This window comes from Xyrauchen texanus, chromosome 34, assembly GCF_025860055.1.
Source record: "Xyrauchen texanus isolate HMW12.3.18 chromosome 34, RBS_HiC_50CHRs, whole genome shotgun sequence".
In the NCBI taxonomy this organism is placed as follows: Eukaryota; Metazoa; Chordata; class Actinopteri; order Cypriniformes; family Catostomidae; genus Xyrauchen; species Xyrauchen texanus.
This window is the reverse complement of record NC_068309.1, coordinates 5,919,571-5,991,659: the sequence shown is the minus strand read 5'-3', so window position 1 is coordinate 5,991,659 and position 72,089 is coordinate 5,919,571. Positions and strand designations below refer to the sequence as shown.

The following is a 72,089-nucleotide window of genomic DNA, read 5'->3' as shown; positions in this document are numbered from 1 at the left end:
CCCACAACAGGCGAATGCCCTCACTGAGTCAGTATTGCAGATGCTGATCTATGATATGAGGCCGCTCTCCATGGTCGATGGTGCTGGGTTTCAACAAATGATAGCCCAGTTTATTTACTTTTAGTATGAATCGGCCTATCAGCAGCAAAGTTCAATAAAATATGCATTTTTCATTGAAGTACCCCCTTCTTTCTTGTGTTTACTATAATTTTCCACAGAATTAAAGCAATCTCATGCTAAATTAAAAAAAAAAAATTAATAATTTTTCGATTAGTCGACTAATCGTTTCAATAGTCGGTGACTAGTCGACTATTAAAATAGTCGTTAGTTGCAGCCCTACTGCGCAGCATGTGTTTGCTGCTACTTCCGGGAACTATTGAGAGGCTCCACGAGCCGCCATTGCTGTAAAAAAAACGTTCCATTGGAGTTGTCGCAACTCTCTCTCTATATGGCTCTGAGTGAGACTAGTAAGAGGTCCTGACTCTCTGTGGTCATTAAAAATCCCAGGATGCCTTTTGAAAATTAGCAGGGGTATTACCCCAGCATCCTGGCCAAATCTACCCAATGGCCTCTTGTTAATCATGGTCTCCTAAACATCCCCATATGCCAATTGGCTGCTTCACTCTATCTATATACCAACAATTACCTGGTGGGTGTTTTGGCTCAATAGGCCGATGGTTGACCGTATCAACTTTAACCGATCAAAGTTGTCGGTAGTCGGTTAAAAAAAAAGTGATCTCTAAATTAGGCTATTATACGTTGTGAATTCGGTTCAGCGTACCTACGCAAGTGATAAAATAAAACAAAATTCTGTATCAAATTATAGGCAAGAGAAGTAGTTTGTTTAGGCATGGTTTGTAGGGAATTACAAACCTGCGCATATATATTCAAAAGCACATAACTATAGATTCAATTCTCAATGCGCATGTGAACACCATCAGCGTTTATCACAGGTTACGTGTTTAAAGTCTGTTTAGAGAGAACGCCGTCGTCTTAGCGGCCCCTAATTTAATAACAAATGATCATTGTGACGGAGGTGAATCAATCAAAACTAACTTTAGCTGGAAATAACATTATTCGAGAATCGCTATAAAGCCAAAACATTCTCGGCTACCTTAAGTTATATGTTTATCTCTGTAAAGCTGCTTTGAAACAATCCATTGTTAAAAGCGCTATATAAATGAAGATGACTTGACTAATAACTTTGACATCCTTAAAGGGGTCATATAATGCCATTTTTGTACAAGTTAATATGAATCTTTAGGGTCTAAATGAAAACTTCGTTTTTCCCATCGTAAACAAAACTCAGCCACTGCGTCTTCAGCGGTTCAGATTTAGGAACATCAAAATGACTGCTGTGTTCGTTATTACATCGAAGAACAGAACATCACAATCGCTTAGGCACCATTCTGCTCCAGTGTATCAACAATGATGACGGACTATGATTGACAGCTCGCTCACGAGCGAGGGCGGATCTGTGTTGAAACACTCCCAGATAGCAATAAGTCGGCGGTCCGCCGGCGGCAGTAGAAGCGGCAGAATGGCGAGATCGCAAACACGTTCGACGGCGGTCCGCCGGCGGCAGCCGCTTTTTAAAAGCGGCAGCCGCCTTCCTACCGCTCGTTCAGCTGGACGCCCGCTGGCCAGCCGCCGCTCCGCCGCACGTTATATCGGCGGACGACCGGAGGCAAACCGCTTTTTTCGAGCGATCTGCCGCCGCTTATTGTGTATATATATATATATGTTGTAACACTTACAACAATTGTAAATAATATAAAGAGGTCAGCTCTGGGATGAAAAGAATTACCAGTAAACATAAGCAATGAGGATATTTGGTACCAAATAAAGTGCAGGATATCAAATAAATTGAGGTATAACATCATATTTACAAGTCATTTCTAACAATAGGATAAGTGGTAATAATTTAGAGTAAAGCTCTGGAGTAGAATATGCCATTATAACTGCAATGCTGACCTGTGGCACAAGGATTTACAAGCTATATTTAACAATAGAATAACAGTTAAGCACACTGATGGAATGAAAGTAGAATTTTTGGTACTAGTGAAAGTGCAATATCAAAAGGTATGAAATAGTATAACCAAGCTATTTTTAATAGAATAACAGTTAAGCACTTTGATGGAATGAAAGTAGAATTTTTGGTACTAGTTAAAAGTGCAATATCAAATATCAGAGGTATGAAATGGGATTTACAAACTATAATAGAATCGTTAAGCACTGACGGAATGAAATAAGCCAATACTAAAGTCACGGTAAGTAGAATATTTGCTACCAGATAATGTGCAAATATCAAGTATTAGATGTATAATCTAGGATTTATAAGCTATATTTAAAAATAGAATAGTTAAGCACTGTAACAATGAAATAAGCAGCAAATTGTATATTAAATAATTGAGATCTTTGGTATCAAAGAATGTGCAGGATAATGTAAAGTTTTACATTCAACTTAAACATGACAATAAGTGGGAACAAATGCAATTAACAGCAGAAAATCTGGCTGTTGAGAACACAGTCAATCACAATGTCTGGAGTGGTTGGGGTCTGGTTTTCCTCGACCTCCAGAATGAGGCAGTGCAAATTGGCACATCTTCAGTGATTCCTCGTATGCCTGTATAAAAAGACAAACCATCCCATATTCATCCAAGGAGCTGCCCTGAAGGCAGGGTCATGAGAGGAAAAAAAACAAAAAAAACATCCCATATTCATCCAAGGAGCTGCCCTGAAGGCAGGGTCACGAGATGGGGAAAAATAAAAATAAAAAAAAAAACAGCAATTTCTAGTGAAGAGTGTGGATTGAGTGAGTTTAGTCTGACACTTTTAGCAGGGGTGTCGGTAGTCAGCCTAGGTTTGAGGGGTCGGCTGTGGGTCCCTCTCAGCTGTCGCGGCGCTTTTTCCACCTTCACGGTCAGCTGCTCCTTTCAGGTAATGCGTAGCGTTAACCTGGATCGCCTCATCAGTGGCATCCTGGGTTGCCGAAGTTCTTCCGGATGGCTCCTGTAGAAAATAAAGATCTGTCATTCCATTTGATTGGCATAAGGTCATACACATCTACTTAAATATAAAAAAAAATAGCCAACTTACTTTGAACAATGGTCTTCAGGAACATGTCTCTAAAACATGCTTATTCCCTGCACCAGTCCAGGTTGTGTTAATGGAAAGGCGATTAGAGAAGATACTCTCAAGCATTCGCCACACAGTTGTCTTGAGGTCCCTCCCACACTTGATTGCCAAAAACCGAAGCTGAAAGAAAAAAAAAAAAGGGTTACAAATTACATTTCTCTGAAGCTTCTCATAAATTTAAAATGTGACCGGCTGTGGATTCAGACTGTAGAATATGCAGTGTACAATCTTAATTTTAGATAACCCTATGGCGTTATAAACGAAATCAGCACACTTACAAATCGTTGCTGGAGCTCTTTATCCTGCCTCAGACTGCTGTCAAGCAACGCTAAATCGTCCTGGGTGTCTAGTGGGAGTAACAGATCCCCTGGCAGGGATAACCCTCCAACGGACACACCGGCACTAAAATGTTGCAGCATAGTGTCCATTTTGATGTCCATGCTTCGCACAACATCGCCAAACTCTCCAAGACGCCGCAGAATTAGGGTCTGATCTGCACCTACAGGGGTCCCCAGAATAAAAGAATAAAGTAGTCAGTCCTGGTCCTTCAACTACTAAACTATGACATTTATATCTAGGTCTACTAGATGTACAGGTTACTAAGTTGTACCTGATTGCCCAGTCGCGAGCAAGCGTCTTTAACATTGTCCCAACTTGCTTCACCTGCTCCTGAAGTGATCCGCTGTCATCCGAAGCTACAAAATGAAAGGCATATGGTAATTTTGGACCTACATCACACACAAAAAAGTTAAATTTAAGAAAGAGTGCATGTTCTCACCTGCTGGTGCATTGCTTTCCCTCAGGGCTTGGTTCTCATCCCTCAGGGCTTGGTTCTCATCCCTCAGGGCTTGGTTCTCATTCTGGAGTCTCTGGAAATCTACATTTAAAAAAATACAACAACTAAAGGCACTTTTTTCAATACTGTTAAAACACTGGACACTAAGACATAGGCCTGGAAAATACCTTCATAGCAGAAAACTTCATGCTGTACACGAGGTGCCAGGGGAGTCCAAGGGCCAATACCTGAGCTGATGACTTTGTCCTATTGAAAATCATTGACATTTAAAAATGTGTGTGGAGTTATTGGATACATGTAATGAATTGGACTTAAATGTAACACTTAGTTTAGCATAGCGTATTACATACCTCCAGCGTTTTCACCCATATGCTGCCAGGGTAAATGTGCTGCTGGGGGTGTAAAGCTTAGTACTTGACGAGCTGGGGAGCAAACATAACAGCTTTAATTTCACTACAGAGTATTGCATATTCTGTAATGAAACAATAATTGAACTGTGCAAAGCAAATGGAATGTACAACACACCTCGACACCTTTCATCCACAAACTGCTGCGGTGAGTAACCCGTCAAGTGTCCTAATGAAAAACAGATGATGATTAAAGGATTCCTCTTCTTAAATAGAAGCAATAGTTTCCAAGACAAAAAACATCACAAATTACATTACTTACTTGTACTCAAACTCTTGGCTCTGTGAAGTGGAGTCTGGATTACTGGGGAGAAACCTGGTTCTGAGAAAGAGGAAACTGACATTTTAAAATCTAACAAAGTGTATAGTTTATTGGCGGATCACAAATCAAACTTCACAGCACTACATTTTACATACCAGCTCTGAAATCTACAGATGGCTCAACATTTTCCTGGTTTTCTGGAATCGATGCAACCTCTGGAGCATCGGGCAGCACTGAAACCTTGTTACTGGGAACAAGGTTTTCAAAGCTCAAAAGAGGTTGCTGAAACGACAGCACTGCTGGTGCATCTGGAAGACAAGACTCCTCTTCATCAGAAGAGGCCTGGGGTCTGTACTTGGAAGTTAAGCTTCTCTTTCGCTTTCCCTTCTTGTCATCATCCGTCGTTTCAATGCTGGAACCTGTTTGGAAGCGCACCAAATATCTCATTGCCTCTTGCCAAGATTCTAGAGCAGGGAATAATGAATGAAAGTCAGTTATCCACCATAAACAGACAAAGAAATTACACAGATGAAATGCAGGAATATCAAATGCACAAGTCAGACCCATTTACCTGCTCCTTCATAAACTTAAAATGATGTTTCTCCCAGGTGCTGTGTGGAGACGTACAGCGGATGGCTAAATTGTTTCCCTTGTCTTTTTTGCGGAGGTCAAATGGGGGCCAATAGCACATGTCATTGCTGAGCCACACTTGCGGAACCACTGCAAATGGCTGATCATCCTCGTTGATAAATTGAACAATGGCAAACAGCATCAAAAATAGAAGAAAGATAGCATAAAGTATACATTTTGATTAATTTTCAGAAGAAAAAAAAAACAATAACATTCAAAATGCTCACCCCTTCAAAAAAAAAAAAAAAAAAAAACAAGTGTCATTTTTACAAGTGGATCAACGGAAAACCAGCCTTTCCATCCGGGCAAGGAAGAAGATAATATTTCTTCTGAACATTTGCTATATGGGAAAAGCGGAGTGTATCTGATAGGCCAGATAAATGAAAAATGCCCAGCTTGGAAGATTCCACAGGGTAAGTAAATAAATCGACCATGTTCCGGAACCTCTTGTAGATGACCAAAGTGTTGTCCATTTCATCAACGACTACATTCTCTATAACAACTATGTCCTTATTTTCCAACAGGACACAGTTGTTTCCCTCTGAACGTTTCACAACAAAGTCTTGAAAGTAATACTCCTCATACTGCTTTTTCACAGAAAGACCATTGAGGAGTGGTCCATGGTTGTGCTCCCTCAAGGGCCTTGTTTTGGAGATGTTTGTTCTTCTGTGCTGACTTCTCTCCGACAATCGGTGAACAACCTGCTCCAGTGGTTGTGTAGGTTTGCGCAACAGTTTCTTCAAGCGTCCAAGGAAGTTTTCAAATGGGAAGCATGAGATGTTATCAAGAACACCATACTTTTTTGCATCTTGCCAGAGGTGCACCAATCCATGCATGTTGTATGTCACATGTTCCTTTCCATAAAGCTTGCTGCAGTGATCAACAAAGAGAACCAATATTCCGTGTGCATAGTCTGTGAGGTCAGCACACAGGGATACATTCAGTAGGATGGTGATGCCAACTGAAAGCAGCATGAAGTTGTTGTACACTTGAGTTGGTACAAGGCCTTTTAAGCTGACTGGTCCAGTGTACAAGAGGAACTGCCTGAATTCTGTAGCTTTCCAACGATCAACATCTTCCATGGATCGTTGCTTCCTGTTGAACTTCGCACGGAACATGAGGTGTGAAGGTCAGGAGTACTCTGGAGAGCTCTTTTACCATGCTGGGCGAAAATCTTGTCAGCCGCCGTCCCTTTAGCCAAAGATGCAACAACTTTCTTGTCACTCCAAGGCATACCAGATGCATATAATCCAGTGGGAACTGGGTGACCAAACCAACAGACAACAATGCCAGTGGCGTTTCTCCACACTGATGACTGTCATCAGAAAGTTCATCACGGACTGCATTGTCTAATCTCAGAGTAGCATCTGTTTGTGGAAAGGTCATCCTGTTCTCGTAGTGGACCCCTTTTGAACACACTTGTCACACCCATAATATCCACTGTGACCTTTGACATTTCTAACAAGTGCACGAGCAGGGCGTCACAGATGAACGTTGATATTTTGAAAGGAAGTGATCTCCCTTCAAACAGAACTCCTTCTGTTTCAAGTCGCTGTGCCTCTCCTACAAAAGGATTCAAAAAGTGAAGGCTGCTTGGCTTCTTCTTCCCATAATAGAGACCAATGACAAACGGAAGTTTGTTTTGCTGGACATTACCCACGTATTGCTCAATTAAACCATAAACTGGCCAGAACTGGGCATTTGAGCTTTTGAAAAGTGGAAGTCCATCAACATTAACTTGCATTGAAACTGACGTCAACTTCTGCAATTCGGGAGACACTAACAACTGCGATAGTATCCCACTTTCAATTCCAGAGTGATGGTATACACCACCTGAGAGTTCGGTTGTTTTAACACAAGTCACTGTTTTCAGAAGGGTTCTTGGGTCTTTAGGAAGGGTTGGATGATCCTTGGACAAAATGGTTAAAAGCTTACCAAGTGCCACATGGGGATCATGTTGTCAATAGCCCACCCTGCCAATTGTGTCCTTAGGCAATCCCCTTCCTCTTCACTATCTTCCGTGCTTGAGGAAAACATTTCAGAAGGTCCATATACCTCATCATCAGTTATTTCCTGTGCTTCAGGGATTACAGTTTGTCCATGGCTTATTGTAGCCATTCCATGTTGATGTTCATTAACAGGAGGATTTACTTGGTCAAAGTCGGGAATAACAGCAAGTAGAGCATTGTTTGCAGCTTCAATTTCCTGTTTGTCCCTCTCAACTCCTTTCAATATTCTTCTCCTTTTGGCCCAGTAACTAGACATTGTGACTAATGATGCATTTACCTTTAAAGCAAAAAGAATTGTCCAACAGTAGGTCTCTTGGGTGAAGATGACAGGTTATGCTCTGGTCAACGTATCTGCAAGAAAATGTTAACAAAACCACATTGTTAACGTTTAGCTATGCAGTGGGGAGACAACTGAACAGCCATATATGGAACAGTGAAAATGTTAAACATACAATTTATTCATTCAGTGTAGTGTTTCAAGTGAACACAGCATTGTCCTCAACATAAAAAGTACAACAGTTCAGAGAAATAGAACTCATCATAATCCCCTTAAATCCTAGAAGTACAGAAGCAACACAGCACGTGTTAGCTAACACTTTCTAGCCACTGTATCTACGTTATGAACTGAACTAGCAGCATACTTGTTCGGACAAACATAATAATTTACAAAACCTATATACATCATTGTTTTGTTTGAAAAAAGCACAAGCTATACTTAATCTTTCTAGATGTAAAGCTTTGGCTAACTACTGTATGTAGCAAATAACATTTCTACATGTAATGTTACTAGTAATATCAGCTTAACCTCAGTGTGTACTGTAAGGAAAGCAACACAGCATGTGTTAGCTAACACTTTCTAGCCACTCTTTAGCTACATTGTGACCTGAACTAGCAGCCTAATTGTTTGGACAAACATAATCATTTACAAAACCTATATACATCATTGTTTTGTTAGAAAAAGCACAAGCTATACTTAATCTTTGGCTAACTACTGTATGTAGCAAATAACATTGTAATGTTACTCGTAATATCGCTTAACCTCAGTGTGTACTGTAAGGAAAGCAACACAGCACGTGTTAGCTAACACTTTCTAGCCACTCTAGCTACATTGTGAACTGAACTAGCAGCCTAATTCTTCGGACAAACATCATTATAATTTACACAACCTATATACCTCATTTGTTTTGTTAAAAAAAACACAAGCGATACTTAATCTTTCTAGATGTAAAGCTTTGGCTAACTACTGTATGTTGAAATGTTATTTGCTACATGTAATGTTACTAGCAACATTGCTTAACCTCAGTGTGTACTGTAGGAAAGCAACACCGCACGTGTTAGCTAACACTTTCTAACCACTATAGCTACATTGTGAACTGAACTAGCAGCATTCTTGTTCGACAAATATAATCATTTACACAACCTATATACATCATTGTTTTGTTATGTAATGCTTAACCTCAGTGTGTACTGTAAGGAGGGCAAAACAGCACGTGTTAGCTAACACTTTCTAGCCACTCTAGCTACTGGACTAGCAGCATACTGCAAGAACAATGGTGACTAACTTAGATATTTTAAAAACAATGTAAACATAATATTGCGTTACACAAAAAGGAAACATGTACTTACTTAAACGATGGTAGTCGATGACTTTGCTAACTGTAGGCTGTTGAAACTAGTACTGAGTCTGACTGTAACTCGTGATTGAATGGCAAACTGAACCGAATGTGCTCTAGTCATATTGTTACGGGAGGGGCCTGCCTCGGTGGGTCCAGTGCGTCATCGAGCCACCGCTTTAGCCCTCACCAAAAGAATCCTGAACACAGCACTGGTGCAAAACTGTTTAACGGTTTAACTACACAATTCAGTACTTCACAGTCCACAGTGTAATGTGTTTTAGCAATAAATTTTTACCATGTATAGTGTGTTTGGATTATTTAATTTGTATTGCCTTTACAGGGACTTTCACACTTTCTTAAACATTAGTACAGGTCGTAATTGCAAATGAATCCCTTACCTGTAAAAGGTAAAATAACAACAAAAAAAAATCGAGGTTGGAAAAAAATTACAGACAAACGAAATTTCTGCGCAACTGTGAAACCAGGGGAGAAAGCTTTTTCATTGAGTTTATCCTTCACGTCAAAACGGGGACAGATGTCTTTCACTGTTCACTGATACAGGCATTGGTGAAAAGTCTAACATCATCAATTTATTCTGCTAAATTTTTCATACCCTGTATTAAATATCTATTTTTAAACCTAATCAGAATCAGAAAGATATTTATTGCCAAGTAAGTTTTACAAAAAGGAATTATTCTTGGTTTATTGGTGCATGTCTCAGTGTGCATCAATCAAAGAAATATAAACAATTTTCACCTAAGTGCATAAATAATTCAATATATTTTACATATATTACTGTATAATCGCTTCAGAGTTTCAAAGTAATTTAAATGTCATTTCCTAAACCTTACCTTATCATGGAATCAAGAGTCAAGAATCTGTTATAAACCCTAATGGCTTTGGAGCAAAAATAATAATAGCCAAATGGCTGGTCGATTTTGAGAGTCAAGCTGTGACTGTATTTCAAAGCGGCTTGTCACGGTCGATTGCCGCCGGCCGACGCGGTCGAATTGCCGCAGGCAACCGCCAGAGAAATGACGCTGGCGGCCCGCCGTCTGACCGCCGGTGGCATCTCGCAAGAAATGGGCGTGACGAATTCGGCGGCAAACGCTGGATCACCGCCAGTGGGACGCACCTATAGCCGACAGCTTGGGGACAGCGGCAAAAAGAAGCCGTGCGGACATTTTTTGCTATCTGGGCTGCTGTCAATCAACAATCCTGGGAGGGGCGTCCGACCGTGTGACGTCACACGGTCGAACGGCTCGATTTGAGTTAGGGGAAAATATACAAGGAGATTAAAACAAAAACACTGGATGGATTTTTATCATAATAGGATGGTTGTGTACAGGCACAGCCAACACACATTTCAGTACAATCAACTTGAAAAAGTGCATGTTCCATTATATGACCCCTTTAAAAGCTTTTCCATAAATTTATAGCAATTTTGTTGATCTGGACTGTTTTGATTTTTTCCCTTTAGATGCAGTCATCAATGCACACAACACAACCAGTACAAAAGTAATGGAGACCATGTCCAAATATTTAAAATATGCACCAGAGAGGATGGGTGGTGGTGGCCGTAAGAAGACTCTTCCTTGAAGACACCTTTTTTTTTTCTTCTTTTTTTTTTTAATGACTGTTGCTAGTAGAATGTGAAGTTCTACAAAAGACTTCTTACTTGTTCTACAAACTTTCCTTACTTTTACTTGGATTCTTTTTCACTTAATTGTTGAGATTTTATAATGTTACGAAATGAGTACATATGTTGGTCACAAGTTTGGAAATGGTAAGATTTTAGTGTTTGTCAGTGTTACGGTTTATGTATTTTTGGTCAAACAGACTTGAGCAAGTTTCCAAACCATATTTGTAATTATTTATATATAGGCTATTGTGTGAATATTTGCAGTGTGTATGAAATTAGAATTAAAAGCTTTTTCCCTCTGCATTCTGATATCATTAAACCCTTAAGAAAGTGCTTTGTTGTTGAACGAGAATTTTTTCAATACATTATGTGAAAGTGTAAATGTAGCCTACAATATAGATGTATATTTAAATTCTAAGAAAATTATTTTTTCATTTGGTGTAATTGTTAAACTTTTTCTTTAGAAAATGAAGCATCTCATCCCTGCACTGCAGATTTATGAACATCTAATTGTTAGAATGTTTTTTTTTCTTTTCATGCCGTCCAATTGCAAATCATGTACAGCAAGTTTTATTAGTTGCTGAAAATGCTAAATATGCACCGAAAATCATAGTTTACTTTTCAGTGTTGACGTTTAAGCAAAATTACAGGTAGGCTACGCCGGGTACAGGGTTACAATATCAACGTTGATTCAATTTGCAAAATCGAAAGGTGATTCAACGTCGACAGAAGACCATAACCCGAAAGGTAAGAGTGAAACGACGTCGCGATTTCAACGGTGAATCAACGTTGTTTCTTCCGCGGTGAAACGACGTCACAATATTAACTTTGATCCGTTTTGCAAAATCGAAAGGTAATTCACCGTTGATTCAACGTTGAAATGCCGGCTGGGTTATTTAATGTTTTACAGGTTTTTACCGTTGCTAATTTACAGTCTTTCACCGTTAAAACTATGGACATTTTTTACAGTGTAAAGCACAGGGCTGTTAATCATAAGGTCACAGGTTCTAACCCCACAGCCACCACCATTGTGTCCTTGAGCAAGGCACTTAACTCCAGGTTGTCCCGGGGGGATTGTCCCTGTAATAAGTGCACTGTAAGTTGCTTTGGATAAAAGCCAAATGCGTAAATGTAGATCGAAAGATTTTTAAGATCATGAGAAATATTTCAGTCAAGTGTTTCAAAAGTTTTGACTGGTAGTGTTTGTATTAATGATCTTTCAGTCTATTGTAAACTTCATTTCCTCATCATGGCCCAACCCCTGTCAACAGCTATAAAATGCCCCTGAGCAGTGTTAGTTCATTCGCCTCTTCACCAAAGATGGATCTTCAAGTCTCTTTTGTGCTGCTTTTCATTCTTTTCACTGGAGGTACAAAAACATCTAGAATATTTAATGTTAGTCTATTTAATTATTGATATGCATACAGAGGTTATTGAATGTCTTTCTCTCTCTAGGATACTCTCTAAACTGTACACAGTGCATATCATACCAGACGGGTACTTGTGTAGAAACACAGATGACATGCCCCAGTGGATTTTCAGTGTGTATGAGTTCAAAAGTGAAAATAACTGGTAAGTCCATTATGATTGAGTGGAAATGTACTGCTATAATTTAACTTGTCACATAACTGCTACTCTTTTACTGGGCTGAAATTAAAACTGCAAGCATAGAATATTTACCAGATTTATATTTTGATTTCTGACTATTTCATGAAGTTCAGTAGGATCCAAAAGTCTGAGACCACATTGAAAATCTGTGATTTCAAATCTAACTTAAACCTGTAAATAAACAAAGTTTTAGGATTTAAAACCAAAACACTTTGACTTAAAATAAACTAGAAATATTGAAGATTCTGTACAATTTCTAAGTTACTAAACCAATGTAAGCAAATTTGTGACATTGAATTCAACTCAAGGTCATATTTCCATGTTTCCATTGAAGAACACAATTAAAATGTTCAAATGCTGGAATAACATCGATCATCAGGTTTTGCACAAACTTGTTTAATCCATGCCAGCTCAAGTGCATGATGTCATTAAAGCAAAAGGGAGAAAAGTCAAATACTAATTTTACACAAATTGACATAAATTGTATTACACTTGAAAAATGCAAAATAAAAGCATTTTCACAATGTCTCAGACATCTCGACTTCACTTTTTGTAATTGCACATTTTTATGTCTTAAACAGTATTATTGCCAGTGTTGGGTTAGTTACACAAAATAAGTAATCCAATACAAATTAATTCTGTAAATACAAAGCAGATTACTTTACCTATTAGTGTAACTAAAAAGTAATCACACTACTAATTATTCTACTATTAAATCACTTTCTAAATCACTTTTCCTGGAACTTTTTAAGGTAGGCTTGGGATCAATGCCATTTCCATGTATATATCAGGATTTCTTCAGATATAAATGTGGCTTCTTGTTGCACAATAGTCTTTGTCTTTCAACTTTGGTAAAGTTTGAGCGACAAGGTTAATTCAAGTGGGTGAAATTTGAAACAATTATTTTCTATGAAGGTATGTATGCACACAGTGTGGGCTCGCCATTTCCAGAGGCTGTTAAAAATTCAGCATTGCCACTGAGCTCAACTCACAGTTTTCCATTAATCTCAACCCAAATCATTATCAAAAGATGATTATTTACTCTAGTAGTTATTACTGGATGATATATTGTGTTCTATTTCTTTCATAGAGCCTACACAATGTGTTCACTTTACAAAAAGCTTCACTATGATGCTTCGCTTTTGCTAAGCGCTATGGGGAACAATCCTAGTTGTGACCGAGCTGAAATAATGTGTGTAACACGTCAATGAACATTGACCAGAATTTATAGCCTCGGCTGATGTAATCATTAGATGCACCTGCGGCCAGGCTATAAATGGATACGTCACCAAGTGTCGCCAGAAACTCTTTTTTCAGAGCGATTCTGTTTCTGTGGGTTTTACAAACCCTTTCAAAACTTTCTTTCCTCTGTAGGAGTTAGAATTGGTTAGACAGTGTGCAGTGAACCCTTTTCTCTTTTCTCTTCTGTTTAGAAAATATTATATATATACACTCACCTAAAGGATTATTAGGAACACCTGTTCAATTTCTCATTAATGCAATTATCTAAGCAACCAATCACATGGCAGTTGCTTCAATGCATTTAGGGGTGTGGTCCTGGTCAAGACAATCTCCTGAACTCCAAACTGAATGTCAGAATGGGAAAGAAAGGTGATTTAAGCAATTTTGAGGGTGGCATGGTTGTTGGTGCCAGACGGGCGGTCTGAGTATTTCACAATCTGCTCAGTTACTGGGATTTCCACGCACAACCATTTCTAGGGTTTACAAAGAATGGTGTGAAAAGGGGAAAAACATCCAGTATCGCGGCAGTCCTGTGGGCTGAAAATGCCTTGTTGATGCTAGAGGTCAGAGGAGAATGGGCCGACTGATTCAAGCTGATAGAAGAGCAACTTTGCCTGAAATAACCACTCGTTACAACCGAGGTATGCAGCAAAGCATTTGTGAAGCCACAACACGCACAACCTTGAGGCGGATGGGCTACAACAGCAGAAGACCCCACCGGGTACCACTCATCTCCACTACAAATAGGAAAAAGAGGCTACAATTTGCAAGTGCTCACCAAAATTGGACAGTTGAAGACTGGAAAAATGTTGCCTGGTCTGATGAGTCTCGATTTCTGCTGAGACATTCAGATGGTAGAGTCAGAATTTGGCGTAAACAGAATGAGAACATGGATCCATCATGCCTTGTTACCACTGTGCAGGCTGGTGGTGGCGGTGTAATGATGTGGGGGATGTTTTCTTGGCACACTTTAGGCCCCTTAGTGCCAATTGGGCATCGTTTAAATGCCACGGCCTACCTGAGCATTGTTTCTGACCATGTCCATCCCTTTATGGCCACCATGTACCCGTCCTCTGATGGCTACTTCCAGCAGGATAATGCACCATGTCACAAAGCTCGAATCATTTCAAATTGGTTTCTTGAACATGACAATGAGTTCACTGTACTACAATGGCCCCCACAGTCACCAGATCTCAACCCAATAGAGCATCTTTGGGATGTGGTGGAACGGGAGCTTCGTGCCGTGGATGTGCATCCCACAAATCTCCATCAACTGCAAGATGCTATCCTATCAATATGGGCCAACATTTCTAAAGAATGCTTTAAGCACCTTGTTGAATCAATGCCACGTAGAATTAAGGCAGTTCTGAAGGCGAAAGGGGGTCAAACACAGTATTAGTATGGTGTTCCTAATAATCCTTTAGGTGAGTGTATTTAAAAAAAAAAAAGAGAGAATGACTGAAAGCTGCAAACGATGCGTGTTCCCCTCCAGCTCTATAGCATCAGTTTTTGTTTGTTTTGGGGAAGAGCACGCTGCTCTCGCGTTGCAGCAGGGCGGGTGAGAGCACTGCGATTTGCTTTAACAGGCAAAGTGCTTCGCGCTCGCCTCGCTTGCTTCCGGGAGTCAGCACTCACAAAAAAAAAAAAAAAAAAGATTGTTCGTGGGGCTCTTGCATGAATTTGGCTGAGGAGCAAGAGCAGTGGCGGTTCTAGACCACAGTTACTGGGGGGGCACACTTGTGCTTTTAGGGGGCACACTTTTAACATGTATTTTAACCTACTTTCAGGATTATTTCAAGTCATTTTTTACCATGTCATGTATAACTGCAATCTCTAGAAGTAAGCTAATAAAATAATTTGTAATCAAATGAATGTTTCATGTTCATTTATTTTGTATTGTGATAACACATTTCTAGCATCTAAGCACATCTAGCCACTTTTCAGCATCTGAAAAATATATATGACAAATCGAACACATCTAGACACTTTAAACATCTGTAAACTACACTCACCTAAAGGATTATTAGGAACACCTGTTCAATTTCTCATTAATGCAATTATCTAATCAACCAATCACATGGCAGTTGCTTCAATGCATTTAGGGGTGTGGTCCTGGTCAAGACAATCTCCTGAACTCCAAACTGAATGTCAGAATGGGAAAGAAAGGTGATTTAACCCTTGTGCATCCTTGTGGACATTTTTGGCTTTTTCAGTTTTGTTTTTTTGATAACTTTGTCTGTGTTAATGCTAACTGCATAAAATTTTCCACAGGTGTGAATTTTTATTGGAATTTTAATATTTCACCCTATTTTCTTTAAAAATATATTTTTTGCACTAGTTACACAAAATACTCCCTCTTAGCGTCGTTTTGGACAAAAATGGCACATTGAAACCCATTAAAACTGCGATTTTTAATCCCAGTGCCATTTAACTATAAAATTATGCAATCTTGTTTAACATGCTTTCATTATGTTGGCAAGGCTTCAAAATGTACATTTTAAATATTTTTTACCAGATCGTGCCATTTTTTCAGGTTTGGCATATCATCGCTTTTGTTGTTGTTTTCTGCTGTTTTTGGCTTATGCATATTATAGAGCCAATTAGATACATTATGAATATATAATTGTGTGAGTGTGTTGGTATGGATTTCAGAGTGTGGTTTGTATGTGTCTGAGGCTCTAATAATAAAAATAAAAAAATTCTGTTTAGCATTTATTAAATTGAAAAGAATTATAATTATTATATTTTTTATAAAAAACAACAGTGGCATTATGTAAACAAACCGACGTTTAAAGTGTTAAAATTCTGAAAATAAATGAATGTTTGGTAATTATGATTAGAACTGATGCTGGTTAAAATATAAGTCAGTGAAAGTAGAAAAAATATTATTCTATAATATTTTTATGACACTTTTTGACATGGCCATTTTTGTCCATTATGGACCTAAGTGGTAGCTTTTTTTTAATCTGATACTGCATAAAAAATATGAAAGCATCAAAATGAATGTTGTTGTTAATCATTGACATATCCGAGGCTCTAATAATCAAAGAAAAAAATTCTGCTTAGCATCTATTAAATTGAAAATAATTACTATTTTTCATTTTTTCCTAAAAAACAACAGTGGCATTATGTAAACAAACCAGCGTTTAAAGGGTTAAAATTCTAAAAATGAATGAATGTTTGGTCATTATGATTAGAGCTGATGCTGGTTAAAAAAATTATGTCAGTGAAAGTGGAAAAGAATATAAATCTATAATATTTTTATGACAGTTTTTGGACATGGCCATTTTTGTCCATAATGAACCTATGTGTAACTTTTTTTAATTGATGCACAAGGGTTAAGCAATTTTGAGCGTGGCATGGTTGTTGGTGCCAGACGGGCCGGTCTGAGTATTTCACAATCTGCTCAGTTACTGGGATTTTCACGCACAACCATTTCTAGGGTTTACAAAGAATGGTGTGAAAAGGGAAAAACATCCAGTATGCGGCAGTTCTGTGGGCAAAAATGCCTTGTTGATGCTAGAGGTCAGAGGAGAATGGGCCGACTGATTCAAGCTGATAAAAGAGCAACTTTGCCTGAAATAACCACTCGTTATAACCGAGGTATGCAGCAAAGCATTTGTGAAGCCACAACACGCACAACCTTGAGGTGGATGGGCTACAACAGCAGAAGACCCCACCGGGTACCACTCATCTCCACTACAAATAGGAAAAAGAGGCTACAATTTGCAAGAGCTCACCAAAATTGGACAGTTGAAGACTGGAAAAATGTTGCCTGGTCTGATGAGTCTCGATTTCTGTTGAGACATTCAGATGGTAGAGTCAGAATTTGGCGTAAACAGAATGAGAACATGGATCCATCATGCCTTGTTACCACTGTGCAGGCTGGTGGTGGTGGTGGTGTAATGGTGTGGGGGATGTTTTCTTGGCACACTTTAGGCCCCTTAGTGCCAATTGGGCATCGCTTAAATGCCACGGCCTACCTGAGCATTGTTTCTGACCATGTCCATCCCTTTATGGCCACCATGTACCCATCCTCTGATGGCTACTTCCAGCAGGATAATGCACCATGTCACAAAGCTCGAATCATTTCAAATTGGTTTCTTGAACATGACAATGAGTTCACTGTACTACAATGGCCCCCACAGTCACCAGATCTCAACCCAATAGAGCATCTTTGGGATGTGGTGGAACGGGAGCTTCGTGCCCTGGATGTGCATCCCACAAATCTCCATCAACTGCAAGATACTATCCTATCAATATGGGACAACATTTCTAAAGAATGCTTTCAGCACCTTGTTGAATCAATGCCACGTAGAATTAAGGCAGTTCTGAAGGCGAAAGGGGGTCAAACACAGTATTAGTATGGTGTTCCTAATAATCCTTTAGGTGAGTGTATATGAAACATAAATGTATATAACAAACCAAACATATCCACAAATCAAATTAGGCAGTCATCTGGAAATGTGTTGGCTTTTAGCTTTTATTTATAAAAGCTGTATTCTGCGATTTCTGTGGTTCCTTGAAAACACATCAACAAATTCTTCAAGATTCAATTTATTTGCACGCTTTGATTCAATACTCAAAACACCTAAGTTGCTAACTATCTCATCTGCCATAGTAGATCTCAGATGTGTCTTGACCAGTTTTAGAGTGGAGAGGCTCCTTTCACAAGAAGCTGTACTGATTGGAATTGCAACAATGATTTTGCAAAGTTTAAAGAGCTCAAAGAAAACCTCACTATGAGGTTCCATAAATGCTGCCAGCTCCACTGTACTTGAGGGTCTCTGCATACCTTGTTTTATTTTCCTATCTAAAATCCTTCTGAACTGATGTATTTCATGCCCCAAATCCTCAATATTTGAGCTATACATTCTACCCAAAGAAAAGAGAACATCCTCTTTGAGAAAGGCATCACTTTTGGGATTTAGACCTTGAATGCCATTCATAATATTACAGTTCTGGGTAGAGAACCGTCTGTTGAGCTCAGAAAGCATTTGGTCAATCACTGGGTAAAAAAAGGAAGAACAGAAACCACTTTTACTTGCATCTGCCCATCTCCCACCAGTTGTAGAGAGAACACAATGTCCACTAAATTGTGAACTTAGCTGTGTCTGCCTTTTTTCATTTGGTTGTTCTGAAATATTACACTCTCCAGCAATATTTATCACTTCAGTCCAAAGGCCATCAAAAAATTACTCATTTCTGTACTCAAGCAAGGTCTGAGTCAAGGCTTGAACCAAATCAACAGCCTTTGAAAGATCAAGTGATGATGACTGCAACATATCTGAAAGAAGTCTTGCTTCTCCAAAGATTTTGCATAGTGTAAGAAGATGCACAATGAATTTCAAGTCTAACTGTGCAAGCAGACCTTGTGCTTCAACAGACCTGTCACCATTGTGTTCCTCAACTACCTCCTGCATAACTCTCTTAATGCAGACAATCTATCCAAGGTGTTACGCAATGAAATATAACGACATGCCCACCGAGTATCGCTTAGTCTCTGAAGTTCTCAAGGAGCACCTTCAAACATTTCTCTTTGTACAGCAAGCCATTTTTTATGCACTTGTGACACAGACATGAACACATAAAGCCTTTCCTGCTGTGAGAAAAATCTGTCAGCCTCAGGGATTGCTTTGACTGTCGACTAGTACCAAATTTAGACAGTGTGCACTACAGTGAATGTAAAAGGCATGCTTCACCACATTTTTAATTCGTGCCTGTACACCTGTATGCTTGCCACTCATTACAGATGCGCCATCATAGGCTTGACCAACTAAATTTTCTCTGTATTCTAGACCATGGCTTTCTAACATGTGGATAATCTTTTCAGTAAGGCCAGCTGCATCTACATGATCAGCTGATTCAAAATGGAGAAAACTCTCATGGATGGCTCCACTGTAATAGTACCGGAGTACCAAGGATATCTGCTTCTTTTTTTTATGTCTTGTGTTTAATCAGCCATAATACTGAAAACCTCACACTGTTTTACTTCTTCTATTATTTGTGTTCTAACCATGTCTGCCAAACAACTCAAAACTTCATTCTGAATTGCTTTGCTGGTGTATTTGGCATTATGGATAGAATGCAACCTTTTTTTCAGAGTTTTGTCATGTTTGGCAATTGTTTCCAAGATTGCTATGAAGTTACCCCTGTTGTCTGACCCTGCTGACTCATTGCGTCCTCTTTGAGCAATGTTCTGTGTGGCAGTTAGTAGAAGTACTTCAGCTATTGTTTTCAAATACTCCAGATTTTCTTTAATCTGCTTGTCATGTTCTTTGTTTAAGTCATTTAGCAAAGTTCTCTTGTTTTTCACTGCTGTCTCATAGATTTTAAATGCAACCATGGCTTGCTTGTGGCGCTCTGATCTTGCATGAATTGCAAATCCCCCTTCCTTGTAGGTTGCCTTCTTCCAGTTTTTAAAACCACTCTCAAAAACTGACACTGGGCTGTTGGGAGGGCTAAAATGTCGACAGGCGTAACAATAAGCAGAGTCTAATATTCTGGAGTACTCAAGCCAGGGATGAATCTTGTACCATTCTGCTTTGAAGCTCCTGTTCCTGTCCCCCATCGTGTCTTTGGATATGCTGTTAAGAGTGGCTGCACAGGTGGATGATCTCTACTCTTGGAGATATCTGTGTAAGATGAAAGAGTCACAGTGAATAATTATTTAGCATTCCATAGGTATAAGTCAAGCTCAAATGATTAAAACATAAATGTTTTTGGAAAAACAAAAAAAGAGCTAATGCAGAGTATTCTCATCTCAATCAGCCTAAACATGTCTATAGACAACTGGCCTACAGCGACTGACAATTTAAGCTCCTTGACAAACCTGACAGTTCAGATGAAGTGCTTGTAGATGCACAGGGCTCATCTTGCTCACACTTTGCCTCAAACTCACACTCGGCAGCCTCATCTCTTTTCTCTTCTTGCTTTAGATGTTCAGTGCTCTCACTCTCCAGGTTGCTGTCTGTCTGCTCTCTGCCTCCAGACCTGCTGACTCTCTCAGCAACTAAAATACCTTGCTGATGGGATCTCTGTTCTTCTGGACTTTCTTCTTTCTCTAAGCTTTCACTATGTTTATTTTTCTTATTAAAGAAGGACGTTATGTCCTTTGGGTTTTTTCTCTTCATTTTAACTACAAAGGGGAAAAGGATGAAAATGTAAATGAAAGTCTAAATGAAAAGAGAAGCTCACTCAAAAATCCTATCATTATTTACAAGCCGTTTAAAACCCATTTTACTTTCTGTAGATATAATGAAAGGAAACATATTGTAACAGTTTTACAGTTACATTTGTCCTATTAGCTTTCTGCACATGCAATATTTAATCCTGTCACTAGGGGCGCTCTAGCCAGTGTGATTCCTGGTAGCATAAAAAGGATAGAAGAAGTAGTATGAGGGAGGAAGGATGTGTTAACCACATGGAGAAGCTTTCTCACCAATGCTGTCTAGTGTTTTTTTTTCCCTGATTTGAGGAACCTGAGGTTCCTAAGCTCAAATGTAAGTACTCTTGTTAGTACTTTGTTTGTATGTGTGATGTTAGGTAATGTTTATGTAGATGAGATGTAAATGTGTTAATGGTGGCACTATGTTTATTTGTTTGTTTGATGCAGAGGGTTCAACGTGCAGTCATGAGGAGGCAGCTCAATTATAGCTAGGTGCTTGACGAAAATGGGATTAATTGTCTTTGATTTGCCAACAACACTTTTGTCATCTATTGTGCGTTCCACCAGCTACGGTTTGTTCACATTACCAACAACCACTTGGAGGCTCGGATTCAGGCGGATGTGGCCTCATCTATATTGCACTTAAGTACTGTTTCACCTTGCTCCTATTACTCTTAAGACTGAGCTCTTGGTAGCCAAAGACTCTACTATGAAAGTCTGAACTGTTTTGATGTTTGCCTTGCAACTGGATGCCTATGTACTTTGTATGTTTACTGTCTGTATGGTGATTTGTGGTGTAATATACATGGCTCATTGAAACGTGAAAGTCTCTGGTCCCTTAATTCATTATGTAGCATCTAAAAGCGTTTTAAAAACAGGTGTTACATAAATATGGTACCCAAACAGGGACCCAAAAAAAGCAAAACCTTATTGAATCTTGAAGAGAGACATAAATTCTACTTTCAATGAGTCATGCTACATATGTGTTTTTATTGTTACCATGTTTTGAGGTGTCACCACATTGCAGTCAACTTGAGTCTATAAAGCTAGGATTACTTTAAGTGGTTTGTTAGTTGCAAAAATGGCCTTCTTGCAAAGAGAGACAGAGGGTGATGATCCTTTAAGCCCAGACTATTCTTCAGAAACTTTCACTACACGTTGTGAGCCTGTCCGAGACCTTATTCATTCTCTTAGTAATTTATATCTGGAAAATGAACAACAAGATGCAGAACAAGAATGTGATTTCGATGACTCTCTGTTACCCCCTCCTCCTCCAAATGAAGATGAAAGTTTGTTAACTATGACAATGGCCTCAAGAATGCATAAAATTGAATGTAGAATGGAGGGTTGGGAAAATTCCTCTGATATTCATTTTAAAGATATGCAATACCAGTTGGATGTGCAAAGTAATCGGATGACTGCCATTGAAAGTCAGTTGCAACACATGTTAAACCTGCATAAGGACCACCATACAGAGATACGGCGTTTAGAAAACTCACTATCTGCCAAGCTTGAGACTGGATGCAGCCGAGTAAAAGTCACATTGGAAACTAAGGTCCAGGATTTGGAAAAAGCAACTATGGATTGCCTGAAACGGAGAGATGGCCAGTTGAGATCTCTGATTCAGTCTTCTGGGGGAGCCATTTCTACTCCAGATTTTAACCACACTGTAGCAACCCATAGTTCTTTTAGACCGGTACATTGCCAGACCCCCATTAAATTAGAGTTTCCAAAGTTCGGAAGTTTAGACGGAGAAGATCCCATTACGTATCTGGAGCGATGTGATGAGTATCTGGCTATACAGCCTTTGAATGATGTTGAAATTTTATCCATGCTTCCTTCTGTATTAACGTACACAGCTAAAGACTGGTGGCTGGCAGAGAAGAAGAAAGTAAAAACATGGGCACAATTTAAAGTCCCTGTAAAGTCAAAATTAAGTATGTGTTCTGAGTTTGTCATATCACAGAAAAATGTGTTATTAGCCACCCAGCCAAATTTGAATGATAAAAAAAGTCGGCAAGTACATAAAATAAGCTATCAAAATCTTGAAAAAAATGAGCAATGGTCTCTGCTCTCAAACGCTGGGGGCATGTCCGCTGGCTGCGCTGAAACCACGCCCACTCGCGGGAAAGCTGCCGTCGCCACACACACTCAACTGTCACCGCTACAGCCGGAATGGATGCTCCTAGCAGTTTATTAGGTTTTACCAAGCCATATATGTTTGAGCCTCCAGAGCCTGAATCTGATTCAGAGGACATTGACCAAGAAAGTCAACATCGTCCCCACGTTCTGCAACAGAATGGTAAGATTTTGCTCTCCCTTGTATGTGATCGTTTTAGGAAATTTAAATAAGGACACCGATCTGTTTCAGTACATGATCGCATCCAGGTAGTACGCATTTCTGTGCCGAAGTCATAGCTAACTAGCAAACTGTAGGCTGTAGTAACTAACAATAGTACTGACAGTAACTTCGCGATTGAGCTCAAACTGATGCTTGAATGTGCTCTATTTATATTGTTAGGGAGCGGCCAGCCTCAGGGGCTCCAGTGCGTCATCAAGTAGGGCGTGTCCAGGAGCTCAGGGGCTCCAGTGCGTCATCGAGCCCCGTTTTAGCCCTGCCCAAAAATCCGGAAAATAGCAATGGTGAAAAACTGTTTAACGGTCTAACTCCACAATTCAGTCCTTCACAGTTCACAGTCTTTGTAATATGTTTTAGCAATACATTTCTAACATTTATAATGTGTTTAGAATTTTTTTTTAGAATTGCCTTTACAGGGACTTTAAGTCTGCTTTCCTTCAATCCTTTTTATCTGATGATCACGAAGTTGAAGTGGAGAGAAGAATAAGAGAAAGAAAACAAAGAGTTGATGAAAGCATCAGGACATTTGCATACCAGTACAGAGCATTATGTCTGAGGTTGAAGCCAGCTATGACGGAACGTGATATCCTTCAAGCAGCACTCCGGAACTGCAATCCAAGAATAGCCAGTATTTTAAGAGGTACTGCAACTACTGTGGATGAGCTAGTACGTGTAGGAACGCTCATAGAGAGAGAGATATTGGTGAGGAGAGAGCCTTCTGGAGGCGAAGACATCAGGAAAACCCCTCTAAGCCTGCTGAAACCAATAAGTTCCCAAGAGGACGACAATCCAACCCACATATTGCTGTCTTTTCAGAGAACGATAGAAAGCCACTGACCACATTAACTTTGCCCATAATCATCAAAGGCCACCAATATCAAGCGATACTGGAAGCACTTATTCATTAGTGCAAGAGTCATGCTGGCAACAATTGACATCAAATCATGAAGTTATGCAATCAAGTAGAGGACAGTCATTTTCCCTTGCTAATGGTTATGTACAGTCATCCTTAGGGAAGTTAGCTTGGCAGACTACAATCCATGGTCACAATTATCCTCTAAGGGCCTATGTGATGAGAGACTGTGACTTGACTTTCTCAGTTGTATTGGGGCTTGAGTTTCTGATGACCTCAGGGATCCTCGATTTTAAAAACTCCACTTATACACTGCCCGAAGATTGTGATACAATCCACACCTTCAACACTTCATCCTCGCCGATGGTTAGTCTGCACCTTGCACTACCTTTAGTGTCAACGACTTCCACTACGCTAGCTGCCGTAAAGGAGTTAGTAGATCGAGCTGACGCTTCTAAAGCTCAAAGACGTCAACTAGAAGGTCTAATGCTTGATTGGCCAACAGTATGCACAGATAATTTGGGACAGACTTCTTTAATTCACCACCGAATCCATACTATCGATGAGATTCCTGTGCGTAAGAGAGCTTACCCTGTTTCTGTCACCAAACAAAAGTTCATAGATGAAGTAGTAAATATGCTTAACAAAGGCATTATAAGGCCTTCTGTTTCTCCTTGGGCAGCACCAGTGGTCTTGGTGCCAAAGAAGGATGGTAGTACCCGCTTTTGTGTTGACTACCGAGGATTAAATTCCAAGACTCCTCTTGACGGATTTCCAATGCCACAGATTCAAGATATCCTAGAGTCCTTGTATGGAGCGACCATATTCAGCACATTAGACCTTAAGTCTGGTTACTGGCAGGTAGGAATGGATGAAGACCGTATTAAAAAAACTGCTTTTGTCACCAAAAACAATCAGTTTGAATTTGTTAGATCTTCCTTTCGGCCTTAAAAATGCCGCTGCAACCTTTCAAAGGCTAATGAACAACGTTCTGAGAGATTACTTAGGGAAGTTCTGTTTTGTTTATCTTGATGACATTGTGATCTATTCCAAAAGCATTCAAGATCACTTCCAACATCTCAAACAACTCTTTGCAAAACTGGAAGCTTCAGGATTAACACTCAACCTCAAGAAGTGTTCCATGTTGCAAAAGACCATCACCTACTTGGGACATGTCGTTTCTGAAGAAGGGGTCCGTACTGAAGCCTCTAAAGTCAAAGCAGTCCGTGATTTCCCGATACCCAAGAATGTCAAGGAGGTACAAAGGTTTGTAGGCCTTACAAGTTGGTACCATCGCTTCATTTCTCACTTTTCTGAGCGAGCAGCACCTTTTATATGCACTAAAGGCTAAAGAGGCAGCTTGGGATTGGACAGTTGAATGCCAAAATGCTTTTAGTGATCTTAAAAGTGCCCTCCAACAAGCACCAGTTTTAATGCCACCTGACTTCACTAAGGATTTTAAGGTACAAACTGATGCTAGCGATATAGGATTAGGAGCTGTGCTGACGCAGGACTTTGATGATTTAGAACATGTCATCGCCTATGCTTCGCGACTTATACAGGGAGCTGAGAAATCGTACTCTACAGCAGAAAAAGAGTGTCTAGCTGTGGTGTGGGCTGTAGAAAAGTGGAGGCAGTACTTGGAGGGAAGAAACTTCGAAGTACTCACAGACCATTCTGCCCTGACTTGGGTATTCAATCAGCCCAAACCATCCTCCCGTTTGACCAGGTGGGCTTTAAGGCTGCAAGGTTGTAACTTCATTGTTAAGTACCATAAGGGATCCTGTAATGTGGTACCTGATGCCCTATCCAGAGGAATACCTGTGCAAGAGGTGGTAAGCCACATTGCCCTATGTCAACCCACAAAACCAGACCCTAATTTACCAGTCAGCTGGGATGAGATTGGGAGAGCTCAAAAGCTTGATGCTTCTTTACAGTCTTTATGGGAGTCAGCTAGGCAACCTAACACCGATCCAAACCGCATTGCTTACATTGTACAGAATGACTACTTGTTTCGAAGGGTACCTGACAAGCAACAAGGGTGCACTAGTCAATTAGTCATACCTGCATCACTGAGGGAAACGTTTTTGCAATTCGCTCATTCAAACCCATTGAGTGGACATTTGGGAAGAATGAAAACCTTACGGAGGCTACTCGACAATGTTTATTGGCCCGAGATTCGTAAAGATGTTTGGAGTTTCTGCACCCTATGTAAGACGTGTCAAGCCTACAAACCAAGAATCTCCAAGCTATCTGGATTGTTGCAGTCAACCCCAGTAGTGGAGCCTGGCTATATGCTCGGAGTGGATTTGATGGGTCCTTTCCCAAGAAGCCCACGATGCAATGAATTCTTATTAGTCTTTGTGGATTATTGCAGCAAGTGGGTGGAACTCTTTGCTCTACGGTCTTCAAAAACTCACCTCATAACCAACATACTGACAAGAGAAATGTTCACATGATGGGGAACTCCGGCATATTTAGTTTCTGACCGTGGGCCTCAGTTCACTAGCCAGTTACTCAATGATACCTGCAAACGATGGGGTGTAGTTCAGAAACTCACTACAGCTTATCACCCTCAGACCAATTTAACCGAGAGGGTCAATAGAACCTTGAAAACGATGATATCATCTTACGTCCATGACAATCACCGTGACTGGGACAAGTGGATACCAGAATTCCGGTATGCCATTAATTCAGCATGGCAAGAGAAGCGGCTCTTACTCCGGCGGAGATTGCATTAGGGCGCAAGTTAAAAGATCCACTTGGCGGTTAATCCATAAGGCTCCTAATCCCGACCATGTAGCCTACAGCACTGTTGAGAGGCAGAAAACTCTTCTTGACCAAGTGAGGGAGAAGACTAGCCAAGCCCAGGAGAGGCAAGGCAAATACTACAATAAACGTAGGAGGGCTGTAACCTTCGAAGAAGGGGATCTGGTTTGGGTCCTTACTCACCCTCTTTCTCGTGCTGCCGACTATTTTATGGCCAAGTTAGCTCCAAAATGGCAAGGACCTGCAAAGATCTTGAAAAGGATTAATAATGTCAATTACAAGGTAGTAATGCTTGACAACCTGAACCAAAGTGATACTTACCATGTTGAAAAGCTAAAAAGATTTTATGGGACTATTTGAAATTTTTCTTTTAGGGAGAGGGGTGTGTAACAGTTTTACAGTTACATTTGTCCTATTAGCTTTCTGCACATGCAATATTTAATCCTGTCACTAGGGGCGCTCTAGCCAGTGGGATTCCTGGTAGCATAAAAAGGATGGAAGAAGTAGCATGAGGGAGGAAGGATGTGTTAACCACATGGAGAAGCTTTCTCACCAATGCTGTCTAGTGTTTTTTTCCCTGATTTGAGGAACCTGAGGTTCCTAAGCTCAAATGTAAGTACTCTTGTTAGTACTTAGTTTGTATGTGTGATGTTAGGTAATGTTTATGTAGATGAGATGTAAATGTGTTAATGGTGGCACTAAGTTTATTTGTTTGTTTGATGCAGAGGGTTCAACGTGCAGTCATGAGGAGGCAGCTCAATTATAGCTAGGTGCTTGACGAAAATGGGATTAATTGTCTTTGATTTGCCAACAACACTTTTGTCATCTATTGTGCGTTCCACCAGCTACGGTTTGTTCACATTACCAACAGCCACTTGGAGGCTCGGATTCAGGCGGATGTGGCCTCATCTATATTGTACTTAAGTACTGTTTCACCTTGCTCCTATTACTCTTAAGACTGAGCTCTTGGTAGCCAAAGACTCTACTATGAAAGTCTGAACTGTTTTGATGTTTGCCTTGCAACTGGATGCCTATGTACTTTGTATGTTTACTGTCTGTATGGTGATTTGTGGTGTAATACACATGGCTCATTGAAACGCGAAAGTCTCTGGTCCCTTAATTCATTATGTAGCATCTAAAAGCGTTTTAAAAACAGGTGTTACAATATATAAAATAAAAGGAAATAGTGATTCTGACTGTGATGAACTGTCGGGCTCAAAAAGGGGGCAATAGAAAAAAACCTTACAAATAATCAATATGCAGTATAGAATAAGTCATATTGATTCCTTTTACTGTGATTTTATTATATTTTGTCCTTTTTTGAGCATGACAGAACACGGATGACAGAAAATCATTAGCTGACACGACATTAGAGTTGGGCTACAAACTGGGCTACAATAACATGTGAGCAACATGTGTGTACATGTTTGTATTTTTTAGAAAATATCGTTTATGCATGGTAAAAAAAAAGGAAAAAAAAGTTAGTGAAATAACCTGCACACCTGAGGAGACAAATATTTTTTTTTTTATTAAAAGTAGAGATTTGAAGCTTTCTTTAGACATATCTTCAGAAAGATGCTCACAGAGACTGCTGATAGCTCATCCTTTTTATTTTTTGCTTTATTTTACAAAAGCAAAAGGTTTTGATTGTGAGTGTACACAAATAAAAGTAGAACCTTTATAGTCTCTAATGATATCTTAAAAATCAAACGGGCACGTGCGTCGACCCCAGAGGGTTAAATCTAAATTCTGGACATCTAATTCATTGAGTGATTGACAAATCCTTCATAATGAATAAAAGACTTACCAGATTTTTATCTTCACACTTTCATCTGCTTCACATCACCTTCTAAAAAGACAAACAATTAATGTAGGCTTATATTTTCAAAAGCGGAAAATATAAGTTAAATATTAACTTGTTATAAGAGCCTGACTGGAAATTACATTTCTTTAAGGTGTTACATCTGTTCTCTGGTAGCTGCTGACTCTTTGCTAAATTTGCATAGTCATGATTGCTTCATATGTAGTTTTAAAAAGACTAATATAATCAACAGCGGACAATTGGATAGTTTAATATTATTTCTCACTATGTGAACATGATTGAAATTAAATATTTTTGTTACCTGTATCTTTTTTGGGAGAAGATGTGCAGCTCCTCTCTGAAGTGTGCGGTCTCTGCATGCGGTCTGGCTTTGAGGAGTTTCCTCTCGACATAAAAGTTATGGTACAATAAATAACTTTATTCTCATTACTGCCACCCACAGGACAAACTGTGCATTGCACCCAACATTGATTGGCGTGATCCCATTCCAAATTTAGGGGGGATTTTCATTACTGCCACCCACAGGGCAAACCGCATTGCACGCAAAATTGTTTGGCGCGATACCATTCCAAATTTAGGGGGGCCAGAGGGGGGGCCAAGCTTGTTGACAGGGGGGCACTGGCCCCCCCTGCCCCCCCAGAACCGCCACTGAGCAAGAGACGGGTTGATCCCTTTCTCTCGCTCTCTCCCCAAACCCAGCTGGTCCTTCGCATGATCTCGAAGCGCGTTCCGACGCTTCTTCAGATCTTGAGGAGGATCGCGATTCTCTTCCTGCCTCCGAGCATTCCGTCTGCGATAAAAAATCTACGGAGGAATTGCTCGATGTTGTTACTCGTGCGGTTGCCAGATTGGACTGGCCACGCGAAAAGAGACCCCCAAACCCTCCAAATTAGGGGATAGATTTTATCTTCCAGTCTAAGAAAGGGAACGCCTCATGAATCCCTTCCTTTCTTTGATAACCTCCATGAAGAGCTTTTTCGCTCATGGAGGAACCCCTAAAAAAAAAAAAAAAAATTTATTTATTCCCGTGTTCACATACCCTCGACGTCATTATATCCGACTATCGTGGGTGCTGAGGCACGGGGGTATTCAGTGATGCCGCCAGTCGGAGAGAAGCTTGCGGGCTATCTCTCGCCGGGCTCGGCATCGTCACTTAAGAAGCCCTCTCTCCCCTCAAAGCCTTGTAGGACAACCTCCACTTTAGTGGGAAGGGCTTATCAAGCAGCAGGTCAGGCTGGTGCTGCTCTGCACACTATGCTGTTTGACAGGCGTACCAGGCTGACCAACATGGAAAGTTCCTGAGGTTCGCGTCCGGGGGTGAAGTCTTCCAGTGTCAGGTTCTTTTGCTCGGTCTAGCCCTTTTTACCTGCACATTCACAATGCATGATGTAGCGCTGGCTTCTTGCGACTCCGGGGCAGCTGCATTCTGAATTATGTGGACGATTGGCTGATCCTACCGCAGTTCCAGGAACTGTCAGTTCAGCACAGGGACATCGTCTTAGCTCATCTGTTTCTCTGGGGTTGAGGCTCAACGCCAAGAAAAGGGTCCTCTCTCCCACTCAGAACACTGTCTATCGGGGCATCGTATGGAGTTCAATCACAATGCGGGCACAACTGTCTCCCGCTAGGATTGAGTCCATTCAGATCACCCTGAGCAAAGTCAGGCTAGGTCAAGGTTGTACTGTTATCAGTATCAACGATTTCCAGGTCTAAGGGCGACCGCGTCCACGGTGATCCCTCTGGACCTTCTGCTCATGAGACCGTTTTTGTTGTGGCCCAAAGCCAGGGGATTTCTTCCAAGGGCCAAAACCCCTAGGCTAATAAGGGTTACGCGCCTCAGGCTTCGTTCCCTTTCTATGTGGTTCAGACCCCGGTTTTCTGCCTTGGGTCCCACTGTAGGTGCGTCTTGTTGTCGCAGGCTGCTAACGACAGATGCCTCCCTGATGGGCGGGGTAGCGGCCTTAAGTGGTCGTCCAGCTTAAGGGGATAAGAGGGTCGTCAGCTCGTTGTCACAGTCACTGTCTCGGGTTGACGGCTGTATTTATGGCCCTGAAATCCCTCCTCCTGAGGCTGCCATGTCTTGGTGCGGGTGGACAATACAGCAGTAGCCTCTTGCATAAATCATCAAGGAGACCCACGTTCTTGTCAGCTGTATTTCTGATGCATTGGATTCTCCTTAGGGCCCAGGGCAAGCTCCTGTCACTCAGGTCAGTTATATCCCTGGATGCCCGTATGTGGGAGCAGATTTACTGTCCAGACAGAAAATACCAACGAGGGAGTTAAGAACTCCACCCTAAGGTAGTAGTTGCCCAGAGTTCGCCAGCAAGGGTTTTTGCCTCTTACTGATAGCACCACGCTGGCCAAACAGGGCTTGGTTCTCAGAGCTAATATCTTCCCTCGACGGCTCGCCTTGGGCGATTCCGAACTGGAAGGATCTTCTATCTCAGGCACAGGGCAATATTTCATCCCTGCCCCAAATTGTGGAATCTTTCATGTTTGGGCCCCTAAGGGTACCAACTGAGGGACACGGGGCTTTCTCCTGAGGTTATCGAGACCTTTTTAAATGCCAGGCTTTTTCCACTTGGAACAAGTTTGGGTGAGATCTTAGGGCAGAAGAGGACCTCTTCGCCTCTATGAATAGCGCAATGTTTCCTCTACTTCTCCCTGAAATCACCCAGCCCCTTGGGTCTGGGCGTTAAGACACATACATGACCCAGAATGCGTCTGTATGCGTTTCTTTCCCCGGTTTCTCTGCTCCCGGGAGTCTTGGCAATGTTCACCAGCAAGGGTCTTGCCTCCTATTAATGGTGCTGCGCTGGCCGAACAGGATATGTTTCTCGGAGTCAATACCTCTCCTCGACAGCTCACCTTGGGCGATTCTGAACAGGGAGGACCTTCTCATCCTTGGCCCGAATTGTGAAACCTTTCATGTCTGGCCCCTAAGGGTACCAAATGAGGTTCACAGGGTTTTCTATTGAGGTTATCGAGACCATTTCAAGTGCTAGGGCTCCCTCCACTTGGAACTGATCTAGGTAGATTTTTCAGGGCAGAAGAGGACCTCTTCACCTCTGTTGATAGCGCAATGTCTCCTCTACTTCTCCCCGAGTCCCCCCCCCCCCTCCCCCCCTCCCCCCTCGGGGCGATCGTGGTGACGCATACATGGCTCAAATGCGCTTGCATGCGTTTCCTTCTACTAAAGTTCATATTACAGAACCAGCTAACTGCCAGTTTGCTTCAGTTCTGGATTTTCTGTAGAAAGAACTGTCAGCGGGCACTTCCCTCGCCACTGCCAGGTTCTATGTGGCCACTGCGGTTTGCCACGGCTTGATGGGTGGGGGGCCCTCAAAGAGGCATCCTCATTATTGCCCGGGCCTGCGAGGTGCGCGGTCAAGCTTCGCCAGTAGGTTTTAGGGCGCACTCTACCAGAGGGCTCTCCTTCTCTAAAACCTTGGCTAGAGGTCTCCCTCTGCAGCAAGTTTGTGATGCGGCAGGTTGTCCTCTCCACAGACATTCATTAGATTTTTATAGTTTGGATGTTCTGCCACTCCGGGCTCTTATGTCTTTGAGTCGACATCTCAGCCCATGCCTAAACAAGTTTGTGATGCGGCAGGTTGTCCTCTCCGCACACATTCATCAGTTTTTATGACAAGTTTGTGTTGCGATAGGGTTCTCTTCGCACACATTCATCGAACTTTATGGGTTAGATGCTTTGCTACTCCGGGCTCTTATGTCTTTGAGTCGACATCTCGGCTCATGCCTGAACAAGTTTGTGATGCGGCAGGCTGGTCCTCTCCGCACACATTCATCAAAATGTTATGGTTTAGATGTTTATGCTACTCTTATGCCCTTGAGTCGACATCTCAAGATCATGTCTGAGACCTCTCGCATTTTCGTGAGTACACAGCACAACTGTAGGGGTCCGGCCAGCCCCCAGTGCGGCGGCGTGGGTATTGCGTTCACCATAGCGCTTAGCAAAAGCGCAGCATCATAGTGAGGCTTTTTGTAAAGGGAACGTCTCGGGTTACATGTGTAACCCTTGTTCCCTGAAAAAAGCGGAACGAGATGCTGCGCTTCTTTGCTGCACTGGGACGTCCCAGAACTGCTCTTCAAAAAGAAGTATCTGACGACATCTGGTGACTTATCCATTTATAGCCTGGCCGCAGGTGCATCTAATGATTACATCAGCCAAGGCTATAAATTCTGGTCAGTGTTCATTGACGTGTTACACACATTATTTCAGCTCGGTCACAACTAGGATTGTTCCCCATAACGCTTAGCAAAAGCGCAGCATCTCGTTCTGCTTTTTTCAGGGAACAAGGGTTACACATGTAACCCGAGACGTTTTCAGTTACAAGTATTTCTTTTTGTGGTTTGACAGCTTGAATGATAGACCTATTCAATGCAACATACAGAGAAATTGCATAATTAACATAGTTCAGTTTGCACAGTTACACCAGTTTCGTACACTAACCTGCAAACTCAACATCTCTTTGTTAATTCTTGAAGAACTACAAAAACTTTTGTAGCTTTGGACTTAAACCAGCTCGTAATGTGTGTGTGATGGCATGTTCATGCCACTACCAGCTTTAGTAAATGTTATGTCGCCCCCTTGTGGTCTCCAAAAGCTATTACATCAGACTACATTGAATGGAATGCAACAGGCAGAGAATTGAAAGCAAACAAATTAGGGTTATAATTTAAATAATGGCTGATGTTAATATACCGATGCCTCAAATGTATCGATAAAATAACATGCCAGTCAATAATCAATATATTTTTTTTATGACATCCCTAGTTTTTGGTTTTCCACTCAAATTCAAAATGTCCCTTCAGCTGTCACAGAAACGCTAACAGACGTACACTAAACACTGATTATTCCAACACTGATTATTGCAACATGATCACATGGGAAGTAAACATGATGCGACCAAACCAAAAGGGTTCTTGTCCCACATTGAAACCAAAAAAATCATATTTGCATCTCAAGCATGACAAGCATGATTCTCAGCTTTTATTTACCATATGAGATAAAAAAAAAAAAAAAACATTTACTCCACTGACGTTAGGTTTAGGGCTGGGGTTTGAGTCAGGTTAGTAAATATGTATTTCCCTGTCTGTCGCTCTCTCGATGTTGTGTCAGAGAAGTGACACCAGGGGTCTCTCTTGAGTGCAGAATATGCCTCTGATCTATGAAAAAAGGCCAATGAGAAGTTGGCAGCTAGTATTTGCATACCCTGCCCCCGGACATACGGGTATAAAGGCGAGGAAATACTATGAGTTCATTCAGAAATTTTCTTCGGAGCCGATGGTTGTGCATGCTGTTTGCTACAAGTCACACCCGTTCCCGTATTCCTCTGACGCTCTGCATGCTGTTGGATTGAAGGCGCATTACAGCGGCTATTTCTCCTCCTTTGCACGGCAGTGCAATTTGCCCCTGGGCGCTTCGGCAGCGCAGAAACAAACTCTAAGAGAAATATTTAAAAGAGTGATTCCTCTAAAAGAGTATATTTTCACCAAAAGAGCAATACACAGTGGCATTGAATGTCCTTTTGAGGATGTGTCTTTTTAAAGATGCCTTTCTGCCCCTGTGTAGTTCCTGGATGCTGTAGAGTGCTCTCCGCTTCAGACGGCCACAGGCATTGTCTCGTGTGTCTGGGCAGTGATCACACCGAGGCTGCGTTTGTGGATAGTTCATGCTTTCACTGCGAGGGCATGACCATGGCAACGTTGCGGTCACGGCTCGCTTTCAATAGAAAGCAAGCCACTCCAGCCGCCCCCTGCATTGCTCCTTCCCACGGGATTGAGGATGGTGCGGGTGGCGCTCCATCGGGTACCACCCCTCGGACCACCCGCCAACCGGCACGCTCGTTGACTTCCGTCCGTGCTCGAGGCAACAGCGGCTCGCCTCACAGCCAGCCTGCCTATCCTCTGGAGCTTGAGGTGGATGAGCTCGCCGTTGCATCGGAGAGCGCAGTATCTAACGTGGATGACTCCCCTGGGTTGTCGCCTTCGGGCCAGCACGCTGAGGCTGACGCTCAGATGACCGATATGCTTCCCCAGGCCGCCGCTAGTGTGGGCTTGGACTGGAAACCGCCGTCCTACCCACAGCCATCGCGGTTGTTCACGGAGGTGCATGATGAGCTGACATCATTGTGGAGAGCTCGTCACAAAGCCACTCGCTCATCCGCTCTCGCTACCCTCCACGGCGGAGCGGCCCACAGGTACATTGCGATTTCCCCCGGTGGATAGGGTTGTTGCCGGAAACCCTACCACCTGGCGGGGTCACCTGTGCACCCTTCCAAGGCCTGTAGGACAACATCCACGCTGACCACGAAGGCCTACAGTGCCGCCGGACATGCCGCTTCCGCCCTGCACGCCATGGCCCTCCTGCAAGTCCACCAGGCCAAGGCACTCAAAGAGCTGCACGTGGGTAGCCCTGATCCCGATGTGCTGCAGGAACTACGCCATGCTCGTGGTCCAGGAACGTCATCTGTGGCTGAACTTGGTCGAGATGCATGAGACTGACAAGATTCGCTTTCTCGACGCCCCAGTCTCCTAGTTCGGCCTCTTCAGCGACACCGTCGAGGACTTCACCCAGCAGTTCTCTGCGGTGAAGAAACAGACGGAGGCCATCTCTCATGTCCTGCCCCGCCGCCAGTCTGCCGCCATGGGCCATGCCCCGTCTGCTCGCCGAGGGTGTCCCCCTGTGAAGAGACACCAGGCTGCTCAGCCTCAACCTGGGCCCAGCTCTTAGCCCACGCATCAAGCGCCCCGCAGGAAGCCGCCCCCCCTGTCTCACGGACCCCCTCGAGAACCCGGAAGGCTCCCAGGCGCTCCTGAGATGTTCGACCCAGAGCCCGAGATGTTAGCTCCAGAGATGGTGAGACCACTTTGTCCCCCGGTGGAGGGCCGGGAGGAGAATCTTTTGTTGAATTCATTTCATTTGCTGCTCCCCTTAGACGGGGCTGCGGTACCCAAATTCTCAATAAAAGATACATTTCCTTTGTCTCTGGGTCACCTGGCCCGCAAATGCTGTTCTCACGGCACTCTGCCACCAGATCTCAACAGTCCCGGCATGCTGGACGCGGACCCCCCGCCTTCAGCCACACGACTGTTCCCCGACCGTTCCTCAGTCGCCAACCCGCCCCCTGCCGGGTGTGCGGAGCAAGGTAAGTGCTTTGAGTCTTTTCTCAGCACTAGAGCCTCGGGACGCACCCTTGCCTCCCAACGCCGTACTACCTGCTCCGCCCCACTGCGAATCCCCGCCGGGTACATCAAAAATACTAGTCCCTTTGGTGCCTCTAGCACGGAGATTGGATGGGTGGCTTTCACTTCCCAACCCATCACGCTGGCTGGCCCGGACCATCCGACTCGGTTACGCAATTCAGTTTGCCAGGCCCCCGCCCCCCCTTTGCGGGCATCCGCTTTACTGTAGTACACGGCGAACATGACAAATCCCTGTGCGCGGAAATTGCTATTTTTTTTTTTACTCAAAGCAATAGCACATCTTAACTTGCGTCCGGCATCTAGATTGTTCACAGCGGTAGACCCGAAGGACGTGTACTTCCACATCTCAATTTTGCTTTGACACCAACCCTTTCTACGGTTTGCGTTCGATGGCCAGGCATACCAGTACAAAGTCCTCCCCTTCAGCATGTCTCTGTCCCCTCGCGTCTTCAAGAAAGTCGCAGAGGCAGCTCTTGCCCCCCTCCGAGAAGCCGGCATCCACATACTCAATTACCTCGATGACTGGCTCATACTGGCCCACTCCCGATAGTTACTATGCGCTCACAGAGACCAGGTGCTCAGGCACCTCAGCCGCTTGGGGCTTCAGGTCAACCGAGAATAGAGCAAGCTCACCCCGGCTCAGAGCATCTCTTTCCTCAGTATGGAGTTAGACTCAGTCTCAATGTCAGCACGCCTCACCAACGAGCGTGCGCAGTCGGTGCTGAAATGCCTCGCCAAGTTCAGGCCAGGCACAACGGTTCCTTTAAAACTCTTCCAGAGGCTCCTGGGGCATATAGTATCTTACGCGGCGGTCGCGCCGCTGGGGTTGATGCATATGAGACCGCTTCAGCACTGGCTTCAGACTCGAGTCCCGAGACGAGCATGGCGCCATGGCACGCACCGTGTGACGATCAACCCCGCCTGCTGCCAGACATTCAAACCCTGGACAGACCTCCGCTTTCTACGGGCAGGTGTGCCCTTGCAGCAGGTGTCCCGACACGTCCTGGTCACGACCGACGCCTCCAGACTGGGTTGTGGCGCAGTGTGCAACGGGCACGCAGCTGCATGCCATTGGAGAGGGGCCCCACTGCGCTGGTATATACATTGCCAAGAGTTGCTGACTGTTTTCTTTGCCCTGCGGAAGTTCCTCCCATTAGTTCGGGACAAACATGTCCTCGTCAGGTCAGAAAGCACCTCCACGGTAGCGTACATAAATCGCCAAGGCGGCGTACGCTCCCGCCACATGTCGCGACTCGCCTGTCGTCTCCTCCTTTGGAGCCAGCTCAGGTCGCTGCGTACCACTCACATCCCGGCAAACTTAATGTGATGGCGGACGTGCTGTCACGACAATGCTTGCCCAGCTTCACCCCCAGTCGGTCCAGCTGATTTGGGAACGATTCGGCGAGGCCCAGGTAGATCTGTTTGCCTCCCGAGAGACCTCCCACTGCCCGCTCTGGTATGCCTGAACAGAGGCTTCCCTCTGGGCAGACGCACTGGCATACAGCTGGCCCGAGGGGCTGCGCAAATATGCATTTCCCCCAGTGAGCCTTTTTGCACAGGTGCTGTGCAAGGTCGGGGAGGACGAGGAACAAGTCACACTAGTGGCTCCCTATTGGCCCACCTGGGTCTGGTTCTCGGAGCTGATACTCCTCATGACAGCCCCTACCTGGCAAATTCCCCTGAGGAAGGACCTTCTTTCTCAGGGGCAGGAACCTCCACGTCTGGCCCCTGGACGGGATGCAGAAGATCTAGCCGGTCTACCACCTACCGTCGTTTACATGATCAACCCATCTCTACGCCCTGAAGTGGTGCTTGTTCGCAAATTGGTGTTCTTCCTGAGCCGAAGACCCACAGAGGTGTGCAGTTAGGTCAGTGCTCTTATTCCTACAAGAGAGTCTGGAGGGGAGGCTGTCCCCTTCCACCCTAAAGGTGTATGTTGCTGCTATCGCGGCCCACCACGACGCAGTATACGGCAAGTCCTTGGGTAAGCACGACTTAATCATCAGGTTCCTAAGAGGTGCCCGGAGGTTAAATCCCTCCAGGCCAAGCCTGTTCCCCTCATGGGACCTCTCGGTAGTCCTCACGGGCCTCCAGAGACCTCCCTTCGAGCCGCTAGAATCAGTTGGACTCAGGGCCCTCTCTCTTAAGACTTCCCTGCTGATCGCGCTTGCCTCCATCAAGAGGGTCGGGGACCTGCAAGCGTTCTCTGCCAGCGACACTTGCCTGGAGTTCGGTCACGCAGACATGTACGTTTTCCTAATACCGCGAACGGGTTACGTGACCAAGGTTCCTACCACTCCCTTTAGAGACCAGGTAGTGAACCTGCAATCGCTGCCCCGGGAGGAGGCAGACCCAGCCCCTTCGTTGCTGTGTCCGGTACGTGCTTTGCGTACCTACCTGGACCGCACGCAGAGCTTTAGATGTTCTGAGCAGCTCTTTGTCTGCTTTGGGGGACAGTGGAAAGGGAACGCTGTCTCCAAACAGAGGCTTTCCCACTGGGTAGTGGACGCAATTTCATTGGACACACAGGCCATGCCCCCCCCCCTCCCCCTTTGCGGGTCCGAGCTCACTCAACAAGGAGTGTTGCGTCCTCATGGGCACTGGCCAGGGGGACCTCTCTGGCAGACATATGTAGAGCAGCGGTGGGGCAACACCCAATAACTTTGCGAGATTTTAGAGTCTCAGGGTTGAGTCAGTAGAACTCGGTAACAAGCTGATGGGCTGGCCGGGTGAATAGCTTGCATATAGCGCCCTTTCCCTCGGTTGAGGTAAAATTATGCGTTTTTTCTCCCAGGAGATCCCACTCCTTGGATCCCTGGATGATTCCCCCCTAGCCCTTGTGGGTCTGCAGTTCAGCGGAGGAACTTGCTGACTCAATCCACTGCGGGTACTTAATCTACCCTGTACTGGAATAGGTGCTCCACAGGTTAAGGACTCCTACGCGGACTCCCCCTGTGTGTATTTTCCGCGGTACGGTCCCCTTACAAAAGTGGACCCGCATTTCCTTAGGCAGTCCCCGGCTGCCCTCCGGTCGCCGTGTTGTAGCAACTCCCCTCTCCTTGAGGCTGGATCTACCACCGCGCCACTTTCCACATGTTGCCTAAAAACCAATGTGACGTATTTACCACTCTTACCTCCCCTTCCGGGAAGGTGTGGTCTCCGCAGGGTCTTTTCCCCCTGAAAGAATAGGAAACTGGGTAAGACCCCCTTCCCTTGATGCATATAAGGGCCCCGGCCGTTTATTGCTCTATGCGAGAAACATAGAGAGAAAAGAGGCCCAGCCAAGCGTGGCCTGTTTTTTGGGGGTATCGGGGAAGGGTACATGCAGTCTGACACAGCTTGTCGCCTTGGCACATAAAATACCTGCCCGCTCCTGTGTCAGCAGAAAACGTACACTGCTCAGCGCATGGCGTGATTTAAGTGGGACCCCTAGTGTCGCTTCTCCGACACAACGTCGAGAGAGCAACAGACGGGGAATGTCTAGGTTACGGATATAACCTCTGTTCCCTGATGGAGGGAACAAGACGTTGTGTCCTCCCGGCCACGTCGCTGAGCCGAGCCACTGTAGTGGCCGGACCATTTCTGGCTCCTCAGAAAAATCCTGAATGAACTCATAGTATTTCCTTGCCTTTATACACGTATGTGAATATGCGGGAGTATGCAAATACTAGCTGCCAACTTCTCATTGGATTTTTTTCATAGATCAGAGGCATATTCAGCACTCGAGAGACCCCTAGTGTCGCTTCTCCGACACAACGTCTCGTTCCCTCCATCAGGGAACTGAGGTTACATCCATAACCTAGACATTTTGTTGACTGTATTACATAATTTACAACAACAAAAAAAAACTCACTTTTGGCACCACCCAGTGGATATTTCACCTGGAAACTGGAGCTTATGTGCCCAGATGTACAAAAACAGTTTCTGCTTCAGCCACTGGAAGCGGAATTTCTTAAGTGGTTAGAATTTAGAATTTTGGGAAGCACAGACCAAGTTTAGCTGAAGAACTTTCAACCAACTGTCACCAGTGAGATCAGAGTGAAATACAGTGTGAAGCAATTTACACTAAAATGTTACAAGTAATTAATTAATTGCACTTTGTACAGTTTAGTCTAAATGTATTCTGACCACATATTTTCATTAATTTATTAAGTTATTATATGACTAATATTTACCCAGACCTACATGGCAACATTTCCAAGAAGATATCACTGTGTTAATTTATGACTGACCTTATTGCATTAAGTATTGTTATTCCTGTATGATTCATTTTTATCATTGTTTTCAGGCAACATTACTGTGGACATGAAAATAAAGACTTGTGCTCAGCCAAAGGATTGTCAAACTGGGTTCATGAACCTCGGCAACACTAAGATTTCTTCTATATGCTGCAGCACTGACAACTGTAATAACAAAGATGCTCCAGGTACTGTCCTTTACTTTCCATATAATGATCTCCTTAAAAGCTAACATGAAATATGCTCAACAAGAGAAACATTTAGTTTGGGACTTCATTTCATTCATTGAGAATTAATTGGACCATAAAAAGTCATCTCTATATGATTTTTATTTTCTATATTGCATTTAAAGGGGAGGCTTTGAAAATGAAGAGAGCTTGTTGATGTCAGCTGAAAAGATAAAGTTGTTTCATAGGTGGAGCATGTTAGTACATTTTGATGAAAGATTACAAAGACAACATTTTGTGTGTGTGTGTGTGTGTGTGGTGCACAGATGAAGGAAAAGGTATATAGTAAATGTTAAATATGTGTCAGATGTTTTTAAATAATTCATGCATATGCTTCTAATACATTTTTACACAAGAAAATAAATATTTATTTTATCAATGTAAAAAATTCAGACAATTTTCATTTAATCATTGTGTAGCTGATGTGTTAACCCCTTAAACTCTGCATTTTTCACAATTTTTCACACTCAAATTTAAAAGCTCACCATTTACACATACTGTGGACTAATAGCAAAAAATTAAATTTTTCAGAGAACTGCCCAAATAAAAAAAAGACTCATAAGTCTTTCAAAGAATTGAATTTTTATAATCTTATGATAAACAGAATATTTTATTTATTTATTAATTTATTTATTTTTGTCCTAAATTTGTAATGTAATTCTGGTTCTGTTTCTTCTACCTCACTGTGAAAAGTCTCATTTTATTCCACTAGGTGGCAGAAAGCACTAGAAAAAATATTAAATCACAATATACAGATCTGAAATGTTGGTGTAAAACCCATTTTAGCCCTCACATATGTGCTCGTCCATAGATATTCAGTCTAATGTTCAGTTCAAGCACCACCCTTGTTGTTTCATTGAATATCTCGGCCTCTGAAGCTCAATGTAGGTGTCATTAGAAAGCTGAGATTCTCCACTTTGTGATGATATAAAACATTTTATCATCAATAGTCGAAAACATATTGTGGCAGGGCGGAGGCTTGATTAGCCTAATACAGGACCGGGTGTGTAGGATCACGACCCGGCCCCGCCCCGCCCTCTGCCCTGCCACACATATTTTTTGATGTTTTGTTTTACATGCTTTTCCTTCTGGACCTCTAAGATGTATCATTGGATTATTCAGCCGATCAAGATCACAGACAAGTAAAAAACTAATATTTATATATTAATATTTTTAGAGAACTTTCTAATGGTAAAAGCAGATATAATGTTTTTGTCTATTTGGTGTTTACAGCAGCAGTAATGGGAGCATAAAGAGACGTTTATATTTGATGACTTACAGAAATCATATTTCACTTTGTGATTCTATTGAAAATCTTTTGAACTGTGGTATTAGGTCAACAAAATGATCTGTACAGTCACATTCCTGAGAGTTTTTTCCTCCCCTTTTCTCCCCAATTTGTAATGCCCAATTCCAATGCCCTCTAAGTCCTTGTGGTGGCATAGTGACTTGCCTCAATCCGGGTGGCAGAGGACGAATGTCAGTTGCCTCCGCATCTGAGACATCAAACTGCGCATCTTTTCACATGGCTTGTTGAGCGAGTTACCTCGGAGACATAGCCCCGGGCCAATTTGGTTTCTTAGGAGTCCTGGCTGGAGTCACTCAGCACGCCCTGGATTAGAACTTGCGACTCTAGGGGTGGTAGTCAGCGTCATGTGAAGAACATTTATTTTCATATAAAAACATCTAGAGGGCGCTAATTTTCAAAGCAATTGTTTTGAAGCCTTTTTTGTTATTTTAATTAAGATAAATGCAGAAGTAATGTTTTTCTCTGAAAAGTTCAGATTTAAAGTTTTCAAATGAGACTTCATATGCTTGACTTATTTATATGGAGAATTTAAAATTTTAAGCATAAACTTTTTTCACGATATAGCGTTATAAAATTACCCTTGTTTCTTCTGTAGATCCCAGCTCTACCCCCAATGGGAACCAGTGTTACTCTTGCAATGAACCAAACTGCTCAAACGTGCTGAAATGTTCAGGAAATGAAGACTACTGCGTTAAAGCGTCAGGTAAGAATCTGGTAACTGAAGAAGAAAGTTAAAGTAATTATTTGGTCTTTCCATCATTGGTGGGCCATATATTATCCTGAACACATTATGATGCAAACATCTGTCTTAAATACAGTTTAGGGTTCACAGAGGAAAGCTCTGCCTTTGCTTGTCATTTATTTATGACTAAACTTCTTTTTACTCTCTTTTATCAGGGTCTTTTGGCGACGTGTCAGCTACTGTAAAAGGATGTGTCTCTAAATCTGTCTGTGAAACCGCAACATCGATTCAAAATCTTGTGAATGTCACATGCTGTCAGGGGAACCTGTGTAACAGTGCAAAGAGCTTCACCCAGAGCTTCATGCTTCTCTTGTTGCCACTGTTCTCCTACACCCTGTTTAACTGAGTTTCACAAAGTGTATGAAGATTAAAATAAAAACATTTTTTTATTGAATATTAATGAAGTAACATCATTTGTGTAAAAAGTCATTATAATGAACGGTTGTTTAGATTAAAATTTGTCATGAAAATGGCAAAGAAGCCTTTTAACTCACATCTGGGGTAAAATCAGAGTGGTTACAGTGATTTTGGTAAATATAGGGACAATAGTTTTATCACAAAATTTGTCAACTTAGGCGTATACTTTTGATATTTTTATGAGTAACAATATAAAATAATGTTTACTCATTGTGAGTCAGTTTCCGTCACAGGATTTTAATATGTTCAAATGACTAATTTCTTGTTTTACTCCACTTTACAATATATATTGGTGTTTTATTGTGCAAATGTTTCAACTCAATCTCATGTTCTGATGTATTTATACAATAATATTGTATTTAAGAACGGGAAAGCAAGGGTTAATTTGATTTTAACAAAATGGTATAAAACAATTGGAAATGGTGGGAAAATGTTGTATTTAAGCGAGAGGGAAAAAAGATGGGCAACCAGTGTTGTAGCACATGGACAAGGTTGTTAGCGCTGTTTGAGCACAATGGAAATGCTGGTCTCCATTGTTAATGAGGGAAGTGGGTACTGCTTTAATAGCATAAATGGGTAGCTTTTAGACTGTTTTTAAAATGACCTTGGTTTATTTGCTCTTAAAGGGGTCATACTATTTTTATTTTATCATTTTATTATCTTCTATGGGGTCCACTTATAATGTTAGTAAGGTTTTTTGCAACAAACAGTCATAATTGAGTCATATGTAATAAAGTTCCACACTGTTCCTGTCTGAAATGCTCGGTGTGGCCCTTTAAGACTTCAATGTAAACTCCCACTGTTGTGATTGGCTAACGTCATACTATGGAGTAAATTTCCCACCCAATGTATTGCGCTCGCAGATCAAAAAATAATAAACAGTCATCTGACATTTTTTGCTCTTATTTACATTTTTTGCACACTTGCTGTGTTTTTCTTTGCTCACATTTCCAATTTCTTTACTTGCGCTTCCAAATTTTGCAGGTAGAGTTTCATGCCTAACAGGGCGGGGTTTAGCATCCCCATTGGTCCACTAGTTCTAGACTGACAGCTCAAATCTAGCCAATCAAAGTGGTGAGTTGACGTCACTCCAGAGTGACTCTGGTTTACTGCTGTGCTCAAATGTGAACAGATGAAGATCGTTAAGACTGCAGAGAAGGTTTGCCTCATTTTCTCTCATTTAAACGAAGAACTGTGTTACATCAAATGATCTACAGTACGTTGAAAATAGCTTGTTAGCCTATACTGGTCACCCAAAAGCATCACAAGCTTAAGTTGATCGTAGAGACCATTGACGGCAATGGTTTCTATGATCTACTTTAGCCCTTCTACTTAATTACTAAATCAACATCTTAAATGAATACCTGCACTAATATGCTACATGCATCAACAAATTGCACTTACATTTACATTTATGCATTTGGCAGATGCTTCTATCCAAAGCAACTTACAGTGCACTTATTACAGGGACAATCCCCCCCGGAGCAACCTGGAGTTAAGTGCCTTGCTCAAGAACACAATGCTGTGGGGATCGAACCAGGGAGCTTCTGATTAACAGTTATGTTCTTTAGCCCATTATGCCACCACCACTCCAATGAAGTCTTTCAATTGGGTATTTTTTCAATCGAGACTGAGATTATAGAGTTTGGAATCTAGTGGTCAAAATGACTGCTGTGGCCATTCTAGTGGATCCACAATTCCGGTAGTTCTAGTTTTAACGATAAAAAACAAAGAATGTTTATATGAACACATTTTGTCACTAAAAGGAAACTGATTTAGATTTAAACAAATTGTTCTTGTTGTGTGTATACATACACTAACCAGCAATGATATAAAGTTCTAGCTAGGTGGGTTAGTAAATGGTCTGCACTTACATAGTGCTTTTTAGAGGTTACCAAAGCACTTTACTGTGTCCCATTCTCACACACCACTAGCTGCCATGCAAGGTGCTAGCCTGCCATTGGGAGCAACTTGGGGTTCAGTGTCTTGCCCAAGGACACTTCGGCATGTGGAGTCATGTGGGCCAGGAATCAAACCACCAACCCTGTGATTGGCAGCCGACCCGCTCTACCACCCAAGCTACAACCTCCCCCAAGTAGGTTAACTGAGTTGTTTCGTGTTCTCCCAAAGAAATGCTTATGTTGTTAAATATATAATTGTTATTACAAATAGAGTACAAATTAGCCATTGCCTTTAATGATAAAAACAAATAAAACAAATCACTATTAAAAGAAAATAACAGCAATGCACACACAGTTTCTTTGATAAAAACGCCGTTTATTTTAATTGCTTTGTTATTATTTTCACAAATGCTTCATTTGAAAACTCTTAGTACAAAACTTCAACTGATCACACTTATAACAAAACCTGCACTTCTGCTTTCATTACTGCTGTACATGATTTCTTTCACATAATCATTGTTTCAAAACACAAGATTATTGTAAAATGTAACGAGAACATTTGGTTTGATCTCCAAAACACAACAATATGACCTTCATTTAATTTAGTATTTTAACAATTAATTATTACAATAGCAAACAATGCAAGATACATGTTTCAAATGTATTATTTATTAATGAACCTTTATTTAACCAAGAAGTCCCTTGAGATTAAATCTCTTTTTGGAGGGAGACCTGACCAAGAAATCACACCAACCGAACAAGGTAAAAAGTTAAAAGATCAACACAACAAAAACAGACATAAGATAAAAATAGGACACAATCATGAAAACAATGGACTACAATTACAGAATCCATCTTATACAAAGTAATTGCTCTCTTCAGTCAAACTCTTTATTATCAAAGGTAACAAAGTGAATTATATGAAATGTGTTCTGGAGGGAATTCCATGATGCAAAATAAGAAAATTCTGTTTTAGATCCAAGAGAAGTTACTCTACTGTAATATACACACTGGACATTACACTTACATTATCCAACCAAATGGACAAAATACATAATAATAATAATAATGAATAATTTGGGATTATTGTGTTTGGTTTATCCTGATTGAAAGCTCTTACAGTAATTACTGTAGTTGATACCTTATAAACACCACAATAATCAGATCAGAGAATCAAGATGATGGGGGCAGTGGTGGCTCAGTGGTTGAGGCTCAGGGTTACTGACCAGAAGGTTGGGGGTTCAAGCCCCAGCACCACCAAGATGCCACTGTTGAGCCCTTGAGCAAGGCACTTAACTCCAGGTTGCTCCGGGGGGGATTGTCCCTGTAATAAGAGCACTGTAAGTCGCTTTGGATAAAAGCGTCTGCCAAATGCATAAATGTAAAATGTAAATGTAAAATGATTAACCATTAAGATCAGTGGATTAAATGAAAAACAAATGTATTAAACTGAAGAAGAACAGATGCAATGGAAGGGTTTGATGGTAATAGCATTATGAAAGATAGTTACTGTGAATGAAAAGAATATATAGATGAAAAAATGTATTACATGTTGTGAAAATCTTCCTTTTTTATTTTCTGTTTTGTATTATCAATATCAAATATGTTGAAAAGTGCATTTTTGATGATCTGTTGTTGGATTAGTACTAAGAGTTTTGAAAAATTGCCACTTTCTTGTGAAAATAGTGCCAAAGCAATAATACAAAATAAATACATTAATAAATAAAAATAAAAATAAGGAAACGTAAATTAATGCTCATGTTTGGCCGCAAACAGGGAAATTCACTCCACAAAACAGATTTTTGGAACAAACCATGTTGTGTTTATCCTCTTTGCATATCAAGGTGTATTTAATGAAGTCTGGTCATATTTTTATATTTTTTTGTGGTTTCAAGGATAAATGGACACCAGTTACATATTTTTTTTTACCCTTTTTCAAACAATTTGGAATGCCCAATTCCCAGTGCGCTTTTTAAGTCCTCTTTTCACCTTCAATTCAAATGGCGGAGGATGAATCCAGCTGTTTCCGCGTCTGAGACCGTCAACCCGCGCATCTTGTCACGTGATTTGTTGAGCGCGCGAAAAATGTTCTCGTTACATTTTACAATAATCTTGTGTTTTGAAACAATGATTATGTGAAAGAAATCATGTACAGCAGTAATGAAAGCAGAAGTGCAGGTTTTGTTATAAGTGTGATCAGTTGAAGTTTTGTACTAAGAGTTTTCAAATGAAGCATTTGTGAAAATAATAAAAAAATCAATTAAAATAAACCCTGAAAGTATAAAGACAAGCCTAATAATCGTTAAATAACTTCAAGGTAGCCTAATATCAATAACTTTCTGAGAACAATTTTGTTGGGTTGCCATTTGATGTCCAACGTAAAATCTGGGATCTGAAATGAAAGCAGCTGAGAAACACTGGACTACAGCACATTTACAAACATTAAATCAACTGTGTTTAAATTATAGTCAATTAGGGGAACTATTTGATCCTAATAGGAATTCACAGTCATCTGAATATTGAAATATAAATAAAATATAAATGACATTGACTGTTTTTTTTTTTAAGTTAATAGAAGTTTTCTTAAAACATCTGATTGAATGTGAATGTGAATTAATTTCTTAAAGAGTTTCTAGTTCAAGAGTTTATGTAAGATTTATTCATTTCTAAATTGGTTTCATTTCATGAAACATCATAAAATGATAAAAACAGTTTTGTTATTCCTGCTGCTAATTTTAATGAGCAGTTTTGTCACTAAACCCTCCCCTTTTTAAGCAGTTATAAAAGCGCCCTGAAACATTGTGATTTCATTCCACTGCTGACCAAAGATGGATCTGCAAATCTCGATTGTGCTTCTCTCAATTTTACTCACTGGAGGTAAAAAAATAAAATAAATAAAAATGTTAAATATTAATATATTATGTGTTGCACATAAAGATGTCAATTAATGTCTTTCTCTCTCTCTTTCTTACTAAAGGACACTCTCTCAAATGTTATAAGTGCGAATCTGATCCAACTACTGGTATTTGTAACAGAACAATAGTAACATGTCCCAGTGGAAATGACAAATGTTTGAGTTCATCAATAGAAATATCCATTGGTAAGTCCAATCATAATACACTGAAAATGATAACACCACTGGAGTGCAAATTCACATAACTGTCAATCAGCATCTGTTTAATGTTTCATTTGTGTACATTATTCTTATACAAGTGTGGCATGTTTTCTGGAATAACTCATTTGTCATTTATGATAAATGGCTTGTGTCCTTGTTATAGGTAACTCCAAGGTGACTTATATATCTAAATCATGTGCAGACAAATGTGTTTCTGGACCCGATCAATCCACAGCTGGAGTAACATCTAGGTGCTGTGAAACTGATCTTTGCAATGGCTCAGGTATTTATTTGACCATGTGCTAATTTGCATGTTTTAGCAAACACATTTCTCCAAAGCAACTTATAAATGAGGATATAATATGAGCAAAAGTGTAAGTGTAGATCTACAGATCTTTTTTTTAAAGTAATAGAAATTGCCTTCATGCAAACATGGTTATGAATTAGACACAGTGGATTGTGATGAGCTGATCAAGATCTGAAGCTTGTTTAGGGACAGTGACTGTACTGATGTCTTTACAAAGAGGAACAAGGTGTTTAAATACTTCTGGAATAGGGCAGAATTAGTGTCAAATCCACACCAAATTCTAATCATGTGAATCTTAAACAATAAATATCATATGAACATCAAATCCTTCTTGTTTTGATTAGATGGAATCTATAAGGGAAGTTTCCAGCTTCTCTTGTTGCCTCTGTTCTTCTACATCTTCTTTAATTGAGTTCAACAGCACTTCACATTCTGCGCTGCAGCTAAGAGGATTTAACATGTTAACACATTTCTGAATGAATTACTTTGCCTTACTAAATAGCTTGTGTGTTGTTTATCTTTACTATTTCTGTATGTTAGAAACTTAATAATGTGTTTCTTATTTCAATCATGGAAAACAAATGCATCATTATTATGACCAGTGAAATATATGGAGAAATATTTTTTTATACATATATATATATATATATATATATATATATATATATATATATATATATATATATATATATATTGATCTATTTTTACATTTACTAAGATTGACATAATCTGTATTTCCTTTAAAAGTTGAGTTAAAAAAGATTCAGTTTTCCTGTATACACTTAATAAAGACAGTACTAAACTGCTGAAATTAAAGATTTACATGCACATGTCATTTCCTGTAATTACTATTAAAGTGACTTCTGAAGAATCTTACAATGACACTGTGTGAGAGAATATTTCTGTGTGAAATGTGTCTTTAACTGATCCAAAAAAATCATGAAAATGTGCTTTAACCATTAAAAGATCTGAAATCCTTAGAAACAACAGGACCACAAGTGTTTACATTTACATTTAAGACAATAACGATAAACACATTTATTTAAGAGAGACTTACAAGAACTAGTCCGTTTTTTTGTGTGAAATCAATTGTGCTTCTTAGCAACACACAAACACATTAACACACGCACACAAACACACGCACACATTAACACACGCACACAAACACACGCGCACATTAACACACGCACACAAACACACGCGCACATTAACACAGGCACACAAACACACATTAACACACGCATACATTAACACACGCACACAAACACACACACACATTAACACACGCACACAAACACACGCACACATTAACACACGCACACAAACACACATTAACACACGCACACATTAACAGGCATACATTAACACACGCACACAAACACACACACACATTAACACACGCACACAAACACACGCACACATTAACACACGCACACAAACACACATTAACACACGCACACATTAACAGGCATACATTAACACACGCACACAAACACACACACACATTAACACACGCACACAAACACACGCACACATTAACACACGCACACAAACACACATTAACACACGCACACAAACACACGCACACATTAACACACGCACACACACACACACACATTAACAAACGTATACAAACACACACACACTTTAACACACGCACACAAACACACGCACACAAACACACGCACACATTAACACACGCACACACACACACACATTAACAAACGTATACAAATACACACACACACAAATTAACACACGCACACATTAACACACGCACACACACATATTAACACTACACAAATACACACACACACACACAAATTAACACACGCACACATTAACACACGCTCACAAACACACGCACACACATTAACACACGCACACACATTAACACACGCACACATTAACACACGCTCACAAACACACGCACACACATTAACACACGCACACATTAACACACGCACACATACACACACATTAACAAACGTATACAAATACACACAAATTAACACACGCACACATTAACACACGCACACACACATATTAACACTACACAAATACACACACACACACAAATTAACACACGCACACATTAACACACGCTCACATACACACACACACACACACACACACACACACACATTTAACAAACGTACACAAATACACAAACACAAATTAACACACACACACATTAACACACGCTCATATTAACAAACGTACACAAATACACACACACAAATTAACACACACACAAATTAACACACGCACACATTAACACACGCTCATATTAACAAACGTACACAAATACACACACACAAATTAACACACACACAAATTAACACACGCACACATTAACACACGCTCATATTAACAAACGTACACAAATACACACGCACACATTAACAAACGCATACAAACACACGCACACACACACACACACACACACATTAACACACGCACACAAACATTAACACATGAACACACACGTATTAACAAACGTACACAAATACACACACACACGCACACATTAACACACGCTCACAAACACACGCACACACACACACATTAACACACGCACACAAACACACACATTAACACATGAACACACACATATTAACCCAGCAAGCAATAGCCGTCATTTCAACGTCTCGGTTAAATCTAGACCCGATATAGTCCGGCTATGTGTAACCCACTTCTAGCCTAAATTAAATTGAATCTGGTTAAATGTAATTTTTTCAAAAATAACTTGCGAGATGTAAGATCTTTCATCATGTTAGCAAAGTCAACTGTAATTAAAAAGTGTTTGGTTACATTTATTTGCTATGTTTATGTGTAGGCTGTGCGTAGACACGATTTAGCTCGTAAAACGGGCTATTTCACCGCAAGCATTAGCCGTAATTTCACCTTCTCGGTTTTGCCCGATATAGTCCGCAACCCACTTGCCAAAATAACCTTGAATTTGGATACATGTCGTTTTGGTAAAAATGAAGATGTATGAGATGTATTCCATCATTTAAAGCAAAGTCAACAGTGATTACAAGGTGTTTAGTTTCATTTCTTTCACGTTCTATAGGCTCACGATTTAGCTCCTATTCAGACCGACTTTGTAGCCCACTTTGAGTCAAAAGTAAAGAATGATTCATTTTAGTTTTAGGCCAGGTAGATTTGTTATCCCATCATGTTCACAATGTCAATCTCTACAAGATGCCATTTCATGGTCTTTTTTTTTTTAAGCAACAGCTCTGAATTGGACGGGCAATATGTGTAGGCTGCTTTTAGCCCTCAATTTTATAAACATTTGAAATAGCATTATCTTTGCTGTAACATTCATAGTCATACACATTCTACGATAGTATAGGACTGTCTTTCATTTTAAGTTAAATACAACTTCTATTTCAATTCTCAACCGCTAGATGGCACAAGCGAAGCCCTACTGAGACATGACGTGCGACGAGATCACTGTTGCCAGATCTCGCGATTAACAATTCCGCCATTTTCAATTATATTTTTCACGAGAAAGCACCTGTTGGAGAGGAGAGCAACGGGCGAGCGACACGTTTATAAAACCTGAACATTTGTACTTTGATTTTGTAAGTATTCGTGTTCGTTTTGACATGTTCATTAGTTAAATACATTATTTGTTATAATGTTTAGGAACCGTGACATACAGTGTTGACATTGCAGTTTTTTTTCCCTCCAAAAAGTTATCTGCACGCGAACTGCAACTGTGTTCAAAGGTTTTAAGCATGAAACTATGAAACATTATTATTTATTATAAAAGATACAAATACATTTTAGTTTTTATTTTAAGATATGAAATATAAGTTTTTGAATTAGGGCAAGTTTTCAAAGTGCTTTAATAGAACTTAACAGCAACATAGGAAAATATAAAAAAAGACAATATAAATAAACATTATTTATTTCCAATTAATAAAACACAGCGGCAAACAGTAAAGTCTTTAAACTTGATCTAAAAGAATTAACAGATGCAGCAGGCCTGCAGTTTTCTGTGAGCTTGTTCCATATACACTCACCTAAAGGATTATTAGGAACACCTGTTCAATTTCTCATTAATGCAATTATCTAATCAACCAATCACATGGCAGTTGCTTCAATGCATTTAGGGGTGTGGTCCTGGTCAAGACAATCTCCTGAACTCCAAACTGAATGTCAGAATGGGAAAGAAAGGTGATTTAAGCAATTTTGAGCGTGGCATGGTTGTTGGTGCCAGACGGGTCGGACTGAGTATTTCACAATCTGCTCAGTTACTGGGATTTTCACGCGCAACCATTTCTAGGGTTTACAAAGAATGGTGTGAAAAGGGAAAAACATCCAGTATGCGGCAGTCCTGTGGGTGAAAATGCCTTGTTGATGCTAGAGGTCAGAGGAGAATGGGCCGACTGATTCAAGCTGATAGAAGAGCAACTTTGCCTGAAATAACCACTCGTTACAACCGAGGTATGCAGCAAAGCATTTGTGAAGCCACAACACGCACAACCTTGAGGCGGATGGGCTACAACAGCAGAAGACCCCACCGGGTACCACTTATCTCCACTACAAATAGGAAAAAGAGGCTAAAATTTGCAAGAGCTCACCAAAATTGGACAGTTGAAGACTGGAAAAATGTTGCCTGGTCTGATGAGTCTCGATTTCTGTTGAGACATTCAGATGGTAGAGTCAGAATTTGGCGTAAACAGAATGAGAACATGGATCCATCATGCCTTGTTACCACTGTGCAGGCTGGTGGTGGTGGTGTAATGGTGTGGGGGATGTTTTCTTGGCACACTTTAGGCCCCTTAGTGCCAATTGGGCATCGTTTAAATGCCATGGCCTACCTGAGCATTGTTTCTGACCATGTCCATCCCTTTATGGCCACCATGTACCCATCCTCTGATGGCTACTTCCAGCAGGATAATGCACCATGTCACAAAGCTCGAATCATTTCAAATTGGTTTCTTGAACATGACAATGAGTTCACTGTACTAAAATGGCCCCCACAGTCACCAGATCTCAACCCAATAGAGCATCTTTGGGATGTGGTGGAACGGGAGCTTCGTGCCCTGGATGTGCATCCCACAAATCTCCATCAACTGCAAGATGCTATCCTATCAATATGGGCCAACATTTCTAAAGAATGCTTTCAGCACCTTGTTGAATCAATGCCACGTAGAATTAAGGCAGTTCTGAAGGCGAAAGGGGTTCAAACACAGTATTAGTATGGTGTTCCTAATAATCCTTTAGGTGATTGTATATTGTGCATAAAAACTAAATGCTGCTTCTCCATGTTTAGTTTTGATTCTGGGGACAGAAAAGTAGCTGGCTACTGTTCCAGATGACCTGAGAGGTCTGCTCTGGGTGGTTCATAATGGATCAGAAGATTAGAAATGTACTTTGGCCTTAAATCATTCAATGTTTAAAAACCAGCAGTATTATTTTGAAATCAACTAGTTTATTAAACTAGTTAAAAACTAGTTTATTGCAAATTATCCGGCAATCAGTCAACAAAGCACATCAATAAATATATAATATATCGATACTTCATTAGTTACCAGGACTGTGCGCCAATCAGCCAGGACACCCCAAGGTTAGTATGGATATGTTTTGCCAGAGTTTTTAGATTCTGATGTGAATATTCCAAATAATAATATAGTGATACTTCATTAGTTACCAGGACTGAGCGCCAATCAGCCAGGACTCCTCAAGACAGAAATTCCCAAGGTTAGTATGGATATGTTTTGCCAGAGTTTTTAGATTCTGATGTGAAGATTCCAAATAATAATATAGTGATACTTCATTAGTTACCAGAACTGAGCGCCAATCAGCCAGGACTCTCCAAGGTTAGTATTGACATACTTATGAGCTGAACTTTTTCCACATTAAGTTTAGTCAAGAATCATCAGTTAAAATGATCTAATTAACATATTACTTTTAATGTGTCGATGTTTGAAAATGTAGGGGCCCGCGTAACTACTTTCTAACAATTTATTAGGAGAATCATGTTTTTTTTAATTGCATATCGATTACATGTTTTTGCTTTTATTTTACAGAAAAGCAAGACAAGTTCCCAATGACAGACAAAAGTAAGTATCAATGGATTGTTACTACAATATTTTTCTCGATTTTCCTGAATCACTACCGTGGGAGTAAATAAAGATTTTCTACTTTATCTTTTAACTTCTGTTTGATAGCTGGCCACAGTTCTTCTCCTTGATATCCCCTATAGATGAGGCAGAAATTTGTGTTCAAATTTTCATGCAACTTCTTTGTTATGGATGTATTGTAGTTGTCATATCTCTGTATTGTGATGCTATTTTGTATGGTATTTGATATTAACATGGCCTTTGTTGCATTTAGGATTCCAAAGAAAAGTGTTGACACAGCTTATAGAAATAAAAGAAGAAATGAGAAGAATTGGTAAAAATGTGGAACCAGACACTGTGTTCCACCTGTCTACCTTGGCTACTGAGGAGGATTTCAAATACCTAGAAAGGCAGTTGGAAAGTGAGAATACCCGGGCAGCAATGGTAAAAAAAACAAATCAAAAAACACTCCAGGGCAACTTTTCCTCACTAAAATGATCATCTTTGACAAAGTTTATAATACATTTTAACTTTAATTTTAAATCTAGGATTGAACTGTGACTTATTGCATACTAAGAGGAGACTATGAGCCAAAAAATACAAAATTTTTGTCATTGTACATTTAAGTACATTAAGATTGAGTTTGAAACACTTTAAAAAAAATTTTTTTGTAAAGCGTAAAAAAACATGATTTTAAATGGCATTAATTACAACTAATTATTATTTATTAATAATAATAATTATTATTATAATTATTAATTCATCAGTATTAAAATAATTCATTTAATCTGCTGAAATAGGTTTTTTTTAGGCATAGTGATGGAAAACTTTCAGGTCAATGGGCATCAACCTTTATGGTTGGTAAAAACTTGTAAACTGAAGCATATACTGTAATACTACCTTCCAAATACTGAAATTGGCATGTGTTGTTCAGGTGGCAAAGTTGTGCAAAATAGGAGGAAAAAACCTCAAAGACAGTGCCAGAAGAATGCTGGACAGGTAAAGCCTACCAAATGTGCAACATTAATCAAATATTCTGGTGTCAATACTGATCAAGTCTTTCATGTGGTCACAACGTAAATAAGAGATTTAACACATCCTTTAACGTTAATTTTGAAATGTAAGTGCAAATGTCAGACTGACATTTTGAAATGTCAGTCTTTAACCACAATTGTTAACCACCTTAATTTGTATTATATTTTAGTGTTTTCAAAAATTCCCTCATGTCAATGTTCAATATGAATGGTGGTGGTCCACTGCAGAAGGTGGCTTTTGAAAACACTGCATTGTTCTCAGTCATTAGAGGTTTGTGTGTCAGCGTCTGCTCACGAGCGTACACATTGACCAGAGAGCTTATCTCAGTTTTTGAGCTAAATAAAATATATATATATATATATATATATATATATATATATATATTAGTGCATCACCATTATGCAGGCAAAATCTGTCAGCTATTAATAATATTTATATCAAATATTGTCTATTGATATTAATTATATGGTCTCAATCTATATTCCTTTGGAAACGATATGCATGTATCTTAACTCTATATTGCACATCTCTAGTTTGCATCCAAGCAAAATCTAATGAATGTCAAAATTACTGTAATTATTTAAAAATTATGTCAACAATGCTTTGCTTGTGCAATTATCTCTTTCTCGTTTGGCAGATGCTGTGATGACCAACTTTCCAGCAACAACTGAATTTGAAATAAGAAATGCAATTTCTGGGCATTTTAAACAAGCACCAGGGAGAGCAGGGGGGGTGGTTATGGGAATAAAGTTAACAATTAATTGTTGTTTTATAACCGGTTATTGTATTTTAATTTTAATTTGGTAATTCTTTATATTTTTATTATCTTAAGTTGTTTTCCATATTTTGTATCATCTTTATATTGTATTTTTAATATTTTATTTGCTAATTTTTATGTTTCGATCTTTTTGTAAATTGTTTAAGTTGTTAATGCTATTTTTATAAATAAAACATTTTATATTTAATTTGTTTGGATGGATTGTCATTTATGAGAATGTTATAATTGAGTGAAAAGAATCCTTTAGCCTCATTTTGTTGTCTATTACATTTGGTTCTTCAATAGCTGTGTAATTGGTGATTATTCTATTCTTGGGCTCTGGTTAGACGTCTATTAGATTTTCACTGACAGCCCAATTTCAGCCTTGTTTTAGCCTAGACCCATATTCACTGTCTATTAGACGTATATATGTAGTCGTTCAATAGCTGTCTAATTGATGACGATGGTTAGACGTCTATTCTTGGGCTATGGTTAGACGATTAGATTTTCACTGACAGCCCAAAATTAGCCTTGTTTTAGCCTAGACGTCTGGGCTATGTTTTGACGGCTATTAGACGCTTAATTGCTTGCTGGGAACAAACGTACACAAATACACACACACAAATTAACACACGCTCATATTAACAAACGTACACAAATACACACGCACACATTAACACACGCGCACACACACATTAACACACGCACACAAACACACACATTAACACATGCACACACACATATTAACAAATACACGCACACATTAACACACGCATACAAACACACACACACACACAAATTAACACACGCACACAAACAACACACGCACACAAACACACGCTCTTAACAAACGTACACAAATACACGCACACATTAACAAACGCATACAAACACACACACAAATTAACACACGCACACAAACAACACACGCTCACAAACACACACACACAAATTAACACACGCACACAAACAACACACGCACACAAACACACGCACACATTAACAAACGCATACAAACACACACACACACAAATTAACACACGCACACAAACACACACATTAACGCATACACACACACAAACACCCCCACACACACGTACACGCACGCACAAACACACACACACACACACACACATCACACTAATGTCAAGGTTGTCTACTTATTTCTACTGTGCCGATGTTTCATTTCTGTGATGTCTGAGCGCTCCTTTTAATTTTTTTTCTAATTTGTAACAAGAAAAGAAAAGAAAGGATTATACAGTTTGAAACAGTTTAAATAAACAAATATGGAAAACATTATGTGTGGCAGTATTTGACGTTTAGATGTGATGCTATATCTCCTGATATAGAATAATCTAAATCTAAAATATCCAAAAACAAAATAGTAATTATGGTACAAAAGGGCTAAAGACACACCTTTAGGAAAATTATATTTTTTTCTTGGCACAAAGTGTATCAAGATTGAAAAACAAAAACAAAAATGCTTTTTTATATATTTATGGAACAAAAAAAAGAAATAATAACAGAATGTTGTTTTGATTAAAAATCTATTTTTAAGAAAAGGTTAAAGTAATATTGTGTAGATATAAGTCAAATAGTTATATATATATATATTAGGGCTGTCAATCAATTAAATTTTTTTATCGAATGAATTAATCGTAATTAATCGCATATACAAATATTGCTGGAAAGCCCCTCAAATAACAATAATTCATTATAGAATGATGAAATAATTATACATAGTTACCTTTAAATATTTCAAAGAAAATATTCAGATAATTAAAATGCATTACATTCTTCAACTAGGTCATGTATGAAGGCACTCCTATGCTACGCAATGTCAAGTGTACTGAGTCGTAAGGGAAACTCTCGGTTACATTGTAATTAATTGTGATAACTTTGTATTGAATTGAACTGAATTAATGCGTTAAATCCTAACGTCCTAATATATATAGTATTGTGCAAAATCTTTAGGCACATAAGATGTTTCACAAAAGCATTTGTCTTCACATGGTTATTTATATCTTCAGCTTTAGTGTGTCAGAAGGAAATATAAATGTTAGACTCCCAGACATGACTTTTGCAAATATAAAAGATTAGATTAGAAGGGAATCCTTTAACAGATGTCATGGCCCCCACAGAGCCCCCCACTGAACATCGGGTCAGTCTGAGATTACATAAAGAGACAGAAGCAGCTGAGACATCCGAAATAGACAGAAGAACTGTGACAAATTCTCCAAGAAGCTTGAACATCTGATCTGCCAACAACAAGTAATGAGTTCAGTGTCCAGGTGTATCTAAGAGAATTGGTGCTGTTTTAAAGGCAAAGGTGATCACACCGAATACCCATTATTCATAAGAAAATAATCATTAGATTAAATGTATTTTTTGTTAAAAATTATACCAATTTCAGAAACGTATAAATAATGGCAAGAATAACAAATTAGGTATAATGACCTTGTTTTCATTCTGATTGAGTATTTCAGTTTTTCAATAAATAGTTATTAATTAAACTGTTTTATCAATTATACACATTTGCTGATCAGTCAAAGGTCTGGCTAAACAAGAAGGTCTCGTCCTGTATTTTGCATCATCTACCAGCAGATGGAAGCAGCGAGTCATTTAGTGCACTATCTACTGTTTTAGCAGAAAAACAAACCCTTTTATTATGTTGACATGAAAGTTAAACACATGTCATGAAACTACATTTGACAGATTATTTTTATCCAAAGTTTTAAAGTCAAAAGTTTTGAAACGCTCATTCTTTATTATAGTTTTTCTTCACATTTTAGAATAATAGTAAAGTCATCAAAACTATGGAATAACATAAATGGAAATATGGGAATTATGTTGTGACTAAACAAAATAAAAAATGTGTTATATTTTAGCATCTTTAAAGTCACACTTTGCCTAGAAATGAACTCTTGACATTTTCTCAAGCAACTTCTTGAGGAATCAAACTGGGATGCTTTTTAAACAGTACTGAAGGAGTTTTGGGCACTTATTGGCTGCTATTCTTTATTATTTGGTCCAAGTCATCTTTTTTAATTTTTTACAAAAAAAATGTAATTAATACAATTTTAGTTTTATAATTAAATAAATGAATATTGTGGCACAATTAAAAAAGATACACCGTCTACATTCTACAAATTAGGGTAAATATTTTCCAGATAATTAGGGATCAGTATATGAACATTTTTTTTTATTTTTTTTGTTCTAGCAATAATTTCTATTGAACACGGATCTGTTGAAAACATGACAAGACAACATTTTTATAATGAAGATAAATGATAAAAAAAGACAAAAAAAATATATAACATGAAGATTTATGTGGGGAAAAATATATTTTGCACTTCTAAACCATTTCTGAACTTCTATTCAAAACAACCTAAACAACAGAAATCACATTTTACATATCATGATATATTTACAAATTCATATGATGAATTATTAAATTCCACATGCTTTACTTTTTCAGATGTATATATTTTTTAGGTATTTCTTAAAATTACACACAGAATAATTATAATAAACTTAATACGATGGCAAAAAAAATGATGTAAGTAATTACAAATAAACCATCGTTTTTACATATCTGCATTTTCATGTAGGCTGCAATCATAAGCATGTGAAAACGGCGATATGAAAAACCGATGGTTGATATTGGCAGTATCGATGGTTATAGCAAATGGTTTTAACTAGCAGTGGCAAAGCTAGGGGTGGACCGACCATGGACCGAAGCCTGGCCACCCCACTCAAAAGTGATTTGTTTTTTTGTTTTGTTTTTTGTCTTGGTACAATTTAGTTTTTTAGATGTGGAACCGGCTCTGTACAACCACAACACACAGCAGACTTAACATGGGTACACATCAAGGTCGCTGCACCTCTCCGTCCCGGATGTCCCCTCCGTTTGTGTATCCACGCACCTCCCCCTTTCCCCCCTCTCCGACACTACAAAAATGTTTACCACCATAGACTGATCACTGGCCCCTGCCCGTACACCCCTGTGAATAACAGGGGCGGAGCCAGGAGTTAATTATAGGTCAATTACTTGGCTGGTACATCAGTGCATCCCTACAGATTTTTTTTTATGAATTTTGAGTAATCTGTACGAAAATTTAATTGATGTAATTTTAAATTCAATTTTGAATAAGAGTTGTGAGTGTAGGTAAGATCCATCAATTTATTTATTTTTTCACAATGTTTTGTAAAAATAGTAAAATGCAAAAGGCACCGTCATGGCAATAATTGACTTTTAAAGTTATTTCTATCCTGTTTGATCCAATATATTTAATTTGCACACTTTAATGTTTGTTTTTCATCATGAGCATAATTAAAAGCAATTTTCTTACATTAGTAAACGCTCTTAATTGATTATTTATTGACTCATTTGACTTCTGTTGTAAAGCCACATTGAGCTTGGAAAAGGCACTAGTAAAACATCTTCTCCAGCGAGAGAACAGTTTGAATTCTGTGCGCATCAACAATTCTCTGTTCGCTCAGCCACAGATATGTACCCATTTTACACTCTCACCACACATATCAGTCAAATTTCTATTGTACTCATGAACCAGTACATGAATAAAAGGAAACACTGTTCTGACCAGAATATGTTAAGTGAGATTTTAAATTTACTCCTAAGTGAATTTCTTAATGTATTCCACAGTTGTACTTCAAACAAGCGAGAACAGAACAAGTAATTTTCAAAATTACATTATTTTATTTTTATCAAATGAAGTGCTTCTATACAGATCCTGACAACACAATTCAAAACATTGGTGTTATATTTTGTCAAATAAAGTGTTTTTGTCAAAATTTTATCACAGTTGGCCAATAAATGAAAAACATTGATAAAACGTATAAGCATGAGTGCTGTTGTACTGACGATGAGATGCTTAAATATAATATCATTATTGATTTTAATATGATTTTGCTAATTTCTTCAAGTTCACACAATTCGCTCCAGTTAAATCAAGCTTTTATTTTGTTGAAAAATAATTCAACGATAGTTTCTCACCTCCGGATAAGAAGTTTGCTATATGGCCTAGTGTGATTATTAAACCGCAAAATGCTATGATTTAATTGTATGAAGAGTCTGCATATGCTCCACACTTCACAGTGAATGAGCACTCCGCTCATCTAGGTCCGTGTATCTTTTGGTCATTAGATTTTCCTTTTAGAATCGGGTATTCAAAAACAAAAAACAAGTGGCTATTTGATTTTTGTTTTAAAATACAAAATTTTTAATTAAAATACAGTGTATCTCTTTTTCAGTGTCAAAAAGGGATGAGTGATATTTAAAAAATAATTTGTTTCATTTTCTATTTCGGATAACAAAAAATACAATTACTTTAAAACAGGACCGTTTGTTCATATTCCGAGACCGGATGTGGCCATTTACGTGACAAGAGTGCCAATGAGGACGGAGCTGTGTAGAAAAAAGAAAAAAGTACGTGCTGTGTAATTGAGCGTGATCATAGAGCGTGATACATGGACATGGAGCAATACGTTATAACCACCAGCCACAATAGCAGCACGCAGCTATATATATCTGAATAACAGGAGCTGACCGCCATGATTGCCCGTGCGGCTCCGAGTGTCAGGCTTGAGTGGAACCATCCAACCGCCCCTAAGCACTCGTGGCTTGATGACTGGTTCATGGGTTTGGCATGGCCTTCGCGGCCACCCCCAGTCCCCTTTTTCTCAGAGGTGTATGAAGAGCTGACAAGGTCGTGAGGGGCACCTTTCACTATCCGAACACGGTCCTTCAGCTCATCCACTCTCACTACCCTCGACGGCGGAGTGGCCGACCTAAGTGGTCTACCGCCCGCAGTTGTTTACACGATCACTCAGGCCAGGGCTCCTTCTACAAAGGCTTTTTCCCTGAAGTGGCGTTTGTTCACAAAGTGGTGTTCTTCCCGTAGCGAAGACCCCCAGAGGTGTGCAGTTGGGTCAGTGCTTCCCTTCCTGCAAGAGAATTGGAGGGGCAGCTGTCCCCCTCCACTCTCAAGGTATTGTAGCTGCTATAGCAACACACCACGATTGCGTTGAAGGTAAGTACGACCTGATCATCGGGTTCCTGAGTGGCTCCAGAAGGTTGAACCCTCCTAGGCTGCGCCTCTTTACCTCATGGGACCTCTCCGTGGTCCTTCTAGGCCTACAGAGAGCCCCTAAAATCAGTCGAGATAAAGGCCGTCTCATTAAAGACCGCCCTCATGACCGCGCTCACATTCATCAGCGGGTCGGGGACCTGCAAGCGTTCTCCGTCAGCGAAATGTGCCTGGAGTTCGGTCCGGAAGACTCTCACGTAATCCAGAGACCCCAAACCGGGCTATATGCCCAAGGTTCCCACGCCCCCTTTTGGGGCCAGGTGGTGAGCCTGCAAGCGAAGCTGCCCCAGGAGGAGGCAGACCCAGCCTTCTCATTGCTGTGTCCGGTAGTGATTTGTGCATCTATTTGGATCACACGCAGAGCTCTAGATACTCTGAGCAGCTCTTTGCCTGCCAGTGGAAAGGGAACGCTTTGAACAGAGGCTTGCTCACTGGGTCGTGAACTCCACCGTGCTGGCTTACCAGGCCCAGGCCATGCCCGCCCCTTTGGGCAATACGAGCACACTCTACAAAGGAGTCTGGCATCCTCGTGGGCACTGGCCAATGGCACCTTTCTATCAGGCATCCCTGTACTGTGGTAAGTGCTCTACAGGTCTCGGTTACTCCGGCAACCTCCTGTTATGTATCTGCCAGAGTATGGTCTCCCTTTCGGTTGACACGCGTCTCCCTTGGGCAGAGTCCTCTCTGCCCCTGTCGTTGTTTGAAGAGCTCCTCCCCTACAAAGGGCAGGACCTACCATGTGCAACCTTGAGTCCGTATTATGTATTCGCCACATTTACCCCCCTTCAGAGCAGGATGTGGTCTCCACAGGGTCTTTTCCACCTGAAAGAATAGGAAAGGAAAAGAATGCCTTCCCGGCGCATTTTATGAGCATTTTTAGGCCCCGGCCGAATCTAATATTCTGTAGAGAGAAAACATAGAATATTAGGGTGCACGGTTTCCTTGAGTGCCCGGTCTGTTTCAGCATGAGGGGGATGTACACAGCAGTGATAATAACCGCTGTGAATTCCCTCGGTAGCCAGAATGGTCGACAAAGTAGCATGAGAAATTCCAGATCAGGAGAGCAGAAAGACTTGATAAAGTGTACGTTCCTCTGATCACACCAGGATTTATTTGCACATCAATTTTTGGGAGGATATTTGGAAAACATTATGACCAAACACAGGTGAAGCGGATAATGATGATCATCTCCTAACAAGGCCACATGTCAATGTCTGGGTAGATTAGATGGTAAGCAAACGATCAGTTCTCGTAGTCAACATGTTGAATGCAGGAGAAATGGGAAGGAGTAAAGACCTGAGCGACTTTGACAAGAGCCAAATTGGTATGGCCAGATGGCTAGTCAGAGCATTTCTGAAACGGCAAGGCTTGTGGGGTGCTCTCGGTCAGCAGTGGTGAGTAACTAATGACAGTAGTCCGAGGAGGGACAAACCACAAATCAGCGACAGGGTGCTGGGCGCCCAAGGCTCATCAATGCACGAGTGCTACAAAGGCTATCCCGTCTAGTCCAAGACCGACAGAAGGTCTACTGTGGCACAAGTAACAGAAAATTTTAATGATGTTAATTTAATTTAGTTTAATTTTAAGGAATGTGGCACAACACACAGGACATCACATCCTGCTGCGTATGGGGCTGCATAGACACAGACTGGTCAGAGTACCCACGATGACTCCTGTCCGTTGAAGAAAGCTCCTATAATGGGCACGCAAGCTTTGTAACTGGACCTTGGAGCAGTGGAAGAAGGTTGTTACGTCTGATGAGTTCTATTCTACATCACGTGGACAGCCGTGTAAGTGTGTCCCGTTTAACTGGGTAAGCGGTAGCACCAGGATGCAATGTTGAAAGACAACAAGCAGAGTGTGATGGAGGGAGTGGGATGTTCTAGGCAATTTTCTGCTGGGAAAACCTGGGGCCGGCCATTCATGTGGATGTCAATTTGGCACGTGCCACCTACCTAAACATCATTGCAGACCAGGTACACCCCTTCATGGCAATGGTATTCCCTGATGGCAGTGGCCTCTTTCAGCAGGATAATGGGCCCTGCCACAGTGCATACATTGTTCGGGAATGGTTTAAGGAACATGATGAAGAGTTCAAGGTGTTTCCCTGGCCTCCAAATTCCCCAGATCTCAATCCTACTGAGCATATGTGGGATGTGCTGGACCAACATGTCCGATCCGCAGTGGCTCAACCTCAAAACTTACAGTACTTGAAGGATCTGCTGCTAATGTCTTGGTGCCAGATACCACAGGACAGCTTCAGGGGTCTTGTAGAGTCCATGCCTCAGTGATGTTTTGGCAGCACGTGAGACCAACAGCATGTTAGGTCTTAATGTTTTGGCTAATCAGTGTATATTTCATTGTCACTGGATGTGCCACCTGAGGTGATTAGGGATTTGGACAAGATAATTTATGATTTTATTTGGAGGAAAAAAAAACATTATTTAAAAAAAGTAATTTGTAATACTAAAGAGAAAGAGGGACTTAAAGTCTTAGAGTTTTTAACACTTAATGACACTTTCAAAGTTAAAAGGTTGATAGAGCTTATGAAGAATCTGAGAAGTTAGGAATGTATTTTAACAATTTATTTAATACTTTTGATGGTATACAATTTTGTTGAAGTGTAACTTCCCAACAAATTGGCCAATTTATACAAACAAGCCCTGCTAGCATGGATCTTGTTTAGTAGCACAATTTTCACCACACAGTTACTTTATATGGAATAACAAAGACATATTATTCAAAAACAAATCATGGTCCTATCGTTCTTGGTTCAAAGAAGGAATTATTTTAGTAAGGCAGCTAATAAATTCCAAGGTTATTTGTTGTCATATCCTTATCATATATACTTATATCATGTCATATGTCACAAATCAGCAGTGAGAACGACCCAACCCTGAAGGCAAAAACGATTAAACAGGGACAGGGACAGAACGCAGCTGGAAACAGAACTGACTGGACTGGGTTGAGAATAACATGATAAAAACTGGAATAAACAAGCACACAAGACCGACTGGTTAATGCAGGGCATATGTAACAAATAAACGAATAATAGGAAAACAAGGAGTATGGTATGACGTAAGACATAAAAAAAAAAAACTGTGTGCTCTCACAAGACAACAAAACACGCAAATGGCATGAGCGCAAGACAATAAGGCAATAGGTAGACTGGGTACAGTTGAGACATAGGTACAGTTGAGACATAGGAACAGTTGAGACACCTTAAATAACTTGCGTGCGCAGCAAGCACAAGTTGTGAAGATATCGGCAAAAGTTTTTTTTCTAAGGTAAGACATGGTATAGTGTCATGCATGGTCATTGCAAAATCTAGAGAAATGCGCGAGGTGGCCATCAGGGTACAGTTGAGACACACTGTCTCAACTGTACCCGCGATAGAGTTCTATTACGTCACACGCTGTTTAGTTGTTCAGTGTTATGATAACAGGTTAAATGTTATAATTAGCCAGCACAGGACACAAATGAAAATAAAATTGTATATTTGTGATATTTAAACTGTGTATTATTAATGAAAATATTTTCTAACATGAATGTTATAAGGATAACCTAGCATGTTGTCAAATAGGCAAGGTGGTAAAACGGGTACAGTTGATACACCATTTTTAAGATGTGTGCAGCAGTCACATAGTTAATTTAAAGAGAGAGTGTGTGTGTGTGTGTGTGGGGGGTTGTGTGTGTGTGTGTGTGTGTGTGCTATGCTGTTTATGTTGTGTATACATAGCCTGTATGAGGACTTTTTGTTTATGGTTATGTTACACCTGTTGCAGGATGCCCCACAACAGAGCTAGGACAACGAATAGGGGAGTGCCAGGATACCTATTAGAGAGGGCCTCAAAAGAGGTAGAGGAGGGCAGATCAATTAGGAAGGTAGCTGAGAATTTACAGATTCCTGTTGCTTCACTGGCCCGATATGTGTAGAAAGGGCGAGAGGTTGCTGATGAGGGCCCAGGCCTGCTGCCCTCAGTAGGGTACAAGAGCTGCAATGCAGTTCTAACTTATGACCAGGAGCTCAGCCTGGTGTCTTATATCAGGACAGCGGCAGCCTTATATTATGGGCTACCCCCTAAAGAGATAGGAATGCACTAAAAACCAACAATAGGGAGAGACAGGCACAATGACAAAACTTTTTACAAATATTACAAATCCATAACAATTGTTTTGCTGCACATACATTTTCTGTAGGCTGAATGTGTTTAACAGCCTTTAACTTTAAATAATTAAATGATACTTGGGATATCTTATAAAAGTACAACTGCATTATCAGCTAATTTTGTTTTTCTTTATTGTTAGATTCGCAAATTGGCTTTTGAATTGGCCGATATTTACAGATTGCCTTTTCCACAGCAGTGGACAAAAATGGCAAGGCAAGTGCAAGTTGGTTTACCAACTTTATGCGGAGGCACCCCATTCTCTCCATCAGAAGGCCTCAGGCTACAACTTTGTACAGGTCAACAAACTTTAATGAAGTGAATGTGGGGTCTTTCTTCAAAAAATTTACAACTGTCTACAGCAGACATGGATTCCAGGCTAAAGATATCTGGAATGTAGATGAGACTGGGCTTGTGACGGTCCAGAAACCTGGCTTTCTTGTTGCGACGAAGGGGGAAAGACGAGTGGGTAGCATAACATCAGCTGAGAGGGGGGTTCTTGTTACCATGGCACTGGCAGGGAATGCTCTTGGTAACATTATTCCCCCCCATTTCGTCTTTCCCCGGAAGAAATACCTTCCGCATTTCATTCGTGGTAGCCCAGAGGGGTCTATCGGAAAAAGAAGAAAGAAAAGCACAGAAGACACAAAATGCCTGGTGTGTGACGAATGGTTCTCAAGTTCACGGTCGCGAGAGAAATGGGTGTCCTGCTCTAGGTGTAGCATGTGGTCACACGTAGAGTACCCTTGGCGGAGACAGCTACACATGCCATCATTGTGAAAGTGACACCTGAATCAGTTTTTTCCTTTGTTGGTTGTTTACTGTTACTTTTGACATTGTTATTGTTAGTGTTGTTATTGGAATGTTTCCATTTGTACTGTTGCAATATCTGTTCATGAAATATCTTGTTCCTGTTTTATACATTTTAACCAGTGCTAATTTAAATAAAATGAATTAATTTAAATGGATGAATAAACAAACATGTTGCCCAAATGTTATTTTCTTTATTTATTATATTTGCAATGAACGGTTAGTTACCTTTACTTCATTAAAAATGGGTGTCTCAACTGTACCATGGAACTGTCTCAATTGTACCACATATGGGTACAGTTGAGACAAAGTTGAGACAAAAAGCACCTTATTTTTATGAGCTAATTGTGGAAAATATAAACTACTTATGGGTAATATTGATTGATAATATCTTAGTCTACAAGCTAATGAAATGTCATGTGGCATGTCATGTGGAAATTCACTTCTTTTCAGTATCTATTTTTGTGTGAAAAATCAAAACGCAAAAAGTGTCTCAACTGTACCCAGTCTACCCTACGAATCGAAACTGAACCAAACAGGGAAGTCAGGTTCCAGACAGCACACTCTGGACATAAAAAAACAGACAGCTCGTGACCCAAGCACGCAGCGCAATGTGAGCGCTACGCGAGGCGCACCCGTGTTTGCGAGAGACAGATATAAACTATTGATGTGAGTAGATGCTGCCAAGAGAACATAAGCACCATGCACCCATGTCAATGTAATGATTTGTGTGGGAAGCAGGAGTAGGCAGACAGGTGGCTCGGATCTAAACGCAGCTTTATAGAAGAGAACAAAAGGTAAATAAACAAACTCAGGAACAAAAGAAAGTCCACGATGGGAAAGGGGAAACTAAACACTAAACAACATAAAGAGCGAATATCCGCGGAGGGCTGGCAGGGAACGTGAACAGCGGGGTAACCACAAAAGAACAGACAAACAGCAGGGTAACCTTGCACGAACAGGGAGAGAGTCCTAACAGACATACGCGAAAACATGTAACGACAACGATCGACAACGGAGAGAGGAAACGACAGGGTTTAAATGGACAGACACAGTGATAACAAAATAACCGACAGGTGCAGACAATGACGCTGTGACAGCGGTGATGAGGGCTGAGGAAGACGGGAAGTGTAGTTTTCACAGAGACAGTGAAACACGGGCGGACAACAAGGAAGACATGACAGGGAGCATGATCGGTAAAACAGAAAACACGGGGCGGACAACAAGGAAACGTAACATGAATGTGACTAGTGAAACAGAGAACACAGGGCAGACAACGGGATCATAACATGAACGTGACTAGTGAAACAGAGAACACAGGGCAGACAACAGGGGATCATAACATGAACGTGACTAGTGAAACAGAGAACACAGGGCAGACAACGGGATCATAACATGAACGTGACTAGTGAAACAGAGAACACAGGGCAGACAACGGGATCATAACATGAACGTGACTAGTGAAACAGAGAACACAGGGCAGACAACGGGATCATAACATGAACGTGACTAGTGAAACAGAGAACACAGGGCAGACAACAGGGGATCGTAACAGTCAATAACAGACAGAACTTTTTGTTTGTTATTTACTGCAGGTGTAACGGTAGCAAGCTGGTAGCTGTGCAGTGTATAAACCTCTCTACCCTGGCCTCAAGAGGCGTGACTGGCACCGTGTCCTAACCAGCCACAGAGCTTCTTATTTTTTAAATTGTTTTTATTTGCGACATCACGCCAGGCAGGACAGTCAACAAATGGGTCTAAAACTGTTCTTTTAAAAGTATATTACAGCCGGCATCTCACTAGCCGGTTCAGAACAACTTCATTTTGGCTGAGAATGTCACACACCTACTGAATGTTGTGCTTGAGGTCTCGTTCTCTTCAGCCGGTGTCTGTCACACATACACCTGTTCAGATTGGCAGAATGGTAACATAACGGATCATTCTGACTTTCTCTCCACTTCCCTGTCACGTGGAGATTGGCGAAATAAAAACAGGAGTAGCCTGTGAACATAAACAATCCTAACAGTGTGAATTTGGAAACGATTTATAAAATATCTTTGCTCTGTGTATGTGTGTGGTTGTGTATTTCTCCCCTCTGGGTTTGCCATAGAAATTGTATCCCCATATGCAGTTTCAGTGATAAAATTAGCTGCGTTCAATAAACACACTGTTCTGTCAGTGATTGCTCTGATTTCAAAATTTTTAAATTATACTAATTTTTGTGTATGAATATCACTGTGTCGTGTCGCATCTGGTGTGGATAGACAGATAGCTTGTCACTGGAATCTTCCATCACACTTCGTCGCATCTGTTTAGGATGAGGTGTGATGCTAGAGCTGTAGCGTTAGCGTTTAGCCTCCTCGTTAGCGCGTCCGCCTCCCACGCCGGATCACTTTTTGCAAACCAAAATTATCTGCTTCATTAGTCATTTGGCTGCAGTTTCCCAGAGAAATGTCCAGTGGGGAGTGCCAAAAATGGGTGAAATGATGTTGTATTCAGATGATGTTTTTATGATGACTATTAATTGGATATTAAACCTAACTGATAGTGTTTAAAAAGCAAATTTAACATGAAAAGCACTGAAGCAACCATGTCATGCAGTGTCACTTCTATGGCACATTCACTTTCATTTTTGGCCTCAATCCTCAGTCTCCGAGTCCAAAGTTCAACAGTCTATCAGGTGAGCTACAGTGCAAGTTAATTGCACTGGTGTAAATGGGGTGGGTGGGTCTGTAATACAAGCATAACAACATGTTGTTTTTCAAATGATGTCTTAAGAGTGAAATTGTTTTGATATAATAATATAATAACATTTGATATAATAACATAGCAGGGTGTGAGAAATAGAATGTCTTGGTTACTAACATAACCTCCGTTCTCTGATGGAGGGAACGAGAAGTTGTGTCGATGTAGTGACACTAGCCCCATTCATCTCTGATCTTTGAGAAAAGGACAATAAAAATCGGCAAGTGGAATTTGCATGCCACTCCCCCGGACATACGGGAATATAAGGAGCTGGCATACAAACACTCATTCAGGTTTCACACTGAGGAGCAGATTTCGGTTTCAGCAGATAGTTCGGTTCCATCAGGGAACAGAGGTTATGTTATTAACCGAGATGTTCCCCTTCTATCACTCACTCGACGTTGTGTCGATGTAGTGACACTAGGGGTCCCCATGGAAAACACAACTACTGAACTGTGTTACGTAGACTGGCGGTGCGAAGCGGGCAGAGCTCTGTGTGCCTCGTTGCCTGCTCACCTGGCTGAGTGAGCAGACCTCATCCAGTGCCTAAGGAAGGAGCTAAGTTCCTTGGAGAAAACAGTAAGGATTAAATTTGTATAACTTCTTTATATTTAATTAAAAACTTTTGATATTTTACTGCCAACTTCGAGAAAAAACGCGACATGACATTCGGCTACTTTGGATATTGATAGTGTAGTTGAAGTTGCATTATCACAGCAGAAGGGTTGCTATCATGTCACAATAAGTAAGCAAGAATTTAGCAATTACAGACAGTGAATCTGAGACTTTTATTTGTTCTGTTTGTGTGTCTTATATTTGAGAGGGTTGTCACTCAATGCAGAGAAATAAGTAATAAAAAAGATACCAGCAGCTATATGCTATTGAAGGACTGGCTTTGGTAAGCTCGGACGTTATCGCTTCTGCTGTCGGTACTGGAGAAATTAAGAAAATACATGTATTATTGCTATAAAGAGAAAGTTATTTTATCTCACCAGCCATTTCTATGTATAATAATTCTATGAAACCATTTGTCTGTGATGCAATTTAGCTATTCGCAGTCAGAGAGAGAGAGAGAGATCTCGCGCACAGCGAGCACAACAAGAGCCCTGCTAAATGAGTGACAGAACTAAACATTCAAACGTAGCCTGGTTTAGATCTGTGATATTAGTCTGATTTTATTTTAGATTTCACCTTCCAAAGATTATAAAAAGAATATTTATACATAAGCCACATTCTGTCTAGCACAACTTCCTTTCCTTCACAGCGGTGCACTGACATTTCTCCCTAAAACTCAAACTTAACGTCAGAATCAGCACGATCTGTGATTGTTGTAAAATGCAGTCTAGCTACTGTTGCTAAATTGCGGGACACGTTTAATAATGAAAAGAGCGCAAGAGAGACCGTTCCCAAGGCGGCGCGCGCTCCGAAACAGACCGCAACGAGACAAGCAAAGTATAGGCTATTTTGGGTTTCATGTGCACGTCTAAACAATCAACTATACACAAAAATATGTCTAAACGACCGACTTGGAGATTCACTTAAACACAGTTTATGTCTTAAATGGACGTAGTTATGGAAATAGTTGGGAGAAAATATGCTGCATCAGGAGTCTATTAGACCTGAACTCGGCCTTAAAGGGGAAGCATCCTAATAAACATGCTGACGATTGAGCCATTACTGCGAATCAAACAACAAAAGGCAAAGAGAAAATCACTTACAGCTCTTGAATGAATAACTTCTGCATTAATAAGCATTAATCTATCTATGATAAACTATGCAGTGTTATTTTACAATTGATTACTAGATTATTAGATTTCTTTTAGACCACACCTGAACAGTAATGTTAGTAGACCTTCCTGAAATTAAATCACTGTGCCTATATAACGTTTATCTTTGTTTAATATATATATATATTATAACAAAAAGAACCGTTAAGAATACAGTTGAAGTACCGGATCGATAAGCAGTATCGGTAAGATATTAATACCATTAAAACCTTAACGATGCCCATCCCTAGTTATGCCTGTGCTTCTCTTGGATGATCTGAATATTGGATTACGTGTCTGGATTGCCCCTTAATTAAAGCTGCATTTGGATCTCAACCTTCGTGTCTCAGAGCAGTTCGTAACACCTGCTTTGTTTATTTAATATATTTGTTATACATTATTTATACAATATGTTTTTACATTATACATTTTTAATTTAAGTGTCAAGTGTTCAATAAATGTATTTGTTGAGAAATTTTGTCTATCTTAAGTAATTATTTGTGTTACATTTTATCTTACAAATAAAAGGTTCAAATAAGAGGTTAAAAACAAGCACATATCGGCCAAATATCGGCCAAAATAAATCGGCTGCATTAATCGGCCATCGGCCGACCCGGATTTCAAAAGATCGGCATCGGCCTGAAAAAACCAATATCGGTCGACCTCTATTAAAAAGTCTGTTCGGAAGCACATCATGTGGAAGGGTCCTGTGGTAGACCCTACCCAAGAGGGGGAGTAGTTACTTCAAGACACGGTGACTGGTGGCAGAGAAGCCTCTGCCCAAGGAAGACACAGTTAACCAACGGGGAAAAG

The 72,089-nt window shown here is 40.5% G+C and overlaps 2 protein-coding genes and 3 long non-coding RNA genes across 6 annotated transcripts; 2 read left to right on the top strand and 3 right to left on the bottom strand.

Moving 5' to 3' along the window:
• Window positions 1-3,144: 3,144 nt before the first annotated feature.
• Window positions 3,145-8,966, bottom strand: LOC127627444 (uncharacterized). Of its 2 annotated transcripts, none has more exons than XR_007968553.1 (3): window positions 8,869-8,966; window positions 3,417-3,601; window positions 3,145-3,258 (listed from the first exon to the last, which is right to left on the bottom strand). It is a non-coding gene; the product is annotated as an uncharacterized LOC127627444 (long non-coding RNA). The 2 variants fall into 2 exon arrangements; XR_007968552.1 differs by lacking the exon at window positions 8,869-8,966 and adding an exon at window positions 3,749-3,760 and having other exon boundaries at window positions 3,417-3,637.
• Window positions 3,782-4,166, bottom strand: LOC127627446 (uncharacterized). Its single transcript, XR_007968555.1, has 3 exons — window positions 4,102-4,166; window positions 3,917-4,015; window positions 3,782-3,833 (listed from the first exon to the last, which is right to left on the bottom strand). It is a non-coding gene; the product is annotated as an uncharacterized LOC127627446 (long non-coding RNA).
• Window positions 4,284-5,007, bottom strand: LOC127627445 (uncharacterized). The gene is made up of 4 exons (XR_007968554.1): window positions 4,759-5,007; window positions 4,604-4,663; window positions 4,460-4,510; window positions 4,284-4,356 (listed from the first exon to the last, which is right to left on the bottom strand). It is a non-coding gene; the product is annotated as an uncharacterized LOC127627445 (long non-coding RNA).
• Window positions 8,967-11,820: 2,854 nt separating the features above from the next.
• LOC127627438 (phospholipase A2 inhibitor and Ly6/PLAUR domain-containing protein-like) lies at window positions 11,821-42,458 on the top strand. The gene is made up of 5 exons (XM_052103810.1): window positions 11,821-11,869; window positions 11,956-12,072; window positions 39,837-39,974; window positions 41,918-42,025; window positions 42,220-42,458. Exons 1-5 carry the CDS (start codon window positions 11,821-11,823, stop codon window positions 42,408-42,410), a joined length of 603 nt encoding a protein of 200 aa, XP_051959770.1. The 3' UTR covers window positions 42,411-42,458.
• A 4,673-nt stretch (window positions 42,459-47,131) lies between these two features.
• Window positions 47,132-48,415, top strand: LOC127627443 (three-finger toxin MALT0070C-like). The gene is made up of 4 exons (XM_052103822.1): window positions 47,132-47,259; window positions 47,360-47,482; window positions 47,661-47,780; window positions 48,149-48,415. The coding sequence occupies exons 1-4, from the start codon at window positions 47,211-47,213 to the stop codon at window positions 48,214-48,216; spliced, it is 360 nt and encodes a 119-aa protein (XP_051959782.1). The 5' UTR covers window positions 47,132-47,210; the 3' UTR covers window positions 48,217-48,415.
• Window positions 48,416-72,089: the final 23,674 nt, after the last annotated feature.

Excerpts from the sequence above, each read along its gene's own strand:
- LOC127627438 (XM_052103810.1), top strand. The coding sequence starts at position 11,821 with ATGGATCTTCAAGTCTCTTTTGTGCTGCTTTTCATTCTTTTCACTGGA. Across the intron at positions 12,073-39,836 it reads TTCAAAAGTGAAAATAACTG|GCAACATTACTGTGGACATG; the intron begins GTAAGTCCATTA and ends CATTGTTTTCAG. Across the intron at positions 39,975-41,917 it reads TAATAACAAAGATGCTCCAG|ATCCCAGCTCTACCCCCAAT; the intron begins GTACTGTCCTTT and ends TTTCTTCTGTAG.
- LOC127627443 (XM_052103822.1), top strand. The coding sequence starts at position 47,211 with ATGGATCTGCAAATCTCGATTGTGCTTCTCTCAATTTTACTCACTGGA. Across the intron at positions 47,260-47,359 it reads CTCAATTTTACTCACTGGAG|GACACTCTCTCAAATGTTAT; the intron begins GTAAAAAAATAA and ends TTCTTACTAAAG. Across the intron at positions 47,781-48,148 it reads TGATCTTTGCAATGGCTCAG|ATGGAATCTATAAGGGAAGT; the intron begins GTATTTATTTGA and ends TGTTTTGATTAG.